Source organism: Pararge aegeria, chromosome 14 (assembly GCF_905163445.1).
Source record: "Pararge aegeria chromosome 14, ilParAegt1.1, whole genome shotgun sequence".
In the NCBI taxonomy this organism is placed as follows: domain Eukaryota; kingdom Metazoa; phylum Arthropoda; class Insecta; order Lepidoptera; family Nymphalidae; genus Pararge; species Pararge aegeria.
Window position 1 is genome coordinate 13,994,162 of NC_053193.1, and position 54,463 is coordinate 14,048,624.

The 54,463-nt window shown below is 35.9% G+C and overlaps 2 protein-coding genes across 8 annotated transcripts; one reads left to right on the plus strand and one right to left on the minus strand.

Annotated features, from left to right (window-relative positions):
- Nucleotides 1-1,181: 1,181 nt before the first annotated feature.
- Nucleotides 1,182-35,869, minus strand: LOC120629110 ((E3-independent) E2 ubiquitin-conjugating enzyme). Of its 6 annotated transcripts, none has more exons than XM_039897886.1 (25): nt 35,545-35,869; nt 33,905-34,132; nt 32,765-33,007; nt 30,244-30,358; nt 28,937-29,068; nt 28,528-28,670; nt 27,791-27,966; nt 26,600-26,710; nt 25,902-26,109; nt 24,726-24,851; nt 23,550-23,650; nt 22,681-22,816; nt 20,592-20,678; nt 19,610-19,766; nt 18,487-18,650; nt 17,717-17,806; nt 16,307-16,519; nt 15,268-15,370; nt 14,463-14,565; nt 13,225-13,314; nt 8,512-8,633; nt 8,032-8,267; nt 7,243-7,440; nt 4,117-4,267; nt 1,182-2,820 (listed from the first exon to the last, which is right to left on the minus strand). In XM_039897886.1, exons 1-25 carry the CDS (start codon nt 35,767-35,769, stop codon nt 2,492-2,494), a joined length of 3,987 nt encoding a protein of 1,328 aa, XP_039753820.1. In that variant the 5' UTR covers nt 35,770-35,869; the 3' UTR covers nt 1,182-2,491. The 6 variants fall into 6 exon arrangements, with proteins under 6 accessions (XP_039753820.1, XP_039753818.1, XP_039753816.1 ...); XM_039897884.1 differs by having other exon boundaries at nt 18,466-18,650; XM_039897882.1 differs by having other exon boundaries at nt 18,466-18,650; nt 26,600-26,728.
- Nucleotides 35,870-38,633: 2,764 nt separating this feature from the next.
- On the plus strand, nt 38,634-52,074 carry LOC120629619 (TBC1 domain family member 16). Of its 2 annotated transcripts, none has more exons than XM_039898609.1 (7): nt 38,634-39,632; nt 44,215-44,411; nt 45,691-46,201; nt 46,851-46,995; nt 49,044-49,150; nt 50,564-50,745; nt 51,645-52,074. In XM_039898609.1, exons 1-7 carry the CDS (start codon nt 38,761-38,763, stop codon nt 51,836-51,838), a joined length of 2,208 nt encoding a protein of 735 aa, XP_039754543.1. In that variant the 5' UTR covers nt 38,634-38,760; the 3' UTR covers nt 51,839-52,074. The 2 variants fall into 2 exon arrangements, with proteins under 2 accessions (XP_039754543.1, XP_039754542.1); XM_039898608.1 differs by having other exon boundaries at nt 38,749-39,632; nt 45,700-46,201.
- The last annotated feature ends 2,389 nt before the right edge of the window (nt 52,075-54,463 follow it).

Genomic DNA, 54,463 nt, shown 5'->3' on the forward strand with positions numbered 1-54,463 from the left:
GAAATCTTTTGGGCATATTTGTCACCTTAATATTAACAAAGGTCAACGATACGGCATGCTCTATGTAAATCAAATTCGACGTTATTTTCGTGTGAGAGAGAAAGACACAGATGCTTACTGTTTTTTTCTCTCTCACGCGAATAAAGTCAAATTTAACATTGATTATCTCTTTTAGTTGACCTTTGTTTAGGTACGTACCACTGTAGCTAGAGTTATAACATTAAGATTAAATTAATGCACTTCAGCATCGATTTATACCATCAATTTATTAACTAAATTTGAGTTGATGAAATATCGAATCTCATTGTTTCTCTTTCTTCTCTCTAACATCAGTTAAAGGACATGAAATTCGATTTCCTTTTTTTATTCCGCTACAAAGTAAGTAAGTTAAGAAGCATCGTTTAAGATGGTGGATGGATGGAACAGGCTAACCTGCTAGGGGGTATATGGCGGTAATAATAACCCCGTAATCGGTTTTGACTCGACATCGTACCGGAACGATTAATCGCCTGGCGTCACTTGTCAGATTGGACAAAGAATCAAAAGTTGTCTATGCATTTTAACGTGAATGTAAACTAATGAGATAAATCGATTTCGAAGTGCGTAAATATGATTGTTTTCAGAAATAAAGTATTTTGGCAAGTTCCATACCTGTATGCTAAATTAAGTATGACAATTATTGTCTAAAGGTACTTCGCTCGTGTTCAAGAATGTGCTCTTCAGATGAACGGCAAAGGTAACTGTATTAACCGATCTTTGTCGGCGTAAGTTGCAACCTGCAGTTAGTCTGTAAGAGCTCTTACAAGGTGCATTTGTTTTAGAAACGACCCAAAAAAAAAGCAGTATTTTATTGACATTGAATAAGAAATATATAGTAATAAATTACTAGCGATGTCTTCTGATGATAACAGACAATCAGGTTTTATGCTTTCGAAATCCATACATGAAAGCTCTGAGACCCTATTATGTCTGAAATCTTAACTCACCCTATTATATAACGATAATGTATTTTTAAATATCGAATGTAAGCATTTTGGGTCATTTCTAATTGAATTGATTATAAATGGTTTCAATAGCGATAAAAAAACAATAATAATAACAATAACGAGTACTATATGGGTTTCGAACATCTAAAATATTCCTATAGTCGAAAAGTACATCACAATAAATACTATAACTACAAAATGTTTTTTATATTTGTTTGTTTGTTTGCGTCAGGGCGCGTGTGGGACGAAACTAGCTGGACTGTCGCGACTTTTTGGTGTTATAGTCAAAGAGCTTGCGGACAAATTAGGTTAGTGTCATATAATACCATCTTGGGGAAAAAATCCAAATTAAAGACAGCCATTTATTCAGAAAACAACTAACGAGAAAAAATAAAACTGTTTAATTTTACTCTCAAACAGGAAATGAGAGTTAAAAATTAATTTTGGCAATTATAACAATGGCCCTGACTCAGCTGTAGAATTAGCCTTGTTAGACGTTCACTGGGGTAAAGCATAGCACTATTTTTATTGACCTGTCATTTTTTTAAGACCGAGTGGTCCTTAACAAACAAACTAGGCTTCATATAATTTTAAAAAATTTCAATCTAAGGCCTATTGGGAGACACTATTTTCATAACAGACTTGTATTAGTAAGTTATAATAGAAAAGAGACAGACCACTGAGAGATTAACAGATTTGGGGCTCTAGTTGAAAATGTAATAATTAAAAAAATTACTGCCACTAGCTCCTTGACTAATTGCGGATAACGATAACGCTTGACGCGCTTAACAATAATAACATGGGGTTGCCAACTTCATGTAAATTATAAACGTATTTCACACTCATATTTAAAAACCGTGATCTTTCACGTTACGCAGCACAAAGTAAACTTTGCCTTATCTCCGAGCTGTTTAGCTGGAATATTTCTATTCGATTAGTATATGTAACCGAATTTCGCTGTGAAATATTTCACGCGTCCTGCTATATGATGCAGTTACAAATCTAACATGGCGCATCACAAGCAAAAAATGTTATTTTGCAAAATTCTTAAATGTCTCAAAAACATTAATATAATATTCGAAATTGTTATATTATTAACCAATATGCAAGTACAAGTTAGATTTTGGTTGCAAAGTTTCTGACGACATGTTCTATCTTTTACATACAATATCCCGGATTGTCTCTGGCATTGAAATCCAAAGAGGGAAAGCATTTTGTGACGTCAAAGTTGTGACACTTTTTGTGTGGCAATTCCCATATAAATTCCTTGTTAAAGTTAAACTCAACAACCCGATTAGTAAGAAGAAAGACGCAAAAACGGTTGAGACATTTTCGAGTTTTTCCGAGACACAAAAACAGCAATACATTTTTATAAATATATAATCGCAGATAATGTAATGTTAGTAACTATTTTTCTTATACTGAGTGTATTTGGTATGAGAAGTTTTGGCAACCCCATAAAGAGTACAATTAGTTTCTAAAGCTATCTAGTGCTACAAGCTGGGCTATAAGGTGGAGGGGGGTGCGTTGATGTCGTTGCGACGCAGAGCGTTGCGATAGGACTCGAGGGATGAGCGTAGCGTGAGACAGAAGCCTCTAGAAGCGGGTATAAGGGGGTAGTCCGGCGGAGCTACGTCCGTCGGTTCGCCGTTAGATAAGGCCACGAGTCCTTCCAAGCGGCGGCACAAGTCCGCGGAGGAATTGCGCAAGTGCTGTAGTATTTCATCGCGGAAAGGTTCGGGCGGGTTCGTGATCATCTTCGTCATTGATTGCACGAGTTTTAACAGCACCATCTCATTGTACATGCGCGAGTTTTCCGTGCCCTGTTGGGTACCTGTGTACGGGAAGACGCATGTTTTAGTAGACATTGTTGAAGTACACGAATATCTAAGCTAAATTGGCACGTATAAAAAAAGAGCTATCTCTATCTACCCTCCATTTTTTCTTACTTGTGTTATAATGTCAATATTTTGATAACTAAAAATATAAAAAAAACAAGTGTTGTAAAATATATAAAAACAAACAAAATTAAAAGGATTTAAAACAAAATAATAATTTGAATTATTGTTGACATTAAAAGAAAAATTAATCTTTTTTAGACCTGTCAAATTATTTTTGACAGGTATTACTTTAGAGGCTTGTTTCCAACATTATAGGTAGCATTGTTTTGTTTCCTTAGTAGAAGTTTAAAAAGTGCTAGTAGCTTTTTGTCATATAGCTCGTCCGGGGAAGTATAACGCACCGCTATGCTTATTTTATCAACCACCTGTCTTAAGAGGATTCTCGAGTACTTCGGTCACATTGCCAGAAGACATGGAGACCATCTTGAAAAGATAGTGGTCACTGGCAAAGTGGAAGGAAAGAGACCTCGAGGACGCAGCCCGTAGCCCGTTTCGTTGGTCGGATCAAATCCGCACTGCTCTCGACACCAAAGTGCATATTGCTTTAAACTTTGCGAAAAAACGAGTCAAATGTACCGTGTATTTGCTGGTGTAAAATACAGGCGCATGAGGTTTAATACTACGCCTTAGGTTGACAGTGCGGCATTTTATGAGACGTTTTCGTTGCAAGTGTACGTGTTGTGATCACAACGCTTCAGAAAACATAACTTCTAAAGTAATAAAATTACTTATTGTCGTTAGTTTACGTGTCGTTAACTTTCTTATTACAAACATTACATGTGCGCACACACTAACATGTCACACTAACACAAGCACGAACACACAGCACATGAACATACATATATACGCACACTTATCTACAAACACTAACACACGCCCACTCACCCATGTACTCATACTCTCGCCTGTTTGTTTGTAGTTAAGCACACAGCTAATATTTAGTTTAGTCTCAGGAATTAACTACCCTTTGCAACACAGGTTTTACCGCATAGAGAAGGGCATTCAAATCTCTGTAACCAACATTTCTCAATAAATGATAATTATTTTTCCTATAAAAATCTCGTACACCCCTCTTTGCTTACATATTCAAAAGGCCATTGTCAAATTTGTGTATAGAAGCCAATATTAATTATTAGTCGTCCCTATACATACTCGTATCTACATACATACATTAACTTGGTTTACTAGGAAAACATAAAGGATGAGGCGTTACAAAAATGCATACTAACCCTTCTGCTTCTCGTATCCAGCTTCATTGAAGTACGGCTCGGCATTCAATATGAGCCCTTGCAGTGAAACGATCACCTGCAGAAGGGACGAGTCCTTGCCCCATACTTCCACGCCACGCCCGGACCACGTGCCCAATAGAGACACGCATACCTAGAAAACCACGTCTTTATTCAAGTAGGCACATATATGGCACTTTTCAGTGGCGTGCATTGCATATATGCAAATAAGCAGTGCATACCCTACCCTCAGGGTCTTAAAGAACCTTCAGATAGGACCATTAAAGTTTTGTAATTAAAAAAACACTAAGTAAAAAATATATGAAAGCGCCATCTAGTAATGAGCGGCCAAACTTCTAGGTCAATTGTCGCTAGACAGGCGACAGCGCAACCAGCGCGCGCGAGGCGTAGGTATAGCTTATAAAATAAAATTTTCTACTTCGTATTTTAATTTTTAACCGTAAATGCTAAACATTTACCTTTTAAAACACGTAAAAATACCTATATTATCATTTAAATCTCATGTTATCGATTGCAGGGTAAATCAATTATTATGAATCACTCGACATATGACGCCATCTACTGTTGCATAGAAATATCAAATAAAATAAGCACGCCCAAAGAAAGAATCGTTCTGCTAGATGTGTGCGTGCAAGTTAGTAGTGTGTGTCGTGTAATGTTATAATCGTGCGCATGTACTTACAAGATTAGCATCGGTCTTGTGTGAACAGTTTCATTCATAAATTCTCTATGTATAGGTGTCTATAAGCACTGCTTACGGAAGTGGATAATCAATTACGTGTTTGATTTTTTTATGAAAAGTATTCCAGGAATTATTGGAAAGTGAGAAAGTTAACAATAATTATTGTTTATATTTATTGTTGACATATCAAAATAAAATAGCGTTCGTACCCTTACTTACAAAAAAATTAAAGACATATTTTGACTAATTTCGATTGCAATATTATCATTAGCATATTCAATCGCCATTATTGTTTACCTTCGAACAATGCTCTATGGCGTTGGTGATAAATAAAAGGTTAACGTGCATAAATTCAGCAACTTATAAAAGTTTGAGTAGTGATAGTTTAATGTGTTAACGTTATTTTATAGTTTATTCATTCATTTTATAATGAAAGCATATTCGTGCGGTCTTTGTTTGGGTTCAGTGTGCCTGGAAAAAGTACTTAGAGACAACTTTAATTTCTATCCCTTTATCGTAAAATTAGAAATCATTCGCAAAGGAAGGTGTGTACCAATGTTACAAATATCCACAAAAATAGGTGATAAAGTAAAACGTATGTGTAATAATAAATTTTACGAAAACTAGGTATTCTTGACTAAGCGGCTTTGTACACACCAATCGATTATTTTGCTTTCCTTTTGTTTTATTGTCCAATATACGTAAAGTTTGAAATGATAAAGGATATTGTGATATTAATAATTTTCATCAAGACGCTAAAAACATGTTGAAAAAAAATATTAACATCTTCAGTGTGCTTAGAAAATGCTGCCGAATGGTGTGTCATAATTTTGTGACGTAAATCAGGGTATGTACTTTTATTCAATTAGCAGTAGATAGACGATAGTATTAAATCAATCAAAAATATAACTTTCGTAAAGTAATTTGAATATAAACCGACATATCTAAAATATAAATTTTACTTTTATGTTTGTGCTGAACACCTTGTGCATACCCTGGGTCCAAGGGCTATGCACGCCACTGGCACTTTTGATGCTAAATTATACATTACATGTATAATATAACAGAAGTGAGTTGATGGCGACAACTAAATTCGTCAACTTAGCTACGAGGGTTCCAAACGCGCCCTGGTCTAGAAGCAGCCCACAATAAACTTAGCCGGTTGTTTTTTTTTTGCTATCACCATCTCATATTTTCATTTAAAACTATTAAAGAAGCAACCTGGTTAGAGCAATAATTTACACCCAAGCATTTTTATTCGTTGATACTATAATAGGACTTTTCTATAAGCTTATGTTTAACACAAACTTTGAAGTTTTTCAGAGACATCTCCAAGATATCAACTGTTAGTTTAGTGTAAAATTGTATACAATTTCCTTTAAATTAATTACTTATTTTATGTAGTCTAGTATATTGTTCCATATGTTTAAATTAGATATGTATTTTAATATTTATAGTTATTAAACATTTGTATATTTCTTATTTAATTTAGTATATATATATATATATTTGTTTTATATCATTACTTTATGCACTGTCCATTTTACTGATAGATCAATTAAAGTGATAAGGCCGCCTTACCACCCTTAAACTATGTATTTATTTATTTCCTTGTTTTTTAATCCCAAAATAAATTTGTAAATAGAAATAATGACAGAGCGTGTGAAAACACTTTAGAACTATTCTTAAAATATAAGCTACGTTAATTAATGAGGCCGTTAGAGACAAAACCCTCAAAAGATTTTGTAAGTAGGAACAAGTTTTCGAGTAATAAAGTCAGAAGCTGGAATGAGTTCATACTTCACATATTAGTTTACGGGGACAAGTACAATCAAATAATAGGTGTATAAGAATAGTCCGATATCGAGTGTGAGCGGCGCGGTGCGGCGAATGCATTGGTAAGCGCAGACTCACAATTTTTTGCTCATTGATGTTCTGAGAGACATCTGTCGTCTATTGGATTAATCTGCTTGCCAAAAGGTTCACAACCATATTGCCCGTTCATAATTTACCAAGCTAAACGCTCGCAAACAAGTGTATATCCCTATTTATATCCAGGAGTATTAGCACGGCTAGCTTGGGCAGTTGACAACTATCTCCCCAGGTAGAAGATAAAAATTTTACTTGTCCCACAGCTTCATCAACTCTCAGAGCACTGGCGCAGAAGTGGAAATAATATCCAAATAATATATGTGTAATAACAAACGGGGATTGTAATAAAAACTTCTCCTTTTCTATGTTCCCGTACTGTAGCAGGTGGACACGTTTTTTATATCTCCTATCAGGGGATATAATCGGGGGATATAATTGTTGTCTCCTACCTGTGCTAGCCCTGCTGGCATCAATTCAATCAATTGCGGTTGTTTATGTAGCAGAAAATGAAATAATAAAAATAACTCTTTGTATGCAAAAAATGTGAACATTACCTTTCCATCTTCATACAGGTTCGGGTTGAGTCTGTCGGAGCAATACGAGTGGTAGTGGCACAGCGGTGGGGCGCGAGGGTACTCCCCTCCCAATTGCACATCAAACACGAACAATCCACCTTCGTATGGAGTGCGGGAGGGACCGGCTATCATCACCGATATGAGGTCGATACGGTCTTCGTAACCGCGTACCCATACCTGCCAGAGAAATGGTAGCTTTATGACATTTTACACAGTAAATGTATTAAAAAAAAGCGGTGTTTTCTTTGACTTTCATGATTAAAAATCATACAAATTTGCAAATTTTTACTTTAACCGTACAATTAACTTGGTCATTTAATGAGTAGAAGAAAATAAAACAGAGGGCTATCCTAGAGACGGTAATAGGAGAAGAAAAAGACCATTCCATAGGGAAAACAGCCTAAGAGCTAAAGCAGGAGTACTGTGGAGAAGGAAAGCTCATGATTGCGAAAGATGGAAGAACTAGGGATGTCTATGCTAATAAGCAGTAAGTTAGTATTATTGTAAAGAAAGTTTGTTACACAAATGTGCTAGAATGGCTGAGCACAAAACTGAAACTGAAATCTAGCACAGCTGATATAGATCATAGTTTATAATAACACATAAGGCTACTTTTTCTCCTCGAAAAATGTACGGTTTCCGTGGGATACATTTGTATTTGTTTTTCAAGGTGAAGGAGATCGACATATTTTTTTGCATATTTAAGGGTCAGATAAACAAACATAAAACCATTGTGGTTAATTTAATAGACAATTACGTGGATCTCACCCCAGATGGAAGGTCGCTCTTTAACAGCTTGATCTCCCGTTTCACAGCAGAGTAGAAACTCCTCGGCTCCGAAGGTTGCAGCATAGAGAGACGAAACCGATGAGACACGGGTGCTGACTCCAGTAAACTGAACCCTTCGCCGTCGTCTGGTGTTTCTTGTATTGCTTCAGGGTCGATGTCACCTTCAGCTGTAGCTAAGGGCGCAGTTTCACTTGACGTTGGTAAAGGTGATGGCGCTAAAAGAAATATTGTGTTATCTTAATGATTGAATAAAGTTAACAACGCAATTTTACCAAAATTATATGTAACGATAATCTTCATATAATTAGAGAAGAATACGGGCCCTTCATAATTTCTAGAACTTCACCGAGTAAAGGTACTTTTTCTTATATACGTCATTGATGAAAAGTAGAAAGGGCACGGGTGACAATAGTCCACCTTGGTGAACACTGGTATAGTCTTTCATCATTTAGTACTGACCGTTTTCTTCAGTTTTCAGAGCAGTGATAGAAGTGGCGTCAGTGAGCTCTGTATTATTTGGTTTTCCTTCGCTAGGCTCGCCATCTTGACTGGCTATACTAACAACGAGTGCACCGTATTGTCTGCAAATTGAATTATGTTACTTTTTAATAAATCTAAGGTAAAACCAGTGAAAGTGTGTCATCATAACATTCGAGAATTTTCTTATTGTCTTACTAATGCATTAAATTCATAATTCATTTATTTCAAGTAGGCCTAATATAAGCACTTTTGAAACTTCAAGTTTGTCTGTGTGTAGTGACTCTACCACCGGTTTCTGGTACGTTACTTATAATAATCGTTCGTTAATAAAATATGTGATTGAAGACTGCTGGATCTTTTTATACAATTTATTTAGGTGTGTATGCTTGCTCTAATTATAACAGCTGGTAACTAACTACGATAAACGCATTGTTGTAAGACTTTCCACAAAATGGATAAACGCTATCATACGAGGAACTCTTGAGGCCTTATTAATAATTGTGGCATAGCTTCGGAAAACTGCATAATTAATGCAGTGTTTTATCACACTCCATTTGACGGCCGAATTCTAATGTCAGAGCGTTATGCCACGTATATGCACTTTAACATTAACATAAGACCTTTTTGTGGAAATCCCAACGTTAAGACTAGTTTGTCGCTACCGGCAGTATGACGCTAACGTGCTTATGACTAATAAAACAATTCAGGCATACATCGACAATAATATTGCAATAAGTAAAACAGTCTTTATACACAACTTTTCTTATCGTATCTTACGACGACGCGAAAAGAATAGAACATTAAATAAATAGATGAAGCAGAAAAAAGGTAACTTAATATGTCATCGTTAGCGGACTTAATTATATATGATATGATATACCGTCACCTGAAGCACACATTAATTATTTACTATAATATAAAGTGGAGTAGACAATTTTTAAAAACGGTAACAAAAAATAAGCATTTATTATTACCGGACAATAGTAACATGAGGTCATACCTACATCGGTCAATGTAGGAGATGCGGGAGTTGAACGATATGAATTGGTTTCCATAAAAATTGTATGGTTAAGCAAGTTCCTCACACAGTCGACCAAGCTATCTTAACATATTTTAAGCTATAATCCGGTCGATTTCAGAATGCGTTTCTGAATGGAGATTTAACTTTGAAGTGGCGTCTAATTTAAGAGTTTTTTATTCTTCCTAATAAAGAATGAATGGCATTAACACCATATAAATATGTCAATTTATTATTTCCGAAATTTTCCTGGTCTAGGCTCGTGGGTGGTCTAGGCCATGGCTAGTTGCCCTTCTGACAAACACGTTACGCAAAGTGATTGAGCGTTCCGGAGCGTTCAGGGTGCCATACCCCAAATATCCTCAAGTATAAACTTGTAGTAGAATTAAAAAAAAAAAGACGTCAGAATCACATTCTTGCAGCAACCAGATTATAGTGTAAGAAATTGGCGACCTTGTCTAGTAACTGGACACCGCAAACACAGTGTCCTCTTTTCCACTTTATATACATGCAAAGAAAGTTGTACTAATGCTCCTGCACAATGGTACAAAAAACGCAAAACTTACATTAAACAAACTTATTTTAACAAGTAACACTACGCGTATTAAATAGGTTTATTTGGATTCACACAAATCGATTCATTATCGAAATGTAGAGAAGTTAAGTTACCACTTTTTTACTGAGTCATCTACCAAAATAAAAAAAAAATGAATATCGTTAGTGGACGGATGGGATACGTAGTTCTATTGGAAATTCTAACTACTGGATTAAAAAAATAACTAAATAAATTAATAGCACAAAGAGATATTATTATAAAAAATATAGATAAAATAATTATAATAAGGGAGGATCATTCCAGAGTTACAAATATAGCAAAAAAAAACTATTAATAGTTGATATGAAATGTTTATTCCATAATTACTTTTTAATATGGCCACAAGGTTGTTAGGACAAAATGTCAAAAAAAAAATATGTAAAAAGTAAAAAGGCACGGTTTTGTTAGACTCCCAGTCACTAGGTAGTCACAAATCCGCAGTGTTTTTTTAAAGTTATATTTGATAGTAGCTGAAGTGAAAAACCATTGCATATAAACAGAGCTATACTTCAAGGGGTATGCAACGAAAACTTCCAACAACCTGAGGCGTAGGGCCCATGTGTCTCTAGGTGTGATATTTATATGAGAGATTTATGAACAGCAAAAAGCGGACATCTTTTAAAAAGTTGTCGATTGAAATATTCTAAATAGGTTTAGTAGAATAGTTATAGTATTTAAAATAATGAAGTAGCTAGAAGTCTTCTTAGAGGTAACACTCTTGGCAGAATGGTCAATCAATTCGCCTTATGCAAGGGTCTTTTATTTGAGCAGTTGTTACATCTGGCCCAAACTCCTACAAGGTTTTAAGGGGTGGTGATCCACCCCTTAAAACCTTGTAGGAGACATTTGAGACCTATATTGGCCAGTAACTGGACTTACAGTTTCTTAAAAGAGCTCTGCGCACCATTAAGTATGAGAGAAGAAGAAAAGTGGCATATTCTGGGGTAAATGTAAAAAACACAAGAGAAGGAGAAGTTGGCGCAAGAAGTGGCTACTCATCATCATACAGTGAACTGGAATCGGGAGTGTAACTGAATTGTTTCCCCTCGCGAAGAATAGCTTGATAGATAGGAGTATAGCAAGCAAGATGACCAACGCTAGTCGGAGTAGCAGGAAGAAGAAATAAAAAAAGGAAAGATTAGGTTAAACAAATGACGACATTGTGTGTTTTTGGTATTTTCCTCAGGCTTAATATACTAAAAAAATACATTCCAATAGCTAAGGCTCGAAAACTATATATGTATGATGATATGGGTCAGACTAACTTCCAAAAAATTTTAAAAATTAAAAAAAAAAAACTACGCAAAATTTGTCAACATTTTGCAATTATCCCTTCGTAGGTTTTCACGTTTAGGGTGCAAATGTTTGGTAAGGTGAAAGAATATGGATTATGTAATATTGACACAAAATGAAAATGAAATGAGTTTTAAAACTGAGCTTTTGGAAAGAGCTCTGGTTTGATGGAGATCTTTGTTTAATATAAGTGATGCGAGCAGTTTATATTAAACGTTAACAATTGATTATATTATGTATTATGAACAGCTTTAAAAACAAAGTATAATTAAGACATCAGTATTGCACATTGCACATTAAAAATAATTATAAAGATTTATAGTGCGGTTGTAAGGCACGAAAACGTACACGAAACAAAAAAAAAATATACAAAAAATAATTATAAAACATACAAAATAATATGTTAATATGAGCAACATTGAAGGGAATCTGTACATACGCAATTGCTGAAAGGAATAGGGTTTGGGTGCCAGAGTTTTTTGTAAATTAACCTGTCTCGGGTCCCGAAACTTTCAGGTCTAGACTCAAAACACTGGTTTTGAAATTGTATTATAATAATGTTGTTTTCAAAAGATTAGTTGCTTTGTAACACGCAAATAATTTCTTAATATACACGATATTACTAAAAGTTCACTGTTAATGGCCAAATTTATTGCCGAAAATATTTAAAAAATTAGGTTAAAAAATGATTCTGTCATTAGGATTATACATATTTACGAATTTTTGTTTAGGCCATATGTTTGAACTCGACTATATGGAAATTTTTTATTTTAGTTTTATTTTTTTTTTATTTAATTAGATACATGTCGCCAATAACTAACTCGATTCTAATTTTACTTAAGTTTTGAAGTTCCGAGACATTGAGAATGTCGAACGTTCCCAAACCCTCTGTTTATTAAGCTTAGTTAGGAGGCTGTTATTTCTTCATATTTATGCTAAGCAGCAGTTTTGTAAAGAAACACATACCTTTATTTTATATTCGTGTTTTTTCTTTTAGAAGTTTGTCCGACAACAAACTATGTTTACATATAAAACGTATAACATAATGTTTCGATACTTGCTTACCAAAAGTAACTTTAGATTCTGCCCTTGTTATGAACTATTTTACCTGATTGTTATACCGATAATAAAAACTACTGCCCAAAAAACAGATCAAACAAGGTCTATCCACACTTATCAGGGATTGAGAAATCTGGTCAGGGGCGTTCATCACAAGATTTTGTGTTTGAGATAAAATCTAGAAAACTGTATTTCCTTTTTTTCGGATTTGACAAATAGTGGTGACATCAAAAATATCATAGCAGCAGTGAGATAAATAGCGTGCGCACGTGTGGAAATAATGGTAATAATGTAATTAATAATTTTAATATGTATGTACTGTAGTTGGCAAACGTTTGTGTAATTTTGAATTAGAAGACTGATAAATACTCTTTTATTTATACAAATTGTATGCTCAAGTTAACTGGCTTGCTATTTTCACGGGGCCCTGACAATCATATCAGGATTGATCTTTACACTTTGCACGAATATTGACAGATGGGAAGAATAAGTCTAAAGTATGATCTCGCTAACACTTGTTTGCCATTTTTATTTTGAACCTAACAAAACACTGATGAGGCCCTGACACTGATGTATCGGTATAGACCTTAAAATTTTGCAAGAATATTGACAGATGCGAGGGGTAAATATTTATACAGGCGAAAGCTTTAAGCTCATTATATATTGCAATGTACAGATTCCCGAGGGGAATGCGAAGGATGGGAGTAAAATAAAATTGGCGGCTCACATTGAAAAGTGGTAGGGTAAGTTCTCTTCAGTCACGTTTTGCTTTTTCATTAATCTGTTAAGGAATTCGGCCAGCTCTTGCGGCCTTCTCCTGCGGAAAACAAATCGCCTTTATGTTATTCCACATTCAAACGTTTTTGATTACTTACAACTAAAACTTAATATTAGGTTTATTATTATTAGGTACCTTCACCACTAAACAAACTTTTGGTTTCGTTCCGTCCGCAAAGCATAACGCGGGTTTTATCGCAAATCTTAAAACTAGTCTAAACTATAAAGCTAAGTAGAATCCCAGAAAGTTTTTAAATATTTTTTAGACTTTCATAATTTGTCATTGTGCTTAACGGTCGGTTATTGGTTTTTGAGATGCAAATAACAATCCTTTTTGCTGATATCGGTGACCAGGCTCTTGACCTCACATGACAACTGACGGTTCTTAATGACAGACACTTATCGCCGGTATTTCTGTCTATTACGAACGGTGTTGAATGGCTGTTATTATTTGGAGGTTTTCTATTTCTTCCTTTTTTTTGAATTTTACTCACAATTTTATCTGTAGTCGATATTTTGATAGTATTAAATATTGTCGCTTAGCTAACAATAGCGCGAAATCTCCTAAGTTATCGACACACAATAATACCGTGTCATGTAAAAGATTTTTAACATTAAACTCAGGTATTTCGTGCTTTTTTGTTCAGAATGTAAAGTGTGCTGTTTATTATGCCTCCTAAAGACTTATATAAATTGCGCCGTACTGGTAGCTAAGCGACGAAATATAAAATTCGTCTTTCAACTTTTAGTACAAGAGTTGTTCGCTCGCAATCGAGTAGTCATTTTCGAGTATCGAAATACCTGAACATCATAGTAAAGTGGATCTTATTTGTATTGCCTTCAGGGTCAAATTTGCCTACAATTCTTTAGGATCAATTCTTATGGCTATTAAAAATCAGAAGGACGAGATGTGCGACTCTAAAACCAATTGAAAAAGACCCCGACGGGTGTAACGTGCTTTTCTCTGAGGCCCGATATGAAAGATACTATTGAGTTTGATAGGCGATACTCTAGGAACGTTATAAGCTATTTAACATCAATACGACCCGGAGAATCTGATCGAACGACGTTATAGCAAAGGTCGGTATGTGTAGAATAGCGGTTGTATGGGATAAAATTACCTATCGGTAGTCGCGGATAACGGCCCAGTTAATAAATAATAGTAATGAATATTATCTGTAAACATACCGGCTGACTTCGGCATGCGCCTTCACAAGTTGCCGGTGTATTAGTGCGCATAGCTTGTGGCAAACGTTCCGCGTACTGCCCTCGCCGTCCGGATCAACAATGGCTAGTGAATAATAAAAAAAAATAATAAGATCCAATAGCATAGGTCATTTTAGATCAAGTAATTTTAGATTTTCAATATCATTATTGTTCTGTTCATTGTATTGTGCCCATTTTTTTCTTTGTTAAAAAATTTTATATATTTTTTTTTAAAACATACATTATTACCAACTTATTACCGCCCCGCAAGAAATGGTTCACCTCTCAGAATGAGAAGAGCATTTGATAAGGGTATTGTGAACTCTCGGGAATTCAAGTTTCTTCTCAGTTAAAGCGGGAGATATTTCATCGCTTAAATTAAAAACGCACATATTACCAAAAATTGTACGTGCTTGTCGGTGCTCGAACTCAGTCTCCCCCAAAAAGAAGGACGAAGCTCTAAGGGCTATCATATCGCTAAGATCCCATAGCGTAGAACACTCATTTTAGATTTTAAGACCATCATTATTGTTCTCTTAATAATGTAGGCATCAAAACTTCTTTATAATTTTTTTTTAAATGCACATATATGTATACAATATATCCTTTGTGTTTCAAAAACTAAGAGAGTTCATACAACAGACTATTTGTCAGAAATAAAGGATTATACACACGAGACTTTTAGCGTCAGGCACTACGATTATTTTCTTCATTTTACTGTGTGATCTTCATATTGATGTGTTGAAATTTTGACTTGTAAATAAATTATTGATTAATTAGATCTTACCATTTTCTCCTGTAGCATTATCTTGAGCAATATTGGTCGAACTTGACGGCTGTACAGGTTCGATGTTTAAAAAGAGGGATTTCTTTGGTGAGTCGCTTTCTACCTAGAAAATGGAAAAAGTACGTGTGAAACGTGGAGGGTTTGTCATAACAGTACGACCGTACATTGTAGTAGTTGCACAAAATATCCTGCTACACATATGTTCCCTTAGCCCCCTCGTGCAGCACCCCCGGGCTGAGGAGAGATGGCGACATCTGTATTCTGATCTGTCGTCACCACACGGCTATATCATCATATAATAATAAATATACTACAACAATGCACACATCGCCATCTAGCCCCAAAGTAAGCGTAGCTTGTGTTAGGGGTACTAAGATGACTAATTAATATTTTTATGAATATAACACACGTAATACTTATACAGATAAAAATCCAGAAACCGAAAAACATTAATGTTAATCACACAAACATTTGTGGGAATCGAACCCACGGGCTTGGACGCAGAAAGCGAGTCGCTGCCCATTGCGCCGACCGGCTGTCTATATATCAACTGGCCCATGGGTCTACTTCCGTAGTGAAAAGGTTTTAGGACATATTTCCTTCACCGTTAAATCAAGTGATATTTAGTTGCTTAAAACGCCCACTTCAAGTTACACAAGCCCTAGCCAATAGACTATCACGACTTCTAGCTTAGCTTTCAGTATTCAAATTCAAATTCATTTATTGCATATTACAGGTCAGGTTGGATAGAATTACATGTATGAAGTCCCAATGTATATTGCTTCTTTGGGCGTGCAACAATTACAAAGTATTATATTTTAAGGACCAACTATTGCAGCAATCATGAGTAAAATCATGAATTTGCTAATAAGCAACGTTGCATGGAAACAGCCAGCCCCGCTGTCATCTCTAACAAGATAGAATAATATATATTGAATTATAAAATGTTGATGTTCACAGCAGTGTTCCTTGCTAGCGTCTTTTTATATTTCGTAGATTCAGTTGATCATGATGGCGATACCCGTGTGCAGTAACTTACTTCCATAGGTTCCACAGTAACATTGGCAGCTATGATGGGTTTAACCGGCTTCTCATCCACCATTATTGTATCTAGGACTTCTTCCAGGGGTGGATCGGTTGGGGGTTCGTCGGTTTCGGTCGGTGCGAATAGCCGTGCCAGTTGTTCGTGCACGCGTCTCTCGCCCGCACGTGGCGTGCTCGCACCGCGTTCACGTACGCGTTCTAGTAAACCCTGAAAGTAATAATAATAATAAATAAATATATTGCTACAATACACACATTGTTGTGTGTAGCTTGTGTTATGGGTACTAAGATAACTAATGAATATTTTTTTATGACTATTATACAAAAATACATATAATATACAGATAAACACCCAGCAACTGAAAAACTTTCATGTTCATCACACAAACATTTTCCAGTTGTGGGAATCGAACCCACGGCATTGGACTCGGAAAGCAGGGTCGGTACAAACTGCGCCAAAGTTAGCCTAGTCCAAGTGTCAAATCACTCCTATATTTTTGTATGGGTATGTGCTCATGGGTCTTTCAGTGCTTGCTGACCTTTGTCTCTTTGAAATGCTAAACTTAAGGTGCCAGGAAAATGGTGAAATAGGTGCTGAGTAAGCGGTGGGAGTTCACCTTAGCTACTTAAATATTGTGTATGCATATGACTATTGTACGTATAATATATATTTTTTTATATTTAATGAATTAATTAATTATTTACTATAAATATTAACAAATTCCTTACGCCCCGCATACACGCAATAATATTGACAATATATAAATATTGACGTGTGTTCCCTGCCCACTGTGAATATAAAGAGAAAATAGCGACCACAGAGAAAAGAACATAAAAAAAATTTATGTATGAGTGGTTCAGTAATTATGTTGGAATTATATGAAGTAAAACAGATTCAATAGATTTCACACAGGGAACCACTCATAAGCAGACGGTAAGTTTTTAATAATAACACTTGGTCATAATAAATTAATTCCCAACAAATTTATTAAAACTAACAAATATTTCGGTTTTTATATGAAATTAAACTTCTGACGTTTTTGTGAATTGCTTTATTACTATCCATGACCTTCATCTTAAATTCAAGACCCTCTTCAACCTTAAATGCAAAATTTGTTTTTAAGGTTTTCGCATTCTTTGATCAAACTTTGTTAGTGACTGAAATAAATGAATTGAAATATACCAAGCATGCGATGTGGCAGCGGCGCCAGGCGACGCTGCTAACCGTACATTTATTAAAATCGCAAGAAGATTCGCGCTTTGTAATTTTTCCGTGGCCAGCACCTAAGAATGTGCACTAGAAAGGCCAAAAAAATGTTCATTTTCAATTATACTATTCGCTCGCATAGCGAGAGTGAGAAGTGAAGTTATATAAATATTGAATATCTTGGAATACAATACTCACTAAAAAGTGGTCCTCATGAAAGAATGTGGTTCCCATTAATCGGTCCAAAAATCGACAGTCTTTGTATAAGTTGAGCAATTTTCGCATTATCTGAAAGAAGTTGTCTATTAAATATCTTAAGTCTTACTTAACATCCCATTAAAATAATCAAATAATAACAAAACCTTATATTATACCCGAGCACTCATTAGCATGACGTTCTAGTTACTATCTTCTGCGCAATTAAATGACAGAGGTATGTTTACGTGACGCAATCTTGAGAATCACTGCGAAGCGCTACCTTGTCCTCATTATAAATTAAATAAAAAACCTAAATATATAAAATAACTTGAGCCCAACTCCTGGCTCTGCAACATAGGTAAATATGAAGTGTTACCTGGTCCTCACAATAAAAGAGAACAGGTTTAAGTAATAAAATTGCACGCATTTATCAAAGTGTATCAAAGTGTGTGTATTTCAATGCAGTTTTAGTAATAATCTTTAGCGCAGGTCGATGTTTGAAGTCTTCTTATGTGACGCTTTTAGAATTATTGTCAAGTGTCTTATATATTCTTTTTATATAAACCTTTTCCTCATATTTAAAAAAAAGCTGTTAGTTTAATAACAAAATTTCACCCATATGTATAAAATTCTAATAATTGTTTTCTGCACAGGTCAGAGATCTTTTTTACGTGGCTATCTGTCGGACGCACTGTCAAGCGCTACCTTGACTTCATAAAAAACAAAAAAAAAAACATAATATAACCAACCTCATCTGAACAAAAGCCTACCTCCTGGCTCTGCAGCGTGGGATGTTTGGCGAACAGCTCCTCGAGGCGGCGCATCGCCAGTCGACTCCGCTCGATATGCGCTGCCACTCGGGGCTCCAACAACTTGGGGAGAGAACTCTCCGCCGGAACAAAGGCTTGTTCCTCGCTAGGACTGCTAGCGAATACTGGGGAAAATGAGTTTTTTTTTATTATAAGTTATAACCAGATACCTCTGGGATACTCTCCGGCTTCGCGCGGGTGCAATAGTAATGTTACGCAGTTTAGGGTGATTAGTAATATTACGTAGTACGATAATTTAAGTGGCTCACAAAATGACATAAAAAATCTACCCCTACTTTGCACACACGCACGCACTCACACACAAACTGTATTTTTTTGTTATTTAAATTGAATTACTTCAAAGGATGTCCCAACAAGTGATCAATGTTTTGTAAAACATTTTTATGATTAAATAATTTTTTCATTTTTTATGCATGCCGACGACATACAAACCTTTCTGTTGATTCACACTATCTAGTGCAGAAAACTGCATTAAAATCTGTTGCGTAGTTTAAAAGATCTCAGCTTACAAACAGAAGGAGCAGTTTTTATACCAAGTAGAGGAGATTGATGGACCAAGCACATAGTAAGTGAAAAACCATCGCATTTACACAAAGCAACACTATGTAGGGCATGCAAGGAACGCGACCTGTGTCCGTCAACCTGTGGCGTATTAACTCACGTGCCACGCCCTTCAGACCGGAACACAGCAATGCTGCTTGGCGGCAGAGATAAGTATGACGGTAGTACTTCCTCAGACAAGCTCAAAAAGCTCACTACTATATATATTTGACGGCCGATTGGCGCAGTTTGCAATGACCCTGCTATCTCAGCCCAAGGCCTTGGGTTCGATTCCCACTACTGGAAAATGTTTGTGTGATGAGCATGAAAGTTTTTCATTGTCTGCGAGTTTGTATTCTAATTATTTATGTATATTATTCATAAGAATATTCGTCAGTCATTTTAGTACACATAACACAAGCTACGCTTACTTCGGGGCTAGATGGCAGTGTGTGTATTGTCGTAGTATATTTATTTATTTATTTATTATATATGACGAACTGATTCGTGAGAGCTTGGTTACCTGGCATTGGGGGTTGCTCGTCACTAGTCGAACGGGCTGGGGGCAGCACGTCGGGGGTGCGGGGCTCCGGGACAGAGCTCTGAGTCTCCCACGAGTCCTCCGACCCCGACCCATCAGAGCCCCACAACTCGCCGTCCTCAGAGTCGTACTCCCCTACCTGTGAAAAAGTCCGATGTATTTTCAAAGATCATCGAGACTCCATTTCTTCTTATTTGTCATGTGAATAATCTTTTAAAATAATAAAATTTCAAATATTTCAAACACACCATAAAGTAATTAACAGATTGTTTAAATAATAAGACAAGTTAGAAAAATAGAGTATACATATCTATATGTATGATAAGATATGTTCTTTTTAAAAGTTTTTATTAGAAGTCTATGGAAAGTTGCATCACACATACCAATGTTTTAATGCTTTTCGTTTTTTTTTAATTTACTGTTCTTTCAAGCCATCAACCAAAGAGTTGTATGCATGTGCAGCAATGTAAATTGTGTACATAGTGATATACTTTTTGCGCTGGGATAAAAGATAAAACTATTGGCCGGGCAGGTCGTACCTATATATCACGTTTTATATTGTCTTGTTATCAAGAATCATGGTTATTTACTTATTAAAATATATTTCGTGTATAATTCTCTGAGTATTGAAAAATAACATTGACACCCACTAAGTTTTTAGACAGAAGCAAGTTTGGAACCTCTTTAGCTTTAGTTTTAAAATAACAAACAATCACATCACAATAATGAAAAAGAAAAAAAATGGTATGTAAAGCGTTTGCGATAGGCCTTTTTGATTAAAGAATTATTGATGGATTAAATTGAACCTGTGTCAAACGTTAGTGACGTAAAATATCTTTGAAAACCATAAACTTTTCATAAACAAGATTTTTGGTACCTATTTACAGGATTACCTGTTTTACAAAAGCAAGACGATGATCATTTCAACATAGTGAAGTGTAGTGTGGTGTTGCATATCATGTACCTTATAAAGATCCTGTGGCCAGCACATACTCGTGTGCCCATCGACCCACCAGACTTTCACACGACCAGTTGGGAAGTTGTCTATGACCTAGAGAAAAAATACAATAACTATAGAAGAAAGAGAAACACATATAACGCCACCTATATAATACAACCGGGAAGATGCTTAGTTTATTAATAGTTTAATAGTTTTTAAATGACAAATGATGGTGATAACTAAAAAAATAACAACCGGCTAAGTTTGTTGTGGGCTTCTTCTTAGACCAGGGCGCGTTTGGAACCCTCGTAGCTTTCGTTTTAAGTTGACGAATTTATTTATCGCCATCAACTCACTCCTATGTCATATTTTAAATGTAATGTACGCATCAAAAGTACCATCTATGTGCCAGTGGCGGTACTACCATACAAGCCAAAAAGCCGGGCTTGCGTTACAATATATATCTCTTTTAAATTTTTCTCGACTATTCCGAAATGAAATTAACAAAATAATTAAAACTTGATAGCAATGAGGATATAAATACAATGTTTTAACTTTTGCTTAATAATGTATATACTCTTTGTCTACTTTACTGCAAGCACTACATTACTCTGGCAGGTAGTCTCTGTGGTAGCAACCAGCCGAACGGCGCGGCGCCGCGCCGTACTATCACTATCGCGCTCTTCGCGTGTCTTCGTACGCGATCGGAGGCCCCGCTTTGTCTCGCTCACACTCATTTGCTTATATGGGGCTTTTATTTTACTGCTCTCTCTCATAGAAATTTCAATGTATTTAGCAGAGACAATCTAGATTATTTTAATAATTTAGTATGGAGATCAAATGCCAGATTGCGAGTTGAAGTTAGTGAAGATGACCAGCGAGCGAATCGAAACAACTTCACGCATGTTATTGTTTGCGTTACAGCTAGTTGACACTTGACAGATTCATTATTATTGATTAGTAACTACTTAGTTAGGAGTTTATTATTGTTTTTTTGAGTTGAATAGTGCATTTTAATGGTTTCTTTATATTGTTAAATATGAGCTCAATTTGTGTGCAAATTGTTTCTGGGGCGAAATCAAAAAATAATTGGCGAACAGGTAAATTTTTGCATATTTTTTTTCTAATGAAAATAATGGTTGGAACGCGGCTGGTTACGACATAAATTACCAGGCATCATAAGAATTAAAGAGAGCAGAACTCAAAGAAACACTTGGGATTACTATGATTACTTTTTAATTTTGGCAAACATTGCATAGAAACTTCTTTATCATAATTCGCGTGCTGACCCTAACCGTAGTGTTTTTCAAAGATTTGTTGATATGGTTCGTCATTTAGCACAACAAGAATGGTGACTTAGAGATCATGACGAGTTAAATTTGTCCTTTAGGTTAGGTAGGGCTTGCTCAAATTCAAAACCCTAGGAACGCCACTGCTATTGAATAAAGAAATATTTGACTTTGACTTTATTCCAGCAAGAAAAGTGCTACAGTTTTTGGTGGCGACCAATGCTTGCATGAAGTTTTTTTATTATTATGAATACTTTAATATCCCATCACCATATATATTCTACTATATTCAGCTTAATTAGTAAAACAAGTGTCTAACTAAAACCAAACATCAAACCGAAATTTGAACCGAAAATGTGGGTATAAAGGGAGTTTAAGCTGTAACGCGTAACTTACATTACATTTTTTTAATAGACATTGCCTTAATTATAGTTTTAGAAAGAAAATTGTATGTGAATTAAATATAAATAGTCTTAATTGTAAATTTTAATTTTAACTTTAATCTGTTATAATAGCTTAATTAATATTTACATTATTATTCTTAATAGTTTTTAGTTAAATACTTATTTTAGTTTTTATTTTTTTATAATTTTACCAGAGATAACAACGATAATGCTGTATACACCTATAATGATTATTGTAATGGCACTAGACAGAATTTGTAATTGTAACCCATTATTGAATTTTTTTATGAATGTAGTTACAACAAATGGTGTGTCTTATAAACAAATAAATAAAGCATTCCATTTAGGTTTAATGAAAACAGACATTAGACTTCTTTATGAGTTTTTTCATTGATTACGGCTTACTTAAAATTATATTACCTGTCCAGCAGTACAGTTGGCATCTTCACCGGTGAAGTTGGCAACCCTGATGACGACTGTCCCCGGCCGGTATTGGAAGTCCGGATGGTCCTTTAGATCGTACACGCTCATCTCACTTTCATACAACAATTGGGGCCTAGGAAATAAAATAAAACGGTTTACCTAGTAGTTCTGGCATTAGTTTTTGATCATGGTAGGAAATAATGAAAAAATCCTCGTATTCAAGATATAGAAAAATGTTAGGTAGCCAGTGCTTTTGTGCACGTATGCAAAGCGCACCACTTGAAGCTCTTTCTCTCTTTCTTATGAAAGATGGCGTGTGCCCAGCACGGGGATATTAACAAGAGACCACTTCTTTTTCTCCAGTGTTATTAGCATTGTGTTAGCCGACTTACCTATTTCATTCAGGGCACGAGTCCCCGAATGAGAAAGGTTCAGACCGTAGTCCACCACACTGGCTTTTTTAGCAGATTAAAGAACATCACACGCCTTTCAGAAAAATTTATGGAGTACTCTCAGGGATGTTCAGAAAAATGTATGGAGAACTCTCAGGGATGTTCAGAAAAATGTATGGAGAACTCTCAGGGATGTTCAGAAAAATGTATGGAGAACTCTCAGGGATGTTCAGAAAAATGTATGGAGAACTCTCAGGGATGTTCAGAAAAATGTATGGAGAACTCTCAGGGATGTTCAGAAAAATGTATGGAGAACTCTCAGGGATGAAGTCATGGTGTTTTCTATTATATTTCATTGCTTTAAAAGCACATTCCTTCGAGTAAGTTAAAGGGGCGTGCCGTGTATCGAGCTCGGACACCCCGAAAGTGAGGCTGAGCTATATTTGATAAAGTAAAATGTATAAGTAAACTCACACAGGCTCATCAGTGCTAGTGTAGGTCCGGTACCAGTTAACGATCGCCGTGCGGCCGTGGTGATCTACCCGTTGGACCACTCCGTACTCCCTGTGCTTCATCTGAAATACGATAATGGCATTGGGATGTTTGGAGTTCAATAACCGGTTATCAGATTACTAGCTGTTGCCCGCGACTTCCTATGCGTTTGATTTTGTTTTTTGATGGGGCATTAAAGTATCAGTATAGCTAAGCCTCAAATGAGGGGTTTGCTGCTGTCCGCTGAGGAGATCGGTCCTCTCACTCCAACCAAAGCTTGGGCAAAATTAAACACATATTATAACCTAACAAAAATAATTATTTAAATCGGTTATAATTTGTCGGAGTTGTGGTGTAAAATCTTCAAACACTTTCGTCCCCTCTCCCAAAGGAACCGAGCTTAATGTCGAGATAAAAAGTATCCTATATTACTTCTAACACTTCCAAGAATATGTTAACACAGTTTCATGAGGATCGGTTAAGTAGTTTCTGCGTAAAAGCGTAACAAACAAACTTACATTGACATTTATAATATTAATAGGGATAGTATTTTTTAAAGTACTAAAGCTTTTTATAGGGCTATATAAATATATTATATTCATTGCTCTAGCTTCATAGCTTAATATAAATTTACTGTGAGATGGTGATAACAAAAAAAAAATTTACCCGGCTAAGTTTGTTGTGGGCTCTTCTTAGACCAGGACGCGTTTGGAACCCTCGTAGCTTTAGGTTAAAGTTGGCGAACGAAGTAATCACCATCCCCTTACAAATTATGTAAACATATATGTATGAACGCTTCATAAGTGCCTGTGATATAGGCTTACATGAATAAAGAAATTTTAAATTTTGTATTTGAATATATATATATTATATATATATATATAATATATATTATATACATATATATATATATATATAATACTAAAAAAAAAGCTCTAGTACTACAAAAAACTCAAAACTTTAAGTTACCAAAGCGGATTTAAGGTTAAAGTCGATTTTTTCACGAACACGAAAATGTCTATCTCCTTCACTTCTCCCCTGACTTCTCTCACATAAAGAAATAGTTAACGAACGCGGTCAACAGCTATTCTAAAATAAAACGCGATTTGAAATAGAGTTATGTAAGAAGTTGTACTTTCCTTTATCGATAGAACTTACTTGTTGGTTTTCTTCTACATTAGCTGCTCCATTGATGACGAAATCTCCCGGAAAGCATTCTTGCCCGTCCAAATGGTGTATTGGATACAGTTGTGTTGACGGGATGCCCATTTCTATGGTTCCGTCCTGCATTTTAAGAGATTTGTAGTGCAAATACACAAGAAAACGTTTATTTAATCAGACAGATCAATATTAATTTATTTATTAGATTTTCAAGGGAATAAGAGTAATGTGTATTTTAACAAAGTAAGTTTCCATAACTTAGTTATTCATAAACTATAACATTAACCACAATTGCTTAGGAATTGTGGTTAATGTGTAATCCTCCCTTGTAAAGTCAACATCTCCTGAGGATGCTCTCGTTTTCGGAGCGAAACATGCGTAGAGGGTACATTGCCCAGGATCTGTTTGGTGTTGAGTATACGGATTACAGAAATTATAAATTACACCATACAGATTCTCCAGCTGTTCGCGGAGTATAGCAAATTAAGCGTAATTTCCATAATATAAGGGGTTAAACTTCTCCTATTCCCTGTTCCCATGCTTTAGCAGGTGGACACGTTAATTTTATCCCGTCACGTGATATAATTGGGGGATATAATTTTTGTCTACTGCCTGTGCTAGCCCTAATAGGAGACCTGTGCCCTGTAGGGGGGAATCTTTAGAGTAATCAGTAGTTTTTGTAAATAATGCAAACAATCACAAGTTCATTACTTAAACAAAGCATCGATAAGTGCAGACAGCCTTCTAGGTTTAACTTTTAGTATATCCTACGCAGGTATCGTACGAGGCGATTAAGAAAAGGGAATATAATTGAGATCGGGCAGCAGCGTACTTTATATTACCGCCATCAACTGCGATCACCAAACCGTCTGCCCAGAGTGGTGATTATAATAAATAAATATGAATATACTACGACAACTTGTGTTATGGGTACTAAGATAGCTGATGAATATTTTTTTATGAATATAATACACATAAATACTTATAATATACAGATAAACACCCAGACACTGAAAAACATTCATGTTCATCACACAAACATTTTCCGGCTGTGGGAATGGAACCCACGACCTTGGACTCAGAAAGCAGGGTTGCTGCCCACTGCGCCACTCGGCCGTCTATTATGGACAGATCCTACTGTTCGGAGAGGCTTTTATGCGGATGATATCCCACCTGCCACACGACGTTGGCCCGGCTGGTGGTATGGAGCGTTTCGACCACGACACGGTCACAGCGTCTTGGCGGGGGCGCGGGGGGTGCTCTCCTGGCGGCTCTCTTTAACCTCTTGCCCCGAAGCAGCCTCACAGCCAGCTGGGGAGATCTAGCACCTCTTCCAGACCCTGATGCCGCAGAGGAGCATCGGGATGACCATGTAGCACCGCTGCGTATGACAACATCAGGTTATTGGTATAGTAACAAACTGGTGGAAAACTTTCAATAAATATGAGTTTGTTTGTTCTTTAACATCAAACATACTTGATTTGATTTGTAATAAACATAGCTTACAAGATAAAAATATAATTGGAATAGCGTTATTATAATCTAGTACCATAACAATTTTGCTGATGCCATAGTAATCAGTGACTCCACAATTTGCCATGAAATGCAAACCGCCTGATGTTGTGGTTGTCACTGCGTAAAAAACGCAGCAGGTTTTCCTTAACTTGTGTACATAGAAATTAAGAAGCTAACCGGTCAGTATCCCTTCCATCGCTACTGGTTTTCTCCCAGGATTCAGAGTCATCGTCGCTGGGGTCAGCTCGCTCGCCGGATACAGACTATGTACAGGCATTTAATAAGCCCTAACTTTACTCTTCCTACTCTGGTTATGATCCTAAGGTAGTTTGGTACATAGAACTTAAGAGGCTCACCTGTCAGTGTCGCTTCCGTCACTGCTGGTGTTCTCCCAGTTGTCCGAGTCATCGTCGTTGGGGTCAGCTCGCTCGCCGTTAAGGGCACCCTCCTCCCGCGCCGGCTCCGGGCTGCGTGTGTGGGATTTACTTAGCCCACTTTAGTACAACGTCCTTTAGTTATTTAAATACTACAACGCCGAATACATTTGCAACACCCATCCGAAGCTAAACCGCACATGTTTTCATAATCGTTCAGCAGTGGCGTGCATACCAGGGTATTCACTAAGCGGACTGATGCTAAATGGAGAAAATCTCCAGCATGGCTAGCATATGCAGGAGACAATTATCTCCCCCGGGCAAGGATAAAAATTTATTTTCTCCTACAGCTTTATAAACTCTCATAGCATTGACGAACAAATGGAAATAATATCCAAATAATATACGCGGGTAAACTTCTCCTATTTCATGTTCCTGTGCTTTAGCCGGTGGACACGTTAATTATATCCCTTGTCAGGGCATATAATCGGGGGATATACCTTTTGTCCCCTGCCTGTGCTAGCCCTGCTGTCTGTGCAGTACTAGTTTAAAAACTTAAGGATTGGCTTTTTATAACTGGTACAATGTCTACCCTTAACTTTTTGAAAACTCGTACTCGATTTTTTTTCTATTTCATATCATCTGCCCGCTTAATGCATGTGCATACTCTGTATGCGCCTACTGAACCGTTGACAATGTAAAACCCGATAAGGGGTTAGGTTGTACACAATTCACATACTCCAAACAGGTTAGCCCGCTACCATCTTAGACTGAACCATCACAGAACCATCATTACCCAACAGGTTAGAATGCAATCAAGGGCTAACTTGTAGTACAAAAAATAAATAATGGGGCGATAAGTTCTTATCGTGAATACAACTGCATACATCCAACGCAATGGGCGATTTATACACAACAATAATTGTTATTAAGTATTAAACCTATGATCTTATTGTAATACGTTAGTTAAATGGCGTACGTTTTCTTTTTAAAAAAAAAAAGGTTTATTCGTCAGAATCACATCCTTTCAGGTATTGTTTATCAAATTTAATTTATATGGGAATCGCTGCTGCTCAACCAACAAGGGGGTTTCCGCTCGCTCGTTTCACTTTTTGTTATTTAGGTTATTTTCTCAAATATTCAAACGTATGTACTAAAAATGTTGATCCTTACCTGATACCAGAGTCGTTCTTCTCCTCAGTAGCAGTATCCTCTTGGCTACTACTAACAAGGGGTAATGACCCGTCACCAGTTGCTTCGATCTTGATGCTGGGACAGTTCGCGACTTCCCGTAGAGCATCGTCAAGAGATTCCAGTTTGTACTCTCGACCGTCTACGTCCATTTCATTCTGTGTACAATTATTATAGCAATGTATAATTAAAAAAAAAAATGATTGGCTAGCTCCATTTATCATATCTAGTATTCATTAAACTTCTTATATCTTTAGAGAGGTTATAAAAAGGTCGATTGGCGCAGTGGATTCGATTACCACAACTGAATATAAATATATTCACCAGTCGTTTTAGTACCCATAATAAAAGCTCCGATTTCTTTGGGACTAGATGGCAATATTTGTAGTTTCGTAAAAATTATTATTTATATATATAATATATATATATATTAAAAAGTTTTATTAATATTATTTATTATTAAAAAATCCTCAATAAACATAATATATCTCTAGAAACCCAGCTCCGCTCTTATCTCTCGCAAGATAGAAAAAATATTTTACATGTTGATGTTGGAAAAGAGAAACTGCTGAATTTCTTCTCCTCAGTGGAATCTGCTTTCGGAACCGGTGGTAGTGTCACTAAAAACAAATTTTTTACTTGATGCTTTTATAGTATACTGTGCAAATAAGTTCAAACTTGTCACTGATAGGGTTAACAAAAAGTAATTTTAAACTCACGTTTACTTCAGCAACTTTAACTTTTCTATGCGACGAAGCCCGCTTTTTGGGTCGCGAGGGTATTTGTTCCGAAGAGTTAGTATCAGTCTTGGAAGATTTCTTGATCGGTCGGGTTTGTTTACGAATATTCCTGTAGTATTTACCTTCAAAGAAATTACAAGTATTATTCAAAAAAAAAAAAAAATTCAAAAATTTGATCATTTGTATTGGTTTAGGTTATTAAGATTAAATTTTACATTGGCTGGCCCAGTGCAGATTGGTGGACTTCAAACACATTTGAGAATCCTTCCTCGGGATTCGAACTCTGCCCCCCCCCCAAAGTGAAGTCGAAGTCCTACCCACTGGGCTATCACAGTTTCATCAGGGCAGAAATAATTTTATTAAAAGTGAAAAAATAATATATATTTACTTTGCTGTTTCCTCCACTGTTTTTTGCTGACAAAAGTATCCTCCGAGCCGATTGTGAGGAAGTTCCGGTCACCAACCTGCAGTGTACACGGCTCAAAAACGTTCAGTAATTTCAACTTCTTGAGATCATCACCTAAAACAAATAAAAATAAATAATGAATAAAATAAATCTTAGCAAGTGTGGCACTGCGAAAGTTAAAACTGTGCTTATAACACCCGCCCACCTTCAAGTAATAGTACCCTAATCATACAGTTCCAATAGATTTAGTGTTTTTATATATATGTGTTGTGTGTGAACACATACATACACACATACATACAAATGTAGAATCAGGCAATAAAAATGCTTGCTTCTTTCCAATATTTCATTATTTGTTATTTATTTTTCACACACTGTTGTGTGTGAAAAATAAATAACAAATAATGCATACATATAAAGTACACTAAATCTAGTAAAACATTTACATAACAACACATTAACATTAAGCTTCATATATAATAATCTGAGTATACTAACCAAATATGCATGGTGCAATTTTTTAATTTCTTCAAACTTAATACATGGTGTATTAGCACACCTATCTATCTACAAAGTACACTTTCTATTTTGCTCTTATACTGACGCATACTCAGGACTTTACATTACACTTCAGAGACTTTTGACTATAAAATAAAACCAAACTGTGAATCTATATGTGAAATATTACGCGTTTCGAATTTTATGTGCTTTTTTTTTAACTTTGTCTGTAGCTTGTTTTCTGGAGATGGTCATAGGACCGTGGGAAAATTTCTTAGTCTCACGGGATATCATATAAAGTTCGCAACATCCGCTAGTCCAATTGTAAATCCTTACTAATATTATAAAAGTCAATGTAAGTTTGTTTTTTACGCTTTCACGCAAAAACTACTTAACCGATCCTCATGAAACTTTGTACACATATTCTTGGAAGTATTAGAAGTAATATAGGATACTTTTTTATTGGGAGAGAATTAAAGTGTTTGACGATTTTACACTATAACTCCGACAAATTATAACCGATTTAAATAATTATTTTTGTACTATAGAGGTTATAATATGTGTTTAATTTTGCATAAACTTTGTGTAGATCTGAATGTGGTTGGAGATAGAGGACAGAACTCCTCAGCGGACAGCAGCAAATCCCTCATTTAAGGCTTAGCGATACTGAATACTTCAATTTTTTTTAGAACTAGAACTAAATTGTACGCCACCTCAAAAAAACAAAATCAAACGCTGACGAAGTCGCGGGCAACAGCTAGTATGTAAATATTATTCATTTTGTGTTTTACCTTCGACTAGGATCTTTGGCTGTTGCGGCGCATCTGTATCCGAGGGATGCGTGCACAGCGCACGACATTGCCAGTGCACACTCACACTCTCCGTCATCACAGCTTCCACCGTGAACTGGGAACAATTATTAACATTATAACATTATTGAACGAATGAATGAATACAGTTTTATTGTACACCACATAAACATAACAAATTATAAGTAAAAATTTAACAAAAAGTATACATTATTATTAACTTTCCACTTTTTTATCGGCTTCGTACGCTCAGGCTACGCACTTTTAGTGATAAGGCCGCCTTTGCACCCTAGCACTAAGTACTATTACTGTTTACCTTGTATTTTTCCTATTGTGTTGTGTTGCAATAAAGTTTTTTAAGCCCATTACGTCCTCCCACAGTAAATAAATAAATATATAACGACTATACACACAACGCCATCTAGCCCCAAAATAAGCATAGCTTTTATTATGGGTACTAAGATGACTGGTGAATAATTAAATATATAGATAAACACCCAAACACTGAAAAACATTCATGTTCATCACAAAAACATTGTCCAGTTGTGGGAATCGAACCCACGGCCTCGGCTCAGAAAGCAGGGTCGCTGCCCACTGCGCCAATCGGCCGTCACATGCCGACAATGAGAAAAGGTTAAGGCTGTACTCCACCACGCTGGCCCAGTTTGGATTGGTTGACTTCACACACCTTTGAGAACATTATGAAGAAGTCTCAGGCATGCAGGTTTCCTCACGATGTTTTCCTTCACCATTGAAGCAAGTGATATTTTTATCATATAACTTGCTTCAATGGCGCATAAAACGCACATAACTTTAAAAAGTTAGAGGTGCGTGCTGGAATTCGATTTTTCGAAATTAAAGTCGAGCTCATTCCCACTGGGCTATCACCGTTTCAACCTGGGGCGTAGGTGTATGTAATTACACCGGTATTCAAATCAGAACACAGCATTGCAACAATGCTTCTTTGCGGCAGACGTAAACATAGCGGACGTAAACACGGACCAGCTTTCACAATAAGCTCTACTTCTACTTGAATTATATAAATACAATTGTAACCTCCTAACACTCGTAACATTTTAGAATTCATGTTTATTTTTGATATTATGTTTGAGAATTGATCTGATGGTAAATCCACTATCGACCCATTACCGACCTACTACAGGGCACAGGTCTCCTTTTATAAAAACGGTTGAAGTGGATTTGTAGACTTTACCCGACAATGAGAACGTTATGGAGAACTCTCAAGAAGGTTTCCGCACGATTTCCTTCACCTTCAATTCAAAACGCACATAACTCCAGGAAGTTAGAGATGCGTGCCAGGGCTCCAACTCGCTTCCCCCGAAAGGAGAGCCGAAGCCTTACACTAGGCTATCAACGTCTATGGTATGTACACGCGGGAGAAGTTATACTTCTTTGGCGTAAAAAGATAAAAATCTTTTCAAAAATTTTATCTTTGGCCTTATTCTACGTTTGTAGAAAAAACGACACTAACAATAGAAAAAAGGTATTTAATTCATTGAAAGTTTATTTAGTTAAATAATTTTTTTTTAAATATCACAAATAAAGATATATCGTGAAGACAGTAGTCGGTTCTCACGCAAACATACGTAGGTATCCTTACTTTTACTTTGTTGGTAGGATTTTTTTTTTTAAACCAAAATGTTGACTAAGTAAGCGAACGCATCGTTAAAATTTACTCTCATCATTTTGACCAAACGCGAAGAAATAGAACTTTAATTAGATAAAGCTAAGCTGTGCTGTAACCTATGGACAGCTGGCTATTTGAATCCCAAGTCTGTGGCGACTCTGCATCTAAGCCTAGAAATGGTTTCTTTGCTCTATTCAAAAGAGTTGTTTTGATTTGGTAATGATGATAAAAGATAATAAAAAGTCAAGTATGTACTAAATAACATAGGTGGTTTATAATATATTAAGTCTTAAACTATAAGGCCAACAAATCTCGACGGCCAATTGGCGGCAGGGGGCAGCGATACTTCTAAATCCAAGGCTGTGTGTTGGATTCCCACAACTGGAAATTGTTTGTGTAATGGACATGAATGTTTTTCCGTGTCTGTGAGTTGATCTGTATTTTATTCATAAGAATATTCAGACATGTTAATACCAATAAAACAAGCTACGCTTACTTTAGGGCTAGATGGTGATTGTCATAATATATTAATTTATTTATATAAATCACTAAATAGAATAGAATTTTCTCTGCTTATATGTATATATAAGATTATATATACTACATGTTGTAAACATTGTAATGTTTACAACATGTAGTTTATACATAATCTTTTCAAAGAACACTATTTATAGGTGAAGACATAATCCATTTAGTACTATTAAAATAAGCAATTTCCAACTTTCTGAGACGTCTTACCAACTAGCTGCTACATAATATGTAGTAGAATTTATTGGGGAGATGCCTTCCATTACCAGATTGGTCTATGCTATTCCTTATTGAGTATACGAAAAGTATACGTAAGAAGAAGCTTACCTTATGATCATGCATTTTATGTTTACGAGCAGTCTTCATTTCCTTGGTCATATGCAACCAGTTGGCATTATCCAGTGATCCAAGTGGCCCGTACACAACCTGTCCGGGATAGAATTCCGATGAGGAGTACGGTGTAGCACGACGCCGTCGCATAGAATAGTCCTCAAGAGGGCATGTGTCCAGATCTGGGTATTCTAAGCGAGAACCATCTGCTGATACTAGACGAAGTTTACTGTGAACAGCCTGGAATAAAGAACTCAATGTTGACTGCCATATACACAAGTAATAATACTTAAATAGAAAGTTTGTTAGTTAAGTTTAAGTCATTTAGTTTATAGTAATTATAACAATGCTTAATTTAAATCCTACAAAAATACATATGTACATTTTTTGACGGGTGACTGGCGCAGTGTGCAGCGATTCTGCTTTCTGAATCCAAAGCCTTGGGTTCGATTCCCACAACTGGAAAAATGTTTGTGTGATAAATATTTTTCAGTGTCTGGCTGTTTATCTGTATATTCTAAGTATTTATGTACATTATTCATAAAAAAATTCATCAGTCATCAGTACCCATAACACAAGCTATGCTTACTTTGGGGCTAGATGATGTTGTGTTATTGTCGTATTATATTTATTTATTTATTTTAAGTGAAACTGAGATCATAATGAAAAGTGTATCCTACTGTGTTTGTTTTAGGCTTCTTTTCAAACCTGTGCTAGTTTTAAATTATACATAACAATGACCTCACAATAATTTAAATTGAAAATTTGATTGTTTGAATAGATGATGAAAATTCTAGTAAAATATTGCTACTTTATATAAACCACTGCAACAGATTAGTACAGTTCTTGGATAAGAAGTAGTCATCCTAGATGCTAGCGTTGTAGTAAGAGAAGTAGGAACCATATGCACTTTGTGCCAGGCAAAGCATGTTATATGAATCAAACAGTTGTTGCAGCGTTCACTTGCATAGCTTCACACAGATAGTCAACTGTATCACTTTGATGATTGGTTGATACCAAATATTACATACTGCGTTGAAACACACAAAGTTCAAGGAGACATAAAGTTTGATTAAGGCTGTGCCCCTTTCATTGACTTGCTGTAATCAGATATAAACAATTGCAACTTTTACTCACTTTAGAAGTCCCAACCCAAGATTCAAGGCACACAGCTAGATCCGGAGTAAACTCTTCCAACGGCTGCAGTCTCTCACTGGCTACATTGGGAATGACATGCTTTGTGCCTACTATCTGTAATGCAGCTGTCATCACTATATCTCTGCAATAACCACGCTGGGTGTCCTTGCCAGCGATCAGACGTCGTACCACATCACCAGGCATTAAGGAGCGGTCTGCTAAGCCTACCTGTAATTAAAATTAACACATCTTATCTTTGTTTAAAACTATGTAATGTAATAAACAGTACACAACAGCATTTACAATTGGACAGGCTTATTGCTGCATAGCAATCTGTTTCAGACAATGCTAGTTGTGAGAGACAGGATACTATTTATCCCAGAAAAGCTTGAGGGATGATACTGATGGCTTAGCCAATTTTGATGAAATTATGCTACGAGACCCAGACATAGTCAAGGGCAATTGCTAGTTAAGGATTATCATTCTGAAAAAGAGTTTCAATATCAAAATAATATTGCTAAAGTAATATCACTCTTCTAGTAGTTTATAATAAAAGGACTGCCTTTTAATAATAGATCTTCGTAAAATACAGGAAAATATCTTATATCTTGCAGAAAAATTTAGTTTATGTTAACAGTATCAAAGGCAACAGTAACAAGTCAAACATAAATGAGCTATCAAATACAGAGTAATATAGTCAACTTGAAAAAAGTATCAGAATCTCATATTTTTCAAAGTTAGGGATGTTAAAAATTTTAGGATGTTGGTATTTGTTAAGAGATTTTAACTTACAAGATTGTATTCATGTTTTAAAGTTAACCCTTTGATAATTTTGTTTACAACCAATACATATGTGAGTTGTCCACAGGCAGGTTTGTACCTGTAGTAACTTTAAGAACATTAAACTTTGCAATTAGAGGAAATAGATACAAACAAAATAGGAATAAAAGTAAAGTAAACTTACAGGACATTGTAAATTCTAAGCAAGGAAAAGTAGCTGGCATCAGCTAGTTTAGCATAAAATCTGTTCAACATATTGAATGATTCAAATTGCTAATAATTAAAACTTTACTGAAGAGTCTCTAATTATTTGCATTTTATGGCAAGTTTTTACTTTAAGCTGCTTCAATTCTTGTACCATCATTCAGTCTATAGTATCATTAATATAATATTTGAAGCTATTGAACAGTTATGAAGCAGCAATTTACTCAATAATTTTCAAAATTATTTAAGTGCAAGGTGTTGAACTATTTTCTCCATAAATTTTCAGCTTAAAGATTTTATGTATTATTTAATATCAAAACTTTTCCAGTGTCCATGAAATGAAATTTATTGTTTAAACATTTAACTGCAAGTCACAAGGTTTCTGAACATGTGGTGATCAATGATGAATTCCTTAATGTTATCTTTGAGGGTATCTCAAAAATTTTAGCAGTCAAAAATGCATACATAATCCTAGCATTAAATTATTCTCTCATGCAATTTAATATCCAATTAACCAAAGTACAAAGTGCTTAAGACTTTACATCTTGGCAATGAACTTTAATGAAATTAATAATTCTGTTGCTTTAAAGAACATGAAAATCTGAGAGTAACTTTTTGCGTAACTGGGACTTGTACAAATTGATTTTGTTACTTACCGATTTCTCCGAAATCACCCGTTCGGTACCTGAAGGATGCCAGACAACGCGAATTTCTCCTTTTTGAATAGCGGTTTCCATGTCGCTCTCCTGGTCACTTGAGTTGGCTTCAAAATTCTCCAAAACCAGACCGAAGACGACTTGACCATGGTTGTTGATTTTATACACTTCATCCTCGTAAAAATACTGAAAGTCAGTCGGCGATCCTGGATTTTGCCCCGCCATATTGACGGGAATTATCTAAAGACACAAATAATTTTGTTTTTTACGCGAATAAGTTCTTTCTGACAGCTGATAGTAATGTGTGGCGCATGCGTCAATTAAAGCAACGGAAACGCCATCGCGCGGCTTTGATGCAAAACAAAAAATACTGTTCTGTTACACGCAGTTTTATTGCAATACCATTATTTAATCTCGTTTTTTTTTGAATTCAGCCTTTGATTTATAAGATTTATTTTTTAAATCGGCAGTTTTATTTGTGATTTCACAAACGTTATTTAAATACCTAAGGGATAATTCGACGTTGAATAATTAATTACACAAAGATAAATTGTCTTTGTTAAGCATATGGAGGGTAGAGGTAAGGAGAGTCATCTTATATGGGAGAAAAGTTGAAAAAGTGTCCACTGTATGCGCTAAATAACAGTTCAAAAATCCTCCACAATGGCGCTGGTGGATGCACAGGGTATGGTATGAATGTAGCAATCGTAGATGAATAGAAGTATGCCGAGTTAAAAAATTTAATGTCATTATCGACTAAAGTAGTTAATTATTGAGAATTTCAACAACTTACGTTGTACAAAATATTGTGGTAAATATAACCTTACTTCCTTGTATCTCCATACTTCCTTGTTTATTTTTCAAGCCTACTCTAACAATATTTATATTTGGCGCTTCTTTTAAGAGTTACCCTGATGCAAATGTGGCGCCATCCTAATTTAATACATTTTGACGACACTTTTTCATATACACAGATGACTCCATAGTTAAGCACACATACAGGTTTACTGATTGCTAATAATAATATTGAAAAAGATAGGAATTAGGAACGCTATGCTTGGTTAAAATTATTATTATTAATACCAGCGCCATTGTGGAGGATTTTTGAACTGTTATTTAGCGCAACAACTGGACACTTTTTCAACTTTTCTCCCATATAAGATGACTCTCCTTACCTCTACCCTCCATAGTTAAAATTATAAAGTTTGCATCATTGAGTGGCAGATAATAAATGTCATGTCTATTTTATGTCAATATCTTGTCATCACAGATTATTATTTTGGAGACATTTTCGGTAAAATATTTTCTTTATTTGCTTAGAATATGAATAACAGGTTTATTCATTCATTAATATATTGCTCTTTATAATTTAAAAAACTATGCGTAATAGATCGCTGTTCTAAGATTGGTTTATGTTTGCTCATTGCTGTCAGACATTTAGGTACTTATGAGGTTATGGCTCGGTAGTCGGTAGTCGGTTATAATTTAGAAATGAAGATAAGCCACCCCCATTTACTCCAGCGGCCGAACATTCATTTTTTATATTAGTTTTTTTTTAATTATAAAATGTATACGCACTTGCCACTACCTAGTAGTAGGTTCTACTAATAACTGTAATATCGTAAAAACATGGGAATACAAAAAAAAAAAAACAAAAATCTTCTGTAGTAAATGTTAATTTCGATTTTCATTGAAATACTTAATTATAAAAATTACCTTATATAATGTACGAATTGGCATCAACAGGACCAAGTATTAACCTACATAAATTAGACACCAAATATCTGGTTGATTACCGGATGTTCGGTATCTACTAATAATAATCATAACAATACCTTTTAATATTCCTATTTGAATAAAGATATTTTTGACTTTAATAATAATTGAAGCTACAGAATTTGGCAAATTTAAAACAACAGTTCTGGAGATAAGGTATTTAAAAAGTAATGAGCCATCAATGGGCATTTATCTATGTACTTCACAATGACTATCTACGATATTGAAATCACAGAGAATCTCTCTCGTTTTCATGGTTAAACAAGAAAAGATGTTTCTTGACAGAGCTCGTCCGTGAAAATAGTACCCTTTACCGCCCTAAATAGGGCGGTAAGGGTTCTGCCGCAAAACAGCATTGCTGTCGCCGAGCAGTATTTGCTGTGTTTCAGTCTAAAGGGCTTGGTTGCCGGTGTTAGTACAAGCACAAAAAGGCAAACAGGGCGGCACTAAGCAGAAGGTGTCTCTCGCGTACCCTGCGAAGTGTTGTATTTATAGGCGATATAATCCGGTGGGCCATCTGTGTGGTCCGTCAATAAAAAGAAGTGGTCCAGTACCATAATAGTAAAAATGACACACATCTAGTTCGAGTTTGACCGTGATCCTTTCTGTCACAGACGATTATTTAACTAATTACTGAAGCTATCGACATCAAAATAGGATTCGTTATTTATAAAAGCGACCAAACATTATCCTTGTAATGAAACTTTAACCCAGTTTATTTTTACCCCAGTTAGTTTAAAATTATTTACAAAGTGATAAAAAAAATCTCACTTAGTACAAGTAACTACCCTCTTACGTCCGAAGTACTTGAATAATATTGTAGGAACCTATTGATTTGGATTTATTTATGTTAACTTTACGGGAAAAATAAAGCGAATTCTTTATTTATCGTAGTTTTTTAGTTATCGGCAAATAAACGTCAAGTAATCGTTTTACTTTACTATTTTTTTCTTCTGAATTACGGAACCTCTGTTGCACGAGTATGTCTTATACTTGCCCGGTTTTATTACATATGGATAATCGAATTCTGTCCGATAGCCCGAAACATCCATTCGCTTCAAAGTATACATTTTCTCAATATTATAAACCATTTACCCAAAATCTTTCACCAGACTTACCTACTAAAAATACATTCCAACATACTTCTAAGTATATAAGTATTTCGTGTAGATAATCTGGATGTTACAGCCGAATCAATCAATGAAAACGCTAATAGGTCAAAGCATTCATTGGCCGTAACATGAGCAAAACGCGAAGGGTATTGTGTCACAGCTGACGTTAGCGAGCATCGCGACCGGCTTTACGGATCAATACTGCGTTATCAGCGTTTCACTCAGTGTGGGTGTTTACATGCGCGCCGCGTAGTACTCCCAACGCGTTTAAAAGGGTTTGACGCGACCGTGATAACATTAAAGCGCAATAACAGAGATGTGAACCATTATGCCGCTACCCGAGCTTATAAAACGTGCTTCGAGCTACTTCCTCGGCCTTGAATTCGATGACAATGAGGAACCGCCGGATTACGTGGACAATGAAATATTGTTCTGTAAGAATAACGTATGCGTCCATCCGCCGACGATCGCAAGACACGAGTTGGACATCGTACACCATCCGGGGTACTTGACGGTAACAACGAAAGTGTTTACAGACCAACACAACAACGCTAAACGACCAACGCTGTTCCTAAACTGGATACCGAACTCCACATTAAAAAAGTGTCCCTCTGCGGTTGAGACCAGCCCCAGCGATGAGCTCGTCTGTGGCATAAAACCTACGAACCCACAGGATATACCACGACAAAAATCTTTTCCGGAGAAGACGCGGAAATACGGAAACAACGAAAACGCATTTTCTGACTCCTCCGACACAACCAGTATTAATTCTAATTCAGATAAACAGAGTATTAAATCTAGTGATACGCGATACACTCAAAACGACACAACACAGGAATTGTCATCGAGTTCTAAACCAACAATAAAGTCAGCGGATTCCAGTAAAGACGATGTATTCGTGTCGTTGGACAAAGATGATTCCAAGGAACCAGTATACGAATATGACCGGCATGTTCGGTCACAATCAATGACGTCTGTTAACATAACAATCTCTAACCCAAATGTTGAGAACGTAGATTTGACGCCTGACTCTGTTTCTGGGAGCTGTATGAGGTCACTTTCGTTGAGTTCATGCGACGAGGGTAACCCAAATTGGATGAGCACGCCCGAATTCTTAGCATTAAAACACAATCTGGTGTTTCCAGACAGCGTCCACAGTTCGCCTGTGCCTCAAAGACGGCAGCCTTTAAAATGTCGAAGGTGAGTTACTGAGCATGTAATCAATTTGCATTTTTAATGTATCTTTTCCTTTTGTATTCAGATTCTTTAACTGTTGACATTTGAGTTATTTCGTTATGTAACTGGGTTTGCAGTATTTCATTATAGGCGCGGTAGTTGGATGAAATATTAATGATTAACTCCCTAGTATCGTAGTATGTGCTCGCCTTGTAAGAAAGCGGTCCAGAATTTGATTCTGAATCTGTTCTAAATTGACTGAGTTGTCTTCGACTTTATTTACGTCTAGGTATTTTTGGGTAGTGTTTTGTATAGGTTTTGATTTATTTGATGCCATTGGTCCAGCGAGTAAGCGGACCTACCAACGCCGATTTTTTACAGTTCTGGACATCGAAACTTTCAACGATTGCCGCACATTACAATTATTTATCACGATATATGTGACAGGAGGAATATAACATAGAATTAGGAAATTAACACTGAGAATGTTAAGGAAACATGTATGTAAAAGTAGGTCTATAGGTGAAGCAGCAACCTTCTAGTTTATCAAGTCTGTTATATTTGCATATGGTTCCTACATTATAAGTACCTACCTACCAAGGTTGCTTATAGTAATATAAGATATATACATATCAAATTGGAGTTAAAAGTAATGGAGGAACATAAAGTAATTTTTTTTAATATATTATATTTATTTCATCAAAGTATGTAGGTACCATTGCTATCTATGCACTTTTGCCATCTCAAAGGTTGTCATATAGGGGTCATTGATCCCATTACTCAAAACCCATCCCATTATAACGGGAATCAATAAAATCTTTGAAGGCGTTTTGGCTGCCCCGTCGTAGCTCATTCGCCAGGGATCAGCCATTGCGATGAGCGTTTCCGATTATCCCACAGGATCCATTTTTCATCACAGGTCCTAAAATTCGTCCTAAAATCCCCTAATTATTGTGTCGTTTGAGTAATGTATAACAGCTGTCGACGCGCGTTAGTCTAGGTACGCATCTTTAAAGCTTCAAGTGGATTAATAGTTTTATCAATAACACCACAGCCTGCAGCATAATAGGCTTCAATTCTTTATTATCAATTTTGGTCTCCGGCCGTCCACAGGGCATGATCTGCCGGTCCAAACTTCCAAAGCAAAAACGTTTGCACCAATAACGCATTGTGTTTGCTTTTGTGGATTAATGTTGTGTAATCCTTCGATTTCTGCAGCACTGCTGCCGTTGTGGAGCTCGTACTTGTTAATAACGCGATATTTCAAGTTTTTCATTTTGTAAACTGAGTGATGTAAAGAAAAAACAAAAAGAGGAAAAAACAAATGAATTCAGGTTTTCATAGAACAGAAGCAAGCTGTTTAAATTTGAAATTGGAATTCCTAACCAAAGAGGAGATATTTGAGATCAAAGTGGCCAGTACGACATAGCGCCAATACTATACGGTCTATATCAACAACCAGCAAACTCTTATGTACAACATCCTTTCGAACTTCCATACAGGCTTATGTCTATGTGAAATGGAGCTATCTAAGTGTTTAGTTAAGTTAAAAAGATTAGACTTATTTATCCTTCTCGATTTCTCAACATAAGTAGTACCTCATCATCATTTTCATATCAACCCATTACCAGCCCAATACAGGGCACGGGTCTCCTTCCACAATGAGAAGGGTTTAAGACTGTAGTCTACCACGCTTGCCCAGTGCAGATTGGTGGACACACACCTTTGAAGTTTGAGAATAATATGGAGAACTCTGAGGCATGCAGGTTTCCTCACGATTTTTTCCTTCACCGGTAAAGCAATTGACATTTAATTGGTTAAAACCTACACTTTAAAAAAATTAGAGATGCGTGCTGGGATGCGTTCGGGGCCCCCGAAAGTGAAGTTGAAGAGCAGGGCTGTCGCTTAAACTATTACCTACTAATTACACTATTAAATTATACAATATTAAATTATACATTATTTAACTATACCTTAAACTACCTCTAGTCTAGTCGTGAGCTAGAGGTCCTGACTTCGATCCCGGTTCAAGCCAATGGAAAGTATTGGGTTTTTCTTTTAAGGAATTCTTAGTACACACCCAGAGTTTGGAAGTTGACGGTAATTCACCCCCGTGCCCTGGAGAGCACGTTAAGCTGTCAGTCTTAAGCCTGATCTCTTTCTGGTCGTGTCGGAGCTGCCATTCCGGATTTTGGGAGTGAGGGAATAGAGAGTGTACTTGTATTTACGCACACACTATTGTGCACTATATTATCTTCCGTAAATATCTAAACTAAACTACACGAGAGATAATATAGTGCACAATAGTGTGTGCACTAATACATCGGACATCGGTCATATCTAAAGTTTGTCATGCTATCAGCATGTCCTAGGCAGGTAGTTGTTTTTTTTTATGTCTTATGGCTATAGCCGATTAAGCGTTTTACCTCCTTCCACAGGGGTGTGATCACGACTAATGCCAGGACACGTCGGTTTATTTTATTTTTATTTTTCTTTAAGTTAGCCCTCGAGTGCATTTTCACCTGGGGGTGAGTAATGATGCGGTATCTAAGATGGTAACAGGCTTACCTGTTAATTGTATGGTAGTTATATAAAAGCCATGCTTTCTAATCGGTTCCCACGCGACAATGTACCGTAACGCAAAATTGCTTTGCGGCACGTCTTTGTCAATGGGTGGTAAATAGACCAAGCCGAAGCCACACAACAGCCCAGACCAGAGAAAATTAAGAAATTTGAACCCGGGTCTCCGAAAAAACATAATTTAAGTGTAATTCTAAATTTAAGTGTAATTCAAACACAACTTAAAAAAGTTGTGTTTGTGTATCAAATTGTCATTCAAATATCGGATGCAGTTTTTTAAGAGGTCTAAAAATAACTGTTTTGTTTAGGTGTGGGAGTCTTAAATTCTTTTTAATTAATTAAATGTCCCATTAGAAAAAATAAAAAAAATATTTTACTTCTGTAAAAATATCCTTGATAATAAAACTATTTATTTAAATAAGAATTATTACTGCGATAAAAATGAAACCCACATTTGTTGCTACCGGCGATCTAATACAATTTTGGAACAAAAGCTGCTATGGTGACTTAGTAATGATAGATCCAATTTGCTCATGAACTTTTTTGTAGGTAATAATGAGTACTATTTGACGACCTCCTTGGCGCAACTGTCAGTGCTGTAAATTTAAGTGGAAGGAAATATTATTACATTATAGATTTTTTAAATTATTTACTGCTATATCAATAAAATAACATCTCGCCATCTGTGTAAAAATGTGTTAGTGCTGAAATCTCTGAAAACAAGCAACACCGATGCTAAAACATAGGCATACCATCTCGTGGACAAGTAAAAAAACATGTCTCTTTCTTTTAGAGCCAGTCGGGGGAATAACGCGCGTATAAAGGCACTATTAGCATAAAGAAATTATACACACAATATATGCGTGCGTAAAAGCATAGTTTTTATTTATATCTGTGGCCCAACCCCGGCCGCAACCCTAAGTTGTATATCATTAACCTTACATTCCTTCAGGGCCTGCCTCCCTCCGGTATGTCATTATTGCGGTCTGTCGACCTCCCACGCCGAGATATTTCGCTCACGTTATTTACGTAATGGCTACGTGATGGTTATTCTCTTTTAAATAACATTTATATTAACTTTAAATAAGTAATGCGTAGATATTTAATAAATACTTAATAATTATGCACTAAATAGTGTCGCAGGTGTGATACCTGGTAGGAGCAATTTTTTTTTTTTAATTACTTAATTTTATCAGCTCTGGTCTGGTAGGAGGCTACGGCCATGGCTCGTTACCACCTTACTCTCTAGTACCTACCGGTACGATGCCGTGTAGAAAAAAAAATAAGTGTTCCTAATATAGGCTTTGATCAATCCTAGGGTCCAGGGAAGGTTTTTTTTTTAATTTTTATAACTTGTTACGATTAGGCTACAAGATAAGCCATAAGCAAGCGGTCTACTTGCAGAACCGAGCAATGTTAATTTCTTTTAACAGATTTAAAAAAAAGCATGAAAATCTCAATTCGACTGTATTTTTTAAATGTTTGTTACTTACTTACCAGTGAACGAAATAACTATTCCTCCGCTGTTATTTCGTTTCGTAATTATTTCCGAACTCCATCGTTTATTAACCGATTTAGATTTTTTTATTTTATTTTTGATAGCCCTATCAGAATGGCCTCTATGAAATTCCATCAAATTCAATTCGGCTTTTATACTGCCCGCACACACGTCAATATTGTTGATGATATTCTGCATATTGTCAATTTTATTATATTGCCTGTGTCCGGGGTGGGCTTGAAGAATATTTTCAATAATATTGACTGTGTATAATAACAGCCTAAAATGTCGCGAAATTTCATCAAATTCAGTTCGGCTGTTAGACTGCCCGCACACAGGTCAATATTGTTGATGATATTATATTGCCTGTGTCCGGGGCGGTATCGAAGAATTTTTCAATAACATTGACTGTTTATAATAACAGCCTAAAATGACTCAGTAAATGAAATTGCGCATTTTTTTGTCTTATATTTTTTCAATTATCATTGCATACATAAAAAAATATTCTTGTTTTATGCATGATACAAGGTTCTCCGTGGATCTAAGTCAGATGCGTTCACTACGGCTATTCTTCAACGATGACAACTGCACGTGTGGCCAGCTGGTGGTCGCGTCGAGGGAGTCCCAGTACAAAATACTGCATTTCCACCACGGAGGACTGGATCATCTAGCTCAAGTGCTTCACAGATGGCATACCCTACTGCACAATATTAAACTCACTCCAGGTATTTCAAATTCAAATTTTCTTTATTCATGTAGGCCTATCACAGGCATTTATGAAGCGTTCATACATATTTGTTTACATAATTGTAAGGGGATGGTGGTTTTAATTTTTTTTTTGTTATCACCATCTTCCAGTAAATTTATATTAAGCTATGAAGCTAGAGCAATTCACACCCAAGCTTTTTTATCGTTTAAGTAATCCTTAATATTATAATAGGATTTTTCAGTAAACTTACGTTTTATATAAACTTTGAACTTATTGAGAGACATTTATTATTTACATACGCTTACGCTGTTTGTACGCTTAATAGATAGAGTGATTCAAGAGGAAGGTTTATGGTAGAGAAAAGCAAAGAAATTAAAAGATTACTAGATTGGTAAAATTAACGTACCTACTACGGAATTTTATTCAGATTATTCCCCCCAAACTACCTCACATTAGTATCTTTGGCATCAGACCGACGCCGGGGCGGGTTGCAAGTATTTCATAAACTATGACTATAAGTAAGTAGTAGTTTTGTTACGGAGCTTCTTCGGGGAAGAACTAGCCAAGCATCATTGCTGTGTTCCGGTCTAAAAGACGTGGTTGCCGTTGTCATTATAATGTGCGGCAGGGCAACAGGGCATCACTATTAGTACTATTTGGATGACGTATTCCTTGCAATAATTATGACCGTGGGGGCCCTAAACCTAATTAGAAACAGCTATATGAATGAAGGAACCTTCATCCCATTTCTAAGTTTATACCTATTTAAATGTCCCAACGAAATTACTTTGGCCTAGTATTCAAACTTTCGCAATTTCATAACTTCGCACTTCGCAGTTTTATAGAGTGCTTCTAAGTTGCTAGCCTCTAAAGGGATTTAAGTTAATTAGCTGAATAGCGCTGAATGGTTCTGAAGCCGTCAGAATGAGTTGGTTATTATATTAGAGTAAAGTACAAATTGGAAAAGCCTATTCATGTATGCTCAAAAGCAGGAAGATTTAATTGTACTCCGGGGTCGGAGCGAAACGTGCGTGGAAAGTACATTGCCGAAGATCTGTTTGGTGTGGAGTATAAAGATTGATGAAATTATAAATTGCACTGTACAGATTCTCCTGCTTCGGGTATACCAAAAAAAGCTTAATTTTCATTGCCTATCATGGAATTCTGCAAAGTACCTAATTCCTGCCAGCTTCTATTCAAAAATAGCACCTAGGTGTTTAAATCGCTTAGTTTAATAATAATTTGTTACTGTGTAAGTCAAGAATAATTTTTAAACACAGAAGTTTTTAATAAAGGCTTTTCAGGTTCAGATGAGCCTAATCTACCTTATCGCCACTTCATGGTGTGCCGACCTGAGGTACAAAAGTCGGAGCAACATCCAGAAGAAGGGAAGCCACCAAAAATTACCCCCGAACTTTTCTACGGCAAAATGATGAACGCGAAAGGCATTATTGAAGATGATTTATTCCTAAGGAAATGCGTCTTTTTCGGAGGTCTCGATAAAGAGTTGAGGAGGGAGGTTTGGCCGTTTTTACTACATTGCTATCCATACAATTCCACGTATGACGAAAGAGAGATCATACTTAAGATAAGAACAAGAGAGTATGATGAAGTGAAGAGGAGACGGTTAGAGAAGATGACTCCAGAACAGCACGCGTTATTCTGGAAGAATGTTCAGAGTGTTATCGAGAAAGATGTAGTTAGAACTGATAGAGGCAACCCGTTCTTTGCCGGCGACAACAATTATAATGTTGAGATCATGAAGAATATTTTATTGAATTATGCAGTCTACAATCCAGCATTAGGGTAAGTTAAATTAAAGTTGGAGTTAGCTCACTTAACTCAACATTGGCATATTGTTCAAGCATTAAAGCACTCTAAAGAATTTGTAAATTTCCTAGTGTGTTAGTTTTTGGAGGATTTTCTTTTCTCATTTAGTGCCTTTGACTGGCACTACTTAATAGCTTAATTCTTATAGCTCTGTTTTAATCCTAAATTAGTGGCTTTGTAGCGTACTTGTGAACGCATATCATACGAGTCTGTTATTGGATAGATGACTTCTTTGCTCGCCTATATGAAACCTTTAACTTTTGGTTGTAGACACAATAGTCCTTTGATCATGGATCAGAGGACTTCTACTACGTCTACTTGTACAATATCGAACGATAACTACGCTTGCTAACAGAATTTTGTCAGTACCGTGGGTCTAAGTTTTTAGTATGAAAAACTGGAAGTTCTCCATACTGTCCGTGAAAAGGCGTGTCTACAAATCCCAAGAAAATATGGCCGGTGTGGACCCGATGGACCCTTTTCAATTCGATGGACGACTTTTGCCTTATAGTAATGGGTTGATAACGATGACAAATTAAAGACGAAACCTGTGTTCAGCAGTAGAATATTTAGTACTAATCATGACGCTAATCCATAAAGTCTGATATTACTTTTATTTTTGTAGGTATACGCAAGGCATGAGTGACCTCCTCGCTCCAGTTCTCTGCGAAATTAAATGTGAAGCGGAGGCTTTTTGGTGCTTCGTTGGTCTCATGCAAAGAGCGATCTTTGTATGCACGCCTACAGACAACGACATGGATAATAACTTGGTAAGTATCGTGATTAAATAAGTTGTTATTTTTTATTGTAATAATTGATGGAACAAGCAGATGGGCCTCCTAATGGTAAGTGGAAAACCATGATGTATTAACAGAGCAAAACTCTGCGGCAGAAATAAGCATGGCGATAGTACTTTCAAGGACGAGTTCTGTCATACCGGCTGTTCTGTCAAAAGTCTTCTGCTACCAAATGATTTAGGTATATATTTAGTTACGTAGACTCGTTATCTCCATCGGCTTCTGGAGGCCATTTTGTCGATTTTGTCGTTACCGGTTTCTAGTTACTCTAGATTTTTTTCCATGCTATCATCCCCTCGCCGCGTTAATGTTTTTAGAAAAATCAGTTGCGAATAAAAATACGTTACAAACGTACGGTCTGGCCTGGTGGGAGGATTTGGCCGTGGCTAGTTACCAGCCTACCGACAAAGAGGTTTAGCGATGTAGTGTTCCGGTGTGATGTCGCATAGAAACCGATTAGGGGTATGACTGCCTTACTCTAACAGTATAGCCCGCTAGCATCTTAGACTATCCCCACTTTGTCTTACCACCAGGTGAGATTGCAGTCAAACGGATAACTTGTAGTGGAATAAAAAAAAACGTCCCTTAACCACAAATCCTCGCTCGTAACCGGGCAAGGCTCTGTGGCCTCGATAGCCAGATTGATGCGGGCTCAGTTCCCATTAATTCTCCTAGTTTGTAAACTCATATCTCGATAAAACTAAATAGCAGGAATCGCTTAAATTTTAGCGATACCGATCACTTTTCTCGTTTTTATTGCGTATAAATACTGGTTAAAAGTTGTAATAGCATCGCTTGTCTAGTTGTTGGCATATTTGACTGCGTTTAACGAGTTCCTGGGATCTAATTTGAGTCGGACCAAATAAACTATAAGATATGGATTTCACTGTTAAAAATTATCAGTAGACGCACGCAGAATTTGTTCTGTATTTTTAGAGTATATGACGTTCATCTCTATACCTCGGACCTTCCCGCCCCGTTATTATTATCTACTTACCTTATGGTTTTTGCCAACCTATATTGCAGCAACGAGGACTACTTTATCATCCTTGATGAAGTTTTCTGTGTGGAACCATAAAGCTAACTAAGACAATGCGGCTCATTAAATTCCGCAAACCGCAGTGCTTTTATTTTCACTAAGTTGCTCTTTTCATTACTTTCATTCTAATTATATCTCTTAAGGCAACCGTAGTGGGTATACAATGATTCCCACAGTACTGAATAGCGGTCTTAATTAAAGCATATCTTTTTTTTTTATTTCACTACCCTTGACTGCAACTGTCTAAGAAAGTAGCGGGCTAACCTGTTAGGTAGTATAAATACTAGTCTACAAATTGTAGGTACTTCTATTACCTAACAAAATGCAATGGAATGCAATGGAATTTGCACTTCTACTCGTTAGAACAAATACATATTATAGAAAGAAAACCAATAACTAGACTTTTCGACAAGTTGGAGTCTCGGGTTCGATCCTTGCAGGGGCAATTTGGGAAGTTATAATTTCAGAATTTTCTCTAGTCTGGTCTGCTGGCTTCGGCAGTTATCACCGACTAGGACGTTCGGCTAATAGATTTAGCGTTCCGATACGATGTCATGTAGAAACCGATTAGGAGTACGTATGCTGGAAAATGTTTGTGTGATGAATATGAATGTTTGTGTAAAACCCAGACACTTTTTTTTATAAATATTTATGTGGCTTTGAATTTCACTTTCATAGTTTTCTCTACTTCTCTGAAAGGATAATGAAAGGGTGTTTAATTTATTTACTAAAACTGAGCGTTCCTTTCTTAATACCAGGTTTTTTGTGCAAGCCCTTTGTTTTTTTATTAAAGTTTGAGTTTTTTTAATACATATGTATATTATAAGTATTTATGTGTATTATTAATAAAAATATTCACAGTCCTTTAAATACCCATAACACAAGCTACGCTTACTTTGGGGCTAGATGGCGATGTGTGTATTGTCGTAGTATATTTATTTATTTATAAAAAGTTTAACCAAATAAGAATCTCCCGTTTCAGAGTTACTTGCGTGAACTGATAAGAATAATGCTGCCACATTTCTACAAGCATTTGGAGAAACATGTAGACGCTATGGAACTTCTCTTCTGCCATAGATGGATACTATTGTAAGTATACGCTTCAAATTTTTTAGTAAGATTTTAATTGCACGCCTCATAAGCGAAGCGTTGAGGTGGGTATTACTGTCAGTTTACGCACACCGAGTGATTATCCAACTTAAAATGTCACTTTTTTATTCTTTATTGCTTTTATAAGTGAATATATAGACAAATGTTGAGAAAAAACACTATTTTTAACACTCATGATATTTTTAAATCTCTATTTATTAATTAAAAAATTGTTTAAAAAAGTTCTGTCTTGGACGTCCGTGTGTCTGTATGTGCGGATCCCGTATCTTGCGGTCACGATAACTCGAGCGAAATACTTCACTTATCGTGTTGGTTTTTTTTGTAGGCTTCAGTATTTTGAGGAATAGAAGCTTATTACTTTCACGGTATAATTAGATGTAGTTTAATTATTATTTACAAATAATCTCAATTTTATTGTAATGAATGAGAGGCGTGCACTTTTGGATTTTCCAATTATTTTATTGTTCCTATAAATACAAGAACATATTTAAATTTATAGATATGTCACTGTTTCTATGCCGTGGTCTTTTATTAGATCCTCGTGACAGCTAATAGGTGATTCGTCAGTATTACCCTCTACCAGTTCTGGGTTATGAGATTTCCTGTAGCTCTAGTCCCAATAGTTATAATCACTCCAACTGCAACGAAAGCAGCGTCTAAGCTTTAATTGCTTTTCTATCAGAGAGATGGCGTATATTTTCTGGCGTGACGGCAGTTATTTGGGAATCGGGGCCCTCTAAAGGGACTCAAACTATAAACCCCTCACGCTTGCTTTGCTAGACGACCCGGGTTCCCATTGTAATCTTCCCAGTCGAACCTGACTAAGATTTTCATTTTCATTCATTTCATTTATTCAGAATATTGGTAAGGGTACAGAATTGACACAATAAACATGGTGCCACGATAACTGTTGCAGTAGTATAAACTGTGTCGCAAGATGGAAGTTATGTTGGACTCGGGGTTCTCTAAGGGGTCTCAAAACCATAAAAACATGCAAAAAAAAAATATACAAAATTCATTTATTTCAAGTAGGCCTAATATAAGCACTTTTGAACTCTAGCACTCTAGCACTCTACCACCGGTTCGGAAGGCAGATTCTACCGAGAAGGAGCCGGCAAGAAACTCAGCAGTTGCTCTTTTCCAACATCAACAATTTACATTTTACATTTTAAGTTTTAACATTTATTTTTCTATCTTGTGAGAGATGAAAGTGGAGAGCTGCATGCCTGAGAGTTCTCCTGCTCCATAACGTTCCCTAAGGCATGTGGAGCCTACCAATTCGCAAGTGGACGACCCAAAACCTTCTACATTCTGAAAGGAGACCCGTGCCCTGTAGTTGGCTGGTATTGGGTTGATCATCATGATGATGATGATATTATTTGTTGGAACTAGGTGTTTCAAACGCGAGTTCACCGAAGCGGTGGCTCTACGTATGTGGGAGGCATGCTGGGCTAACTACCAGACCGACTACTTCCATTTGTTCCTCTGCCTCGCGATCATTGCCGTGTATGCTGATGACGTCATTGCACAGGATCTCAACACTGACGAAATGTTGCTGCACTTCAGTTCGTTAGGTAAGCTTTTTCCTTTTGCTGGTCAAATGTCATTTGATGGTAAGTAATGATGCAGCCACAGAATTAAGAACATACATAAAACCGTGTACACGACTAATATTAAAGCATCAAAAACCACTCGTCTTTAGCACATGTTTCTTGAACAAGCTGTTAGTTGTCACTAGACGGCCGATTGGCGCAGTTTGTAGCGATCCTGCTTTCTGTGAGTGGCGTGCATAGAGGGTATGCACACAGGATATGCAGATGATATAAAATGAAGAAAACCCTAGTACGAGCTATAAAAAACTCAATTATAGGCATTGCAAGAGTTATAAAAAGCGTACCCTTAAGTATTTATAACTCGTACTTGAGATTTTCCTCATTTTATATCAGCTGCATACCCTGTGCATATCCTCTATGCACGCCACAGCTTTCTGAGTCCAAGGCCGTGGTTTCGATTCCTACAACTGGAAAATGTTTGTGTGATGAACATGAAAGTTTTTCAGTGTCTGGGTGTTTATCTGCATATTATAACTATTTAATAAAAATAAAAAATAAAAATAAACCTGAAGCCTTCTTTTAAGAATAGTATTACTACCCCTGTGTTACAATTAAAATAAACATAACAAAAAACACGGAAATGAAGGTAAGTAAACAAACAAAACAAGAGATACAATGATATACAAAAGGACAGACATGTTATAAAGAAATTTGGATGATAATAAAAAAAATAACAACCTATAATATACAAAATAAGTATGCATGTTTCTGTGTATGTTTGTGTGTGCGTGATCAAAGTTTGTGTAAGACAGAATTTTCACAAATTCTGTCTTACACAAACTATTTATGTATATTATTATAGTTTAAAGAGATATTGGCCTCTAGCATTTGCATTCATCCATCAATTGTCTTTTTTGCAGCGATGTATATGGACGGACGGCTCATCCTTCGCAAAGCCCGTGGTCTAATCTATCAGTTCAGACAGTTGGTCCGTATTCCTTGTACATTGGTTGGGATGTGCCAAAGATGCGGTCCCGGTATATGGGACTCCACCCACCGGCCGAGCGTGGAATGTACGGGCTCACATGACTTCTGCCAATATGCTGTACAGTAAATATGACGGAATACATATCGACGAATACGGTTTATTGAATCTTGCTACCAGAAGGTTTGCTTTTAAAATGCCTATTCTTCAGCCTTTGTTACGAAATCTATTATATGTGATTTGATTTTAAACCTAAGTTTCCTAAATTACTGGTCTGATTTAAATATGTCTTTGTTCAAAATACGATTAATTTTAATCATTAGAACTCCTAGTCATTTTATTTGTATATTTTAATTCGATCTCAACGAAAGTATGCTTCCTTTATTTATTGAATTATTATTTTAAAATTTGATTTAATTAATAATATTTATTTAACAGCTTGATGTCAATTTAAATTTAATGTAGGTAAATAATTAAACTAACTTATATTTTGCGAAAATATACGGTAGGTATCTACTTGTTAACCTAAATACCTGACATATTTTAATCTTTTTGAACAAAATAAATCACTTTATACATGTGACTAAACCATAGTGTACAAAAAGTTAGTTTCTGTAATGTAAAAATAAAAAATAAACGCAATGAAACCTTGCGATGTTACAAATATTATTAACCGTATTAATGTTATTGATTTGAGATGATTAACAAGGTAGATTACTTACCCAGTTGATCGTTGTCAATCGTTAGAATAATATTTCACAAATTATTATCAACGTTAAATATACAACGTGTAACCGAATTACGAAATACTGTTGAAGGCTGCATACGTATATTTCATAAGGAATCACCCTGTAAAAACATTAAATCAAAAGAAGCATAAATATTTTTCCATACCAACTAATTAAAAAAAAAAAAAGTTTTTACTCATAACAACCCTAATAAAGATAAAATACCGACACGGTCATAGTACCTACGCTACTCGAGGCGTAGCTTTATAATAGATTAAAAAAGTGACAGGAGTCATTTCATATTAATTTTGAATGCGATGTTAGGGCTGTATCTGATTTATTTTCAGTAAGAAATATGACAGTGGTTTACTCAAAAACTATTTCGGTTTATAGAGACCGTAATTAATGTGCCTGAAAAGCCTGAAAAGTAATATTTCGGTTTTCATTTACACGTTGTATTTGTCATGTATATTATAAAATCAGGTTTTTTTTTTTTTAATATTATGTAGCTTTCAATGGCGTTCAGTAAATGTATTGTAGTACAAAAGACAGTATTATATAAATATTTATTAGGTACATAATGCCCACAATTTGCTTATCTTGTATATTTTCCTTCATATCATGCTCGTCATATTTTTTGTTTACGTAAAACGTGCATGTTTGTCAGAACTAAAATCAGTCGATTGTGACGATTAAGAAAAGTTGACCCTGGTAATAAACTTTTTCATTTATAATATTAGTTAGGATTAGAAGTGACACCTGTATGTACAGGTTATCGGGCATGATGTAACCAACCGATGTAACATACTAAGAGAATACTGTACCTACTTGACTTTTCTCCCAATCATTTATTTTCTTTACCCTAATTCAAGGAATTACAGTTTGTAAATAATTATTTCATGGTTAGAGTAGTAGAGACCATTCATTTAGTTATTGAGGGGATTTAATTTTGAGTCTTATCACCAGAATTAGAAAATATTTATTCTTATCTTATTAAACTACGTAATGTACGCTCTACACGCTTTCAATGAAAATACAAACACAACAGACCCGAAACCTCAGGAACAAACAATAATAAATCATATTCATGCATGCCTATAAAACATTAATTGTTTAACGATCTGTCCTCTTCCTGATTGGCAAAGATCGACAACGTCATTTTAACTGAAAATAAATAAAATAAAGCTAACAATGCATTCTTTTTTTTATTTGAAAAAATCAATCGCAATATAACACTTCTAAATGATCAATTAGAAATTAATTTTTCGATGCTTTTCAGTTTGATGAATATCTTTTGATAAAGATGGGTTTAGATTCTCCTCAATGGACAGCAGTGCATCACTTGCAATCCACGCAATAGCTTATTAATTTACGTAAGATATAACATACTACTACATAGGATTTTACTTTTTTTAATATTATTATCGCGTTTTAAGTAAACATTCTTCGAATTCACCTTCGGAGGGCCGAGTTTGAATTCACGCACGCACCTCTATTTTTTCTTAGTTATGTGCGTTTTTAATTAAGCAATTTAAATATCACTTGCTTCAACGGTGAAGGTATGGAGGGTAGAGGTAAGGAGAGTCATCTTATATGGGAGAAAAGTTGAAAAAGTGTCCAGTGTATGCGCTAAATAACAGTTCAAAAATCCTCCACAATGGCGCTGGTGGATGCACAGGGTATGGTATGAATGTAGCAATCGTAGATGAATTGAAGTATGCCGAGTTAAAAAATTTAATGTCATTATCGACTAAAGTAGTTAATTATTGAGAATTTCAACAACTTACGTTGTACAAAATATTGTGGTAAATATAACCTTACTTCCTTGTATCTCCATACTTCCTTGTTTATTTTTCAAGCCTACTCTAACAATATTTATATTTGGCGCTTCTTTTAAGAGTTACCCTGATGCAAATGTGGCGCCATCCTAATTTAATACATTTTGACGACACTTTTTCATATACACAGATGACTCTCCTTACCTCTACCCTCCATAGGTGAAGGAAAACATCGCGAGGAAATCTGC

Coding starts and splice junctions, on each gene's coding strand:
- LOC120629110 (XM_039897881.1), bottom strand. CDS start 35,769: ATGGCGGGGCAAAATCCAGGATCGCCGACTGACTTTCAGTATTTTTAC. Junction 30,359..32,764: donor ATAAAATGCATGATCATAAG/GTAAGCTTCTTC, acceptor AATTGTTCCCAG/TTCACGGTGGAAGCTGTGAT. Junction 26,110..26,599: donor GACGGAAGCGACACTGACAG/GTGAGCCTCTTA, acceptor TGTCATACGCAG/CGGTGCTACATGGTCATCCC.
- LOC120629619 (XM_039898609.1), top strand. CDS start 38,761: ATGCCGCTACCCGAGCTTATAAAACGTGCTTCGAGCTACTTCCTCGGC. Junction 46,202..46,850: donor GTCTACAATCCAGCATTAGG/GTAAGTTAAATT, acceptor TTATTTTTGTAG/GTATACGCAAGGCATGAGTG. Junction 50,746..51,644: donor GCTGCACTTCAGTTCGTTAG/GTAAGCTTTTTC, acceptor TCTTTTTTGCAG/CGATGTATATGGACGGACGG.